At 38.5% G+C, this 72,089-nt stretch overlaps 1 protein-coding gene across 5 annotated transcripts; it reads right to left on the reverse strand.

The window, feature by feature from the left end:
• Nucleotides 1–9,285: 9,285 nt before the first annotated feature.
• Nucleotides 9,286–37,665, reverse strand: CIDEA (cell death inducing DFFA like effector a). Of its 5 annotated transcripts, none has more exons than XM_056823627.1 (6): nt 37,009–37,307; nt 27,002–27,109; nt 21,390–21,534; nt 18,726–18,872; nt 12,936–13,111; nt 9,286–9,951 (listed from the first exon to the last, which is right to left on the reverse strand). In XM_056823627.1, exons 3-6 carry the CDS (start codon nt 21,480–21,482, stop codon nt 9,807–9,809), a joined length of 561 nt encoding a protein of 186 aa, XP_056679605.1. In that variant the 5' UTR covers nt 21,483–21,534; nt 27,002–27,109; nt 37,009–37,307; the 3' UTR covers nt 9,286–9,806. The 5 variants fall into 5 exon arrangements, with proteins under 5 accessions (XP_056679605.1, XP_056679604.1, XP_003340697.3 ...); XM_056823626.1 differs by lacking the exon at nt 37,009–37,307 and adding an exon at nt 31,501–31,633; XM_003340649.4 differs by lacking the exons at nt 27,002–27,109; nt 37,009–37,307 and adding an exon at nt 37,505–37,665.
• Nucleotides 37,666–72,089: the final 34,424 nt, after the last annotated feature.

Here is a 72,089-nt window from a genome sequence, read left to right on the forward strand (position 1 = left end):
AAATGATTGGCTCATGGGAGGAAGAGAGGTAGAACTGTCAAAGACGGCTTAGAGTTAAGGCACTTCAGTGACTAGGAGAATATGGTATCCTAAAAAAAGGGAAAGTTAGAGGAGAAACGGAGGAAAAGAGGAAGAGGAAGAGGGACAGGGAGAAATGCAATAAGAGAGAGAGGGAGAGAAGAAAAGGGAAAGAGAAGGAGGGGGAAAAAGTAAACTGTGCTACAACATTCTGGAGATGATTCTCCGTCGATCAAACTCAGGCATTTTCTGTGGTGAGGGAACAATTTAGAATTGGTATAGGGATGGAACACTTCCTCCAGTCTTGTCATTGGCACAGCAGTTATACAGGGTTTGAGGGAAGAGTAAAAGGGTCAGCTTTCTGCCTGAGGGCCCTTTGGGCAGCCTGAACCCATGGGTGTTGAGAGCTATATGCTAATAGCTGTCTTTTTCCTTTTCACAACAGATGGGGGATGATTTTTTTTTAATACATTTTTAATTGCATTAGTCTATTGCCTTAAAAAATTTTTTTTATTTCAATTTTTTTACTTGTAACATTAAAATAACCAGTTAACCCCCCCCCTCCTCTTCTCCCCTCCCTCCATTGAAGGAGATACCATTAGACAAAAATATCTATGTATATATAACTCTATATCTTATTTCTGGGGTGTAAGGGGTGCTCAGGGAGGAGTAATATCTTTGGTATGGAGGGCTTGTCGTGCCCTCCTAGGGTAGCTCTCCAGCCTCCAACCCTCACCTGACACCCAGCTCTCACTTGTGGCTCCCAGTAGCTGCTAGCATGCGGCAGCGGCCACACCCCGGCCAACGGCTTCGACAGGCCAACTAAACCTTGTGAGGGTAGCCATCGGGTCGTCGACCCCTGGTGAACCAGGGCTTTGCTCACCCAGCATGTGAAGACTGTTTCGGCGGAACAGGCGGAAGGAACCAATAAGAAGGTTCAACGGCTGAGATGGCGATGCAGCAAAGCACTGTGGAGTGCTTAGGGTGTGTTGGAGCACAAAGGACAACACGGCCATCCAATGCAGCTGAGGAAGCCTCCAGATGTAATGACTTTTCGTGCCACTGGACCCAGGCTTCCAATGCCGAGAGAGTGGGACTGTCTCTGTGCATCGACTTTTCCACTTAAATCTTCATGGACAAGTGTCTTTGTGCACAAAAACACACAAAGACAATTGTCATCCTCAGTTACCGAGAGACTACTACTATCTTATTTCTATCAGAACTTTCTCTGGAGGTAGACATACACAAGCCATTCATTCTTCAAGCAATATTTCTGTTGCTGTATGCATTTTCTTTTAGTTCTGCTTGTTTTGTTCTTTATAATTTCATGCCTCCTTCAAGGGTAGGCACAGGGAAAAGGAGAGGAAGGGAGATGGGAGAAGGAAAAGGAAGGAGAGGAAAAGACAAACAAAGAGAGAGAGACAGAGAGAGGGGGAAAGTGAGTGACAGAGTGGGAGACAATGCTTGGAGTAATTTTCTTGTACGATTTGCTAAAATACCATTATCTAGATTTTTTTCAATATTTTTCTAGAGTTCCAAATAATTCTTAGGTTCCTTGGAATTATTTAATATTACTTCCTAGAAGGAACCTTAGAGTGCACTGTTTCAGGGTGAAATTTCAAAGACATGTGTAGCACATTAGTACATTTTTTATTCTTATCAGCATTCAAGAGGCAAGAGGGAAAAAGCAGGTAAGTCTAAGGGCCTATAGGATCTGTGTAATGTCTGAGAGGAAAGCAGTGACTGCAGATCTCAGGGACTGCCCAACTCACATGAGGCTTTCCTTTTGTAGTTACTCATCTCCTGCTCCAAGGCTGCACAAGTCAATCTTATGGAGCCCTGACTATGGGCCTGCCCTCTCGAGAGATTTCCATTTCAATGCCCTCTCCATAAGGTCAAAGACAGATCCTGGGATCTGCCAGGCTAACATTGGCCAGTCATATTGTCATTCCTTTATTGTCCTAGGTCATTTTATACCTGTAGCCTTATTGTGATTAAAAAAAAGTGGCAGATAAAGATCATTCTAGAACAAGCAGGTCTCTGTGATCCACAAGGCAGCCCTGACCATTATACCACCATCATCATCTAGTGCAATCCCTTTATTTTAGCCTGAAGGAGATTGAAGCCCAAAGGTTGAGAAGTGACTTCTCCAATGTCATATTGCTGAGAGGCTGGCAAATTAGGGCAGAGGACGGGCCTCCAGATTTCCATTCCAATGCAATCTTTCCTACCATGGTGGCTCTCTAATCCCCATACTGATTCCACCCCCTTGATCTTCTTTCCAAATCTGTCATCTTCATCTGTACTGCTTCCAAATATTTTTCCAGTTATTTTCTGAGCTGATTTTTCCATTTCAGCTGCATTGTCTGCTATCCTGTCTTCTGTTATATTAATCCTGCTCTTAGTTCTATCCATTGATCTTCTCAAGTTCATTCTGCTATTTTCTACTTGGTTTTGTCATCATTTACTATTGAATATTTTAGGTTCTTTGTTATTGATTTAATTCTTCCAGAGATTTTTGGGGGAGGTAAATTGCATTTAATTCTTTTAATTCCTATTGTGGTTCCTCCCTCTCCTCTCCCTTTGACTTCCTGGAATGTGGATCTATTATCCATTTGATTGTATCTCTCAGATTTCCTGGCATTGCATCTGTTGCTACTTCTGATACTGTCTCAGCACATTTCTATTCTGTTGGGTTTTGCTTCTTTGCTTCTCCTCTTATTCTATAGTATTTTTATTATAGCAGAGCTCTCTAGTTTGAATGGCTTTGGTGAATGTGAATTTTCTGATGAGTACTTAACAATAGTTGTTTTCCTTCCTTCTTCCTTCCTTCCTTCCTCTCTTCCTTCATCTCTACCTTCCTCCTTTCCACTGTCTTGTAGACATCCAAGTGATTTTTATCTATTACTAAAAAACAAATCCGCCCTCATTGTAAGGGCAGAGGCTTGCCACCAGTGAAAATATTCAAGAAGGGGCTGGAACCCTTGGTAGAATACACCTCTCCTCCGTCTTCCTCCACAACTCATCAGGATGCCGGTGTGTTCACTAATGTACTGTGGAAACATGTTCCTTAAAAAACAAACACCAGTTTCATTGCCTTATGCTCCTGTCTCATAAATTGTTGGCTTCTACATCCTTAACTAGGGTAGAGTAACTAGGGCTTTCCCCAGAGTGACATCCTAATGAAGCAGTATGCTTCTTTCCAATCCCAGCTCCCCCAGGTCTGCATAGTGCCTGAAAAACACCTCCAGGGGCTCCTCCCCCCCTCTGGGGGTTGCTCAATGTTACTGCAACCAGTGCCCTCGGTAGGTACCCTTTCTTCTCACCCATCTTTGCCTCCTTCCAGGGCCACCTGGGTCAGCTGTATGAGGAAGGCCTAGTCCTTCTTCCAGGAGCACACTTCCTCCCAGGAGGACTTTGGTCTTCTGGAAATAGGAGGAGAAAATCTTGGCTTTGTCATGGAACCCATAGCAGCTAAAGCTAGTCCAGTAAAAGATTATTTTGAAGTAGCTAATATATGCGTGACAAAAAGTAATAATAATATGGTGTTACCAAGGCTGGAGAAGAGCTATTTAAAGCTTTTCTCTCTATTTATATAGGCAGGATTGGATAGTGGGGAAGGGAAGATAGCTAACATCAGGAATGTTAACAATTTGCCTCAGTAGTTACAGCAACTAAGACAGGTGGAAGCAGATGAGTAAATTGTCTATTTCATTCCACCCTGAGAATGCAAATCTAGAAGATGAAAGCACTCAGACTTGCTAAAGGAACATCGGTCTCTTTCCAATACAGTGAACTCAGGCCTGTGAAAACCTATTCAACAGGCCCTCACGATGATAGATGAATTCCTCTTCTAAAAAGGGAAAGAAGCACAGTGGAATTTTATACTCACTCTGTTTGCCAACTTAAAAAACAATATAAAAGTTATGCAATGAGGAAAGATTGAGAAGCTTGAGTTTTTGATTTTTCACTTTTTAGGGAACAGAACATGCTTGACTTCATCCAGGAATTCTATTGGTGGTTATAAGTGTAAAAAAAAAATCAATCAAATAGCCTTTATGTAAGGGTCCTTCATCTGAGATGAAACCCTCATCCCCAACATCATGTTACTACAGAAGATCCCAATGAGTTTCCCATGGGAGAAGTCTACAGCAAGAAGATTTATGTAATAATCTTTTGAAAAACATGTCCTCGGACATTTCCTAGCTGTGTGACCCTGGACAAGTCACTTAATGCCAATTACCTAGCCCTTACCTTCTGCCTTGGAACTAATAGTATTGATTCTAAGTCAGAAGGTAAGGGTTAACCCCCCCCCAAAAACAAAACAAAACAATATACACATGTTCTGAGCCAATTATAGCAGCTCTTTTTGTGGTAGTAAAGAATTAGAAACTGAAGGGATGTTCATCATTTAGGGAATGGCTGAACCAATCGTGTTATAGGATTATAATGGAACACTATTGTGCCATAAGCAATGGCAAACGAGATAACAAAAGAAACCTGAAAAGACTTATACGAAGTGATACAAAGTGAAGTGAGCAGAACCAGGAGAACATTAGACACAGTAACAGCAATAACATGTGATGATCAATTGTGAAAGACCTATTTTTCAACAAGACAAGAATCAAAGACAACACCATGGCACTCATGACAGGGAAGGATATCCACCATCACTGAAGGAACAGAGTTAATGCAGATTGAAACATACCATTCTTCACTTTATTTGTTCCATGAATTTTTTTCTAGTGTAAGCAATATGTGTCTTGTTTCACAACATGATGAACAGGGAAATATGTATTATATGATAATATATACAGCCTATCTACTTTCTTGGATAGGAGGGAGGAGTGGGAGGGAAGGCAAGAACATGGATTGCAAAATGTCAGAAAATGAATACTAAAAACTGCATTAACAAAAAATCCAGGAAAAATCAGAATAAAAAAGGAACAATAAAAACTTCAAAATGCATTATGTGTGTTGGGGACCAGTACATGGGCAGTTTATCAGCACAATCATCTGAGGCAAATTTCTCACAGGAAAAAGCTAAGGAGACTGTTTCCAAAAGATGGGTAATAGCAGTGCCTTGGAAGAAATGGTGGTACATATACAGTAGTGCCATTTGGTCACTGGTTCTGGTCTACTAGCCACATGGTTAAAGGGCAGCTAAATGGTTCAGTGGATGGAGTGCCAGGCTTATAGTCAGGAAGCCCTGGGTTCAGATTTGGCCTCAGACACTTAACTAGATGTGTGATTCTGGGCTAAAGTCACTTAATCTCTGTTGGTCTTAATTCACTGGAGAAGGAATGGCACACCACTCTGGAATCTTTGCCAAGAAAACTCCACAGACAGTATGGCCCCTGGGGTCATGTAGAATCAGATATCATTAAACAATAAAAAAGACAACCACACAGAAGTCTTTTTTCAAGTGACCGAATAGCCAGAACTAGAGATACCTTCAAAAAAAAAAAGGTAAAGCTATAGTTGACTGTATCACAAGAACTACAGAAGTTAGAAGTGGTATTCTAGGTTATAAAATGTGACTTTAGAACACAACAGAAAAATGATAGCTGGCCTTTTGAGAGCACTCTAAACACAAGAGTATTTTCTCAACAATCCTTTGGTGGTTGGTTGTATAAGGATCATCCCTAATTTTATAGAAGGGGAAACTGAGGCCTGGAGCAGGAAAATTTTCCATCAAAAACTTCTAATAGGGATAAAGGGATACCTGCTTGACACCCTTTCTGGAAGCAGTTTGTCTTCATTCCAGGCATACCATCCGTCCATCCTCAGAAAGGTTCTTCTGAGTTCTTTGCTAATCAGAAATGAAGGAAAAGGAAAATACCTTCTTTTCACAGGCTTCTCTGCTATGCTGGGGTTACCTAGGTGATACTAATGATCGTGGGTGAGCTGATTCAATCACTGCTAAAGAATGCTTCTTTATGATAACAGCTAATCTTTATGTAACACTTTAAACATATTATCTTATCTGATCCTTAAAACAACTTTGTGAAAGTAGGTGCTATTATTACCCCCATTTTACAGATGAGGAAATGGGGACTGAGAAAACTTAAGGGACTTCCTGGGGTCACCCAGCTCGTAAGCCTGTGAGGCAGAACCTCTCTCTTCATATCACCATCCTAGTCTTTCCTAGTCCTAGATAATTAGGTTTACAGAACTTAAATTGAGAAAGCAACATGTTAGGGAAAGTACAATGTCACAGGAAGAACACTGCACTGGGAACCAGAAAAACCTGTGCTCAAATTCCAGCGTGACCAACAAATTCCCCATGTGTCTGGGCATACCTTTTACTCTTCTAAACCAGTATCTCCATTTATAATGAGGCAAATTATCCATAATACTACCCACCTGGAAAGAGTTGTCCCAGGACAAAGGGAGAAACACTTTGTAAAACACTATATAATGGGGACCTCATATTCTTAGGGGGCAGCTAGACAGCACAGTGGACAAAGTGCTGGCCTTGGAGTCAGGAGGACTTGAATTCAAATCCAGTCTTAGGCACTGCCTAGCTGTGTAACCTTGGGCAAATCCCTTAACTCTGTTTGCCTCAGGGTTTTAAATGCCTTTAAAATGCATTATGTGTAATGGAGGCTAGCACATGGGCATTCTGTTCCTCATCTGTAAAATGAGCTGGAAAAGGAAATGGCCAACCACTCCAGTATCTTTGCCAAGAAAACCCCAAATGGGGTCATGAAGAAAGGGACATGGCCAAACAACAATTTTCTTAAAAGAAGAGGACTATAATGGTGTGTGGAAAAATCACCCTTCCTGTTAGTCACAAGAGCCTGGCTTGCTTAATCCCTGTTTTGTAGTTCAATCCCCACAACAGAGTCCAACTCTACCTTCCCCACATCCTACTCTTAGGAGAAAAATGATGGAACCTGGACTTGGGATAAGATGCTTACCTCCCTCCTCTTTCCCCTCCACTTCCCCTACAACGCCTAGGTTTTTCTCAAGAATGAAGGGGTGGGGAGGAGGGATGAAATCACAGAAAGATCACAAGAGCCCTGGAAGGAATAGGCAAATAAACACTTGTTTCTTTTGCAGTCCAAGTTATTCAAGGCAAAAGGGCTGGGCCAGAGCAGGGCAGTGCTGCCTATGGAGTGACAGTAGGGGCTGAGTCAACAGGAACCAGATCTACAGTGAGAATTCCTTTTTTGGAAACCAGGCAGCCTGACTCTTTCCAGGAGTGTTCAAAATCCTTGGTCAGTGACGCAATCCCACAATGAGCAACGAGTCCAAGAAACAACTGCTGGTTTGAAGGATTTGAAAGAAAACCAGGCCAAAAGAAAAAGAAAAGAATAAAGCCCCCAAATTCCATATTTATTTTAAGAGAATAAAGGGAAGAAAAGGCTTAGAGTAATGCTCTTTCTTTATAAGGTTGCCCTATAACTGAAAGAAGTATTTAAGCTCTGTAGCAAGCTGGATCTACTGGTTTAAAGAGATTTTAGGCAAAATACTGGAGGTTTTTTTCCTTTTACAGTAAAAGGAAAAATTTCTTCTCAAGAAGGAGTTAAGGAAGAAGTTTAGAAAGAGGAGGGGGAAAGGTCAGTATCCAAAAAAAGTAAGAGAATTCTCTATCATTTATCACATTTGGGATATATGCCTGCATAGAATAGTTTTCAGAATGCATATTCTAAATTATTTGTTCTTTTTATACCCACTAATGGCACTGCCACCCTCAAAAGAACTGGAAGATCATCCTTCCAAGGGGAGTTTCAGCAGTCCCTGCACTGGATGACAAGTAAGGCCAGAAGAAGGTTGGAGCTGTGAGAAAGGAGGGAAGGGTCTTTGGAGTAAGTGTTGTCCTAGTCTAAGTCTACTAGAGACCTACATCCATTCTCCATTGTGCTAATAAAGCGGAGGTTTTGTCTCTCATTCAAATGTTAGCTCCTTTGAGTAGGGATCACTAGGTATTTGGATACACTGTACCACCTGATTTATGAAAAGAGAAAAGGGAAATAAGTTGGTGTGATGGACGATAGGATTGTTGGGTGCTAGAGGCCACCTAGTGGTGCTGCCAGAAGATCTGGCTCACTTCCCTGCTTTTTGCTATTTAGAGAGAGCTGTCATGGAGTAACTAATTAAATAACTGGCTGAGAGGATGCACTCGGCTATTTGACCATCCAAACAGGGCTCCAACTAAATGCAAGTAACCCAGTGGCCTTTTTTCTTTGCTTGCATGGAAACTGCAGCTGGCCTCAGATTCTAGAGAAATCTAGAGATCAGACCTGGAACACCCCAGCATTATCCCTCCCCCAAATAAACTAACATAAAACCCGATCCACTTTGAGAACAGGAAATGTGTCCTAATTCTGCTCTTTAAGCCCCCATCTCTTGTTTAGGCCTTTATTCCTTTCATTCCTCCCTTCCCCCTACCATAAGGATTTGAAAATTTGCTTTTTCTCCACTGCCACATGACGTATTAAAACAATTGGAGAGCACAGAAGCATCAACCCAAACAACAAAAAAGGCTTTCAATTTGCAGAACTTGTTGCTGCTTGGATCAAACCCTCTTTCTCCCTGGCACTTCTCACCATTTAGTAGAAGAGAAAAGGAAAGAAGAGGGAAGATTCAATCATTTTCAGATCTTGTCCTCTTTTTCCCTCCTCAGGTAACAGAGCTGAAGAAACAGTGGGAAGGGAATCACTAGATTTGGTCCCACTGATCTCACTCTGGCTGGGATTCCCCTAGCTCCACTGAGTTCCAAACCCTGATTTTGTTTGGTTCTGCATCTGCTCTGCCTGTTCCTGTCTACTCTCAGTCTGTTCCCTTGAGGGCTTCCCACAGCACTCCTTGAATGATTTTCAGTTCTTGCTTCCCTCTGGTCTGGGTATCGGCAGCAGGGTACCTTCCCACTCAAGGTCTCAGAAGGAAAAATCCATCATGGAGTTTGGAGAAATTCCACCCTAAGCCAGTAAAATGGACATCAGGAAGCTTCTTAAAAGGCAAAAGGAAATAAAAATCTCAGGAGTCTGGAAAATCTAAAACTCACCTTCTCCCATACCCCACCCCCCAAATACCCTCAATTATTTTTATGAGGTCTGAGAAAAGCCCAAATACATAACGAAGACAGTATGTTAATGATGAAAGGAACAGATATCGCATTAGCCATAAGGAATTCCATCTCTAAGCATGTTTAAAGTGCAGCTTTACATAAAGCCAGGAAACTAGCAAGGTATAACTGCAGTTTTATTTAAGTAGAAATACTACATTTTTTGCCAATTAAAGAACCTCATTAGACATCAATACTGTTTGGCAATTCTTTATTTTTTTCATGGTATTGGTGAATTGGAGTGAAGACTTGAAAGTATTTTTTCTACATTTGTGATTGCAGGTGAAAATTTGTTTTCTGAGACACATATATATGGATAAATGGAGGGCCCTGCCTATTACAGTGAGTAAACCACTAAAACATATTCATTGAATAGTATATTTATTGAATACAACTTCTAGTGTTCCACAAAGTATCTTTCCTCTTCGCGTTTAGGTCCCTGGAGGCCATTTGTGTGTGCCCTTGCTTCCAAGCTCACTTTCTGTCCATCGCCCCTTTCATTAAATATAAAAGAATTTCCTAGGAAATAAAAAGCTGGCTAATGCTACCTTTCACCTGGATTATTAGCACAGAGCAGCAATGGCCAACTCTCAACAACTGATGTATTTAAGAATATAAGTTGGCATCCTTGAAACCAATCATTTAAAAGTTAATATTGGGGAAAGAAAAACTAAAGGAGCCATCTACAATCCCTTTGAGGCAAGGCATTGCTCCACTATAGAAGCCACCCCTTGGTGCTTGGTTTGGGAGGAGGGATAGAATCTTCACTGTCGTTAAGCACATGCAACATGTAAGTCCCGCCATAGACGAGAAACTGTCCGGTGATTTGGGCAGCATAGGACATAATCCGCAACAACTGCCTAGAAAAGAGAAGAAAGAAGTTGAGAAAGAAAGAAAACAAACAAAAAAGATCCAAAGGCTTGGTAAAATCACTTCCCTTGCTTGACTATGCAGTTTAAATTGGGATAGGAAAAAAAACCCCACTTTTCTCCTTCCAGATCTTGGTCTACTATCTCCAAAGTAACAATGCAAGCGAAAGGAGCCAACAGTTTCCAACATTAGAAGTCTATTCCCTACCACTCCCTTACTTAACTCAGTTATAATTAGAGAGACACACCCCTTATCTAAGCCCTGATTTGAGTAGAATGCCAAGCCTAAATACTAAAGATCTCCTGTTATATTCAGTGCCTTGAGTCATTCATTTTTATTAACTATGGAATACTACTGAGACCTTGGAGCTTTATTGATGAAAATAATTCATGTGGGCTTAAACTGAAGTTAAGCATGGTCAGTGGAAGGGAAAAAATTAATTAGGAACTTATGACACTTAGAAGGGCATAAGTTAACCCATTCAGAGCAATCAGTTAATATATCATCTCCAAGACAATCCTCAGAAGTTAGAGCCTAGAGTCTAGAGATGAAAAATAGTCATGTTATCAAGTCGAGCACTTTCCACTGATTTTAGTATTCAAAATGAGTAAGACTTGTTAGATAGAAATATCAGCTTTTGGAAAAGTTTGCAGGAACTGCTGCAGAGCGAAATAAGCAGAACTGAGAGAACAGTACACAATCACAGTAATATTGTACGATGTTTATCTGTGAAAGCTTGGCTACTCTCAATAACGCAATGGTCTGGACAGTCTGAAAAGACTTATGATGGGGAGTGCTCTCCCCCTCCAAAGAAAGAACTGTCAGAATCATTTTTCTCATCAGCATATTTATGGTTTTATTTTGGGGTTTGGGTTATGTACAAGTTTGCTCTTACAACAATGACCAACACAGAAGTGTTTTGCATGACGATAAAATAAAAAAAGAAATAATAGCTTTCACTTTTGCATTTCTATTCAGTATGAAGCTAAAAAGAGAGTTAAAAAAGGGGAGGGGGGATTCTTCCTACCTCTCTAAACTTGTGCCATGATCACAGCTGAGACAGCTAGAAATTGTATCACTTCCTAAGTGGGTTCAGTTGTGGGTGGATGCTCTTCTGAACCTGTCTGGAGATGCCACAGACTAAATTCCTGCCTTTGCCAGGTGCAGCTTTCCTCGCTGCTTGGACTCACCACAGTTGCCTAGAGCTAGACAGCTGGGTTGCTATCATCATGACTTTCTTAGCTGTTGCTATTCAGTGAATGCCTGTTGCTTCTCAGGAGGTTCATTTGATCTGCCTGTTAATTTAAACTAATCAGAAGAAACCCATAAATTTGTTTTTCAGGGATGCCCTTGCTGGGCATCAAATTGCAGCAAGATATAGAGGCAGCAACAAGGTGCCTTCAAGTTAACTTGCTGCCTCTGCCTTATTACTAGCTACCTATAAAAGGGGTGACTTTTAACAGAATGACAACAAAAGCCAGGCTGAACCTTTTGATCACAAGACTAACTAAAACATTTATTTGGCCCTTATTTTCTCAAGCCGTCCTTCTAATTTGTTCTATCGTACTCAGAGAAGGTAACTATAAGATCTGTTGAAGGAAAAACACAGAAATGCAAGTAATTTCTGTGTCTCTCTCTTTGGTCAGTGAGAGCAGGCAGAGGCCCCCTTAAAAACTAAAGGGGATTTACAGGAAGCAATAGAATATCCATCCAGGCACTACTGAATCTTTGTATTAAACTCCCGAGGGCCCCTGCTGCCATTGCTGCCTTCCTTCCTAGCAACTCCTTGCATTCATATGATACAAGGAATCCAGTGGTCATAAACGGTGTTCCTTGTATGGAAATCATTTCATCCAGTGTTCTATGGAAACTCCAATGGAGACCCAAGGGAGAGATATTCAGAGGTCTCTTCATCCAGAAGCATCTGGAATCACAGGAACCACAAAGAACACTCAATCCTGCTCCCTGATAAAGAAATCCAAGCTCAGAGGGGTGAAGGGCTCTCCCTGTGGACTTCTAATTGAGTCAAGTCAGAAGTCACTGCTGTTTCTGCTGTTTTTAAAAATTCATTTTCTTTTTTTTATAGCAAATGACAAAGACGCAGTTTACCAACTTTACTCTTTTTTTTTTTGCCTAGGCTTAAGCCATATTTAAACAATTGTCAAAACTTACTATGTTGCCAGCATTTTAAATCCTTACTTTCCTTTACTCTGTACAGTCAATGCTCTGTACTGGTTCTAAGGCAGAATGTAGTGAGAACTAGGCAATAGAGGTTAAGTGACTTGCCCAGGGTCACCCAGATAAGAATTGTCTGAGGCTAGATTTTGAACCCAGGACCTCTCATCTCTAGACCTGGCTCTCAATCCACTGAGCTACCTCATTTCCCCTATCGGTTTTTGTCGATAATGTTGAGAGCCAGTCATTATGCACTTTTGGTCTCAAAATGCTAGCTAATAGGTAATCAAAACAAACTCTTAGGTTATCCTAAGAGCTTCTGTTCCTTACAGTCAGTCAATATACTTTATTTCTTACTTAACAAGTCCCCTACCACTTTCCAGGTACTTTGCTAGGTCCTGAGGATACAAAGAAAGGTAAAAGACAGATTTCAAGGAATGAGGAGACAACATGCAAACAACCATATTCAAAACGAGCTATCCATCGGGTAAACTGGAGGCAGGGAACAGAGGGAAGGCTCTAGCAGTGAGAAGGAACAGGCTTCTTGTAAGAGGAAAGACCACTTGTAATGCAGTATTATCAGACCAGGCAATTAATAAGCATTTATTTATCAGACCAGTTTGTCAGTCAGCACCTCCTACGTCCCCGGGACTGGGCTAAGCACAGCTTCTCAAGAAGCTTGAGACCTGGAGACTGGAAAGATCATACCCGGCTGGGATAATATATGGATACCTTCTACTTGCCTAAAAGGATTTAAGCCCATAAAACGTATATAAAAACTCATATAAAAAAAGCTTACCTCAGCACAGCTTTGGCTGATGTACATCGGATGTCATAGGACACAGAATACATCTCATACATGGTGGCTTTCACGTTTAAGCATCCAAGAAAGTCTTTGGGATTTGTCTTATACAAATCAAAAGTGACCCTTGCTATTCCAGATTTTTTCTGCTTCTGAGTAGCATACTTAGGACCCTGTTTTGAGGAAACAAGAGTTAATGAGAATTTTTTTTAGCTAAATCACACATCTAGTTTCTTAACTTTTGTTTTAAGCTAGCTTCAGACTTTAATTGAAGCCCATGAAAAAATATTGATACCTGTGAGCTATTTACACAAAGTCTATAATTTAAGAAGAGTGATTTGATTCCAAGTTTTGAATAATTTGTATCTCAGCCCAACATTTGTATCCCTGTAATTATAGTTCTGCTGCTGGACCTTTTTTTTTTAACATCCTTATCTTCTGTCTTAGAATCAATATTATGTACCATTTCTAAGATAGTAGAGTGGTTAGGGCTAGGCAATGAGAGCTATGTGACTGGCCCAGGGTCTCACAGTGAGGCAATGTCTGAAGCCAGATGTGAGCCCAGGACCTCCCATCTCCAGGACTGGCTCTCTCTATACCCTGCTGAACCAACTCCCTGCTCTCTGCTGCCAGAATTTTAGTGAGACTTAAAGAATATAAGTTTGTAGTGTTGGGTTGATTTCAATGTTCAATGAACTCTAGATCTAAGAGGTAAAAGGTATTAAGATGTACTCATGGGTTAATGAATTGTAACAGATACCAAATAGTGAAGTGTTTGGGTGTTTTAGCTTTATTTCCTGACAATACAGCACTTTTCCATTCAGTTTCTTTTCTTTTCCTTTCCTTTCCTTTCCTTTCCTTTCCTTTCCTTTCCTTTTCTTTCCTTTCCTTTCCTTTCCTTTCCTTTCCTTTCCTTTTCTTTCCTTTCCTTTCCTTTTCTTTTCTTTTCTTTTCTTTTCTTTTCTTTTCTTTTCTTTTCTTTTTTAACCCTTACCTTCTGTTTTAGAATCAATACTGTGTATTGGCTCCAAGGCAGAAGAGTAGTAAGGGCTAGGCAATGGGGGTCAAGTGACTTGCCCAGGGTCACACAGCTGGGAAGAGTCTGAGGCCAGATTTGATCCCAGGACATCCCATCTCTGGGCCTGACTCTCAATCCACTGAGATACCCAACTGTCCCCACTCTTTTTCTTTTTCAACTGAGTCTGATAGTAACAACTTGGGCGGATGTACTTTTTGGTGTCATAGGACATAGAATAATATCATACATGATGACTTTCACATTAGTCTTAGTAACAACTCTCAGACAAAGAGGGAAAAGGCTAAGTAAATAGGTTTAGGTGTCAAGTGTCACACAACTAGGAAATGCCCGAGGCCAGATTTGAACCCAGGTCTTCCTAATTCCAGGTTTGGCACTATATTCTCTGAGTCACCTAGCTGCCCTCACCATTTATTTTCAGTTGAGAGAGAGTCCATTTTGTTTCCGTGTCATATTGTTTATGTCTGAGATGGAATGAGGAGTAAGTGGACTGTCAATTTAAAGCTAGAAGGGAGGGGCCTGGCCATTCATCAAGTCTAAATCCTTTGAACTGGCAACCCAGAGAAGTCTTGCTGATAGTAAATGACAGAGCTGGGATTTGAACCCAGCATCTTTGTTTTTAAATGCAATATTGTTTCCACCCCCCAAACTAAGCATTTTGTTTTAAAATTTCTCTGTATGAGGCAGAGAATTAGCATTTGAGGAACATAATAGTGTTATAGAATATTCAGAACTCCACATTAGTAAGATTTTCAGACCAAAATCTTTTAATTCCATTATTAAAAATTTTACCCACTTTTTGTTTCATCCTATCCTGTTTTTCTTATTATTTTTCCCATCTCAAATGCAGAGGCTTTCTTTCTTTCTTCCTTTACTTTCTATCTTAGTAAGCATTCTAAGACAAAAAGGCAAGGGTGAGACAAATAAAGTTAAGTGACTTGTCTAGGGTCACACTACTAGCAAGGGTCTACCTAATTGCCCCCACAGAGTTCTTTCTAACGTCTCTGAGCAAAGGGATAATGAACTGGAGGAATTCCATGTGAACTGGAACGACCTCCAGGAATTGATGCAGAGTGAGAGGAGTAGAACCAGGAGAACATTATACACAGAGACTGATACACTATGGCACAATCGAATGTAATGGACTTCTCTACTAGCAGCAATGCAATGATCCAGAACAGTTCTGAGGGACTTAAGAGAAAGAACACTGTCCACATCCAGAGAAAGAACTGTGGGAGCAGAAACACAGAAGGAAAACAACTGCTTGATCACATGGGCTGATGGGGATATGACTGAGGATATAGACTCTTAAACAATCGCCCTAGTGCAAATATCAATAATATGGAATTAGGTCTTGATCAATGACACATGTAAAACCCAGTGGAATTGGGCATTGGCTATGGGAGGGGCTGGGGGGAGAGGAGGGAAAGAACATGAATCCTGTAACCATGGAAAAAATATTTGAAATTAATTAAATAAAAATTTCTAAAAATCTAAAATAATAATGATAAATAAACAAAGTCTCCATGTAACAGATTAAAGATGATCAATCTGCAAGAAACTTTGGTCAGGATCCATTCCTTCTCAAATAGCCATATTGCAGTTGATGTGAACTGTAGTTTAATGACTCCCTAACGAAGGGCTGCCAACTAGATCTTGGTGTATCTTTGGCAGTGTCCTAACATCCACAAGAAGAGATCCAAGTTATAATCATTCCAGAGCTATCTACCAAACCCTAAACCATCAGGGTCCATGTAAGTTTTCATTATGTCTGCTTTGAAAGGGAAACTGCCGTAATTGAATCTAGGAAGCAACTTATTTAATTGCACTTAAGTCCAGATAATTGACTCACTGTGTCCTAGGAACCCTGGAGCTTGTGGATTTCTTATTCATCCCGGGAGGGATAGAGAATGTAGAAAGTCATCTTCGAAACCACATCTTTCCTTCAACAATTCCAACAAACTGCCAAAGAAGTTATTCTCAATTGCTTAGTAGAGGATGCCACTCAGTGGCCATCTTGCATATTACAAATGGCTGGTTTCTGATCACTCGTTTATATATCCTTATAAGGGTTTAGAAATTATTTGTGCCTTTTTTTTTTCATATATGATATGATATCATCATATCACCATGGTCATTTCTCAATATTCTTCCACTCTTGGAATCTATGGCTTGCAAAAGCAATTTCCTCACAACACCCCTATGAAATAATTTATTATATTATAGTGTTTTAGCTCCACTTTCCAGATGAGAAAACTATTGCTTTGAATGGTTAAGTGACTTCATTGTGATCACACAGCTAGTAAAAATCTCTCTGAAGTTGGATTTGAATCTAGATCTCCTGTTTCCCTGGTGAGTTAGGTGGTACAGTGGATAGGATGCTGAGTTTGGAGTTAGAAAGACAAATCTTTCTGCGTTCAAATCTAGCCTCAGACACTGACTAGCTGTGTGATCCTGGGTAAAGTTTGCCTCAGTTTCCTCATCTGTTTGCCTTCATTTCTTCATCTGTCAAATGATCTAGAGAAGAAAATGGCAAATCACTCCAGTGTCTTTGCCAAGAAAACCCCAAATGGGATCATGAAGAATTGGAGATGGCTGAAATGACATACAATAACAACTCCTGACTCCAAGTGCAGTACCCTATTCACCACGTCAAACTTCCTGGAGGTGAGGATAAGTAGGTTATAGTCAGAAATTCTTGGCAGGAGATCTTATTTGCAGATAGAAAACAAGGGATCAGACCACCTGGGATCCCTCTATTTGTTTTAACCTAATGATAACAACTGACCAACAAAAAAGATTTATCCTTATACATGGCTAACCAAGTTTTCCCATACATATATGTAAGTATGCCCACATATATGCATTTAACTGTGGAGAAAGGAGAGATGCCGAAGTGGATAAGCGCTAGAGTTGGAGTGCTGGAAAGTTGTAAGTTTAACAACTTACCTTTGTGATCCTGCTCAAATCACTTCATTTCTCAGCACTCTTGGCATCTCTCTAAGACTGTAACTTACAGAGAAGGTGCCAGCATAGATTGGTAGAGTGCTTCCTTACTTGAGAGTTCACTCTACCAATGAAATCACAAGCCCAGTTCTGATCACTATCCTATGATTAATTCTTTTTTTAAAAACACTTATTTTCTCTCTTAGAATCAATACTAAGTGTCTGTTCCAAGGGAGAAGAACAGTAAGGGCTAGGCAACGGGGGTTAAGTGACTTGCCCAGGGTCCCACAGATAAGAAGTGTCTGAGGTCAGATTTGAATCAAGACCTCTTGACTCCAGGTCAGGCTTTCTATCTACTGAGCCACCTTGCTGCCCCCTATGATTGAGTCTTAAAGCAAGTTGAGAGAATGCCTTTATCAGTATGAAAGAAAAAGAAAAACTTAATGAGTTGAGTATGAACTTTAAAAAAATATTTCAAAAGGATCAGGGCAAGAAATCAAGATAATAACTGAGAACAATATTTAGAGATAATAAAAAATTATTAAAATGATAAAATAAAACCAAGAGCTATTTTGCTTTGTTTGGGGACAATCCCTACATTCCCATATGCCTGTTAGGGATGTGGGACTTATGAAAAAAAGGAAGTTTAAGAGATTAAATGACTTGTTTAAGGTCACATCCCTACTAAGAGGTAGGGCCAAGGCTAGACCTGAAGTCTCCTTACTTCTAGTTCCATATTGGTGCTTACAATTCTTCTCTTAAAGAAAATAGAAAAGGTATCCTTAACTGTAGAATTGGTAAGTTTTTATTTTAAGCAGTACTAGAAGCCTAGGGGGAAATGCTTCTGTAATTCAACTTAGTGTTTCATTGGCTTTTAGTGAACTCTCCCAAACTAAATTTTCCATAGGCTTTGCTTTAGACTGATTATGGCACTCCTGATAGCCCTTTGTCTCTTCCATCAACATAAATTTTCTTCCCTTTTTTCTCCCCTCCATCCTCTCTCTTCTTTGACTACTACCTATGTTTCCACAAAAATTTCTTTTCCAGAAATCAGTCCCAGATGAATAGAACAACCTCCTGCTACAAGCTCTGTCACCCACTACCTCCAAGAATCTCTCTGATGACCTCTGTGGTTTCTCTGACCAAATAACATAATCGACCCAGCTTTTCCATTGAAGTGCCAACTATGCACCAGATGCTGAATGGAATATTTCAAAAGATAAATAGATGAGTTTTAAAATTTAATACTCTATATGCCTAAAATATTCTTTCCCTCCTTCTTTCCCATTGAATTTTTACCAATCTTTAAAGACCAATTCAAATGCCATCCCTGGCCATTGCTATCTGTTCTGTTCCCCTACTAGATTCCAAGTTCCATGAGGACAGGGACTAAGCCATCTTTGAACTTCAGTTCTCTCCCCGACTCCTCTTTCATCTCCCCTTACTGCACACTTCCCTGCAGAAACTTAGTAAATGTCTACTGAATAAATGTTGGTCATGAAATTGCCTAGTTTTCTCCCATTAATCTCCTTGAGGACAGAAATATCATTCAGCACCAGATCACATCTTTGAGTGCATGGCATACTGTCACTGCCTAGAATATAACTATTTACTGATTCAAATGAGTCCCTCAATCTCTTTGACTCCATTCTTACCATTTCAATTCCAGAGGATACCAGTTATATTGAGAATATGGATAAAGCCCTCAGATTTCTTGAGTGTACATATCAGGTAAATACAAGCTCTGGCATTAGGGGTTCCCCATGCCTGCAGTGAGAGATAAATTTGATGAGAGTTTTGCTTACCAGTGTCCACTTCTGCCCTTTTTCCAAGATCATAAAATGTGTATTATCTCCTAGGGTCTGAAAGAATTCTTCCGTATCTACGACTGTGCCATCTTCTTCCAACACCAAAGTAACCAGGCCTGTAGTAATTGCTAGGGCATCCAGGGTCTAGATTTGTAAGAGAACAAAAACCAGGATCATTGGCTTTGTAATAATATGGGCTGGTTCAATTCTAGCCACCAGCATTGTCTTCTTTCTATTCATTTCCAAAGATCATTGAAATGGTAAGTTTTGGATAATGGCAAGAACAGATAACCACCTATAATATTTAACACATTATGAGATTTTTTCCCTTTTAAATTATTTCCCAAGGAGATAAAAATCAAAGGGAAAAGGGCCCACATGTATGAGAGTATATTTTGAGCAACATTTTCTGTAGTAGCAAAGAATTGGAAAAAAATAAATGTTCATCAATTGGAGAAGAGCCAAACAAATTTTGGTATAGGAATTAATAAAATATTATTGTGTCATAAGAAAGAAAAATATAATGCAAGGAAGGAGCAAAACAAGCATTTGTTAAAAGTGTAGGTGGTCTTGTTTGATCCTCATACAAACCCAAGATATTATTATCCCCATTTTATAGTTAAGTGACTTGCCCAGGGTTACCCAGCTAGTAAGTGTCTGAGGCTAGATATGAACTTAAATTTTCCTTACTCCAAGCCCAGTACTCCATTCCTTGTACCATTAAGCTGCTTCTATCTGATTATTTCAGAGAAATGTAGAAATATTTGTATGAATGTATACAGTGGAAAATGAGTTAATCAGGACAATGGCTGGTTTTGTTATAGCAAACCTATACCAGTAATAATATGAAGGAAATCCACTTAGAAAGACCTTCAAATCTGATCAAAAGACCTTAGCCTCTCAGGTTTAAAAAGTGTTTTCCTCACACAACTTTGTGAGGCAGAAAATACCTCCAGTCTCCTATGACTTAAGTGATTTACCCATGGTCACAGTTCTAAAGAACTGAAATGTAGAATTCAAACCCAGATCTCCTGATTCCAAGGTCAGAACTCTTTCCACTTGCCTTGCTATTTCTGACCATTACCAAAAAGTATCAAAATAAATGTTACTGTGTTTTGTCATGCAAAAATAAATGTCCATGTGTTCTCCAGTCTGTCATCTTGAAACAAAATAACAGCTATAAGTTCTCAAATGGTTCTCCTTTTCATAATTTTGTGGATTCCAGAGAAAGAGATAGCTATCTGACCCTTTTCTCACTCCCCTGGGGTTTAAATTGGGGAAGAACTTTGAGAGTCATTGATCTAGATTCCTTTGCAGAAAATTGGAAGTATCAAGACTATCTAAAGAAATCTTTACTAGACGCAAGCAATTCTCTCCTTTTTCTGCAATTCTTCTATCCTCATTTAATATGTTATACATACCCTATGTCAACTTTTAAAAAAGTTTCTTAAACATGTTAGTAAGACTGTTTTTTGAAAACAGATTTCAAAGAAATCCACTAAATTATAAATGATTGCTGCCTGCAGCAATCCACTAAATTACAAGTTTGCTTTCTATAGTTCACAGAACTACCAACATGTTGGCAAATTATGGTCTTTCTGTTCATCATTTATTAAAATACGAGTATGTGGCATGACCTAAACTGCCAATTTTCTTGCTCCAGTAGCTTTCACATATATGGTGACATGAGAAACTCTTTCACAGCATGTCAAAAAGGGGACCAGTTCAAGAATAAATAAAGAGGGTCATTGTCTCTCTCTTCCTCATCCCCGTGAAAGTCCTTTAAGTACAATATTCTCTATCTTTTTCCTTTGCTTTCTTCCCCATATTATTATTATTATTAACAGTCAAAATAATATGTTTAGTACTTTAAGGTTTACAAAATGCTTTCTATTGCTACACTATTGTTGACTTTAAGGCTTGAAACCAACCTTTCTGTATCTACAGATAAAAGAAAGTACTAACAATATCACCTTTGACTGAGTTTGACTATTAAATTTTAGGCTGGCCAGTCTGAAAATTACCATTAATTCATAACTAGCTTTATTCTTATTTATTCTCTGAAATATGTTATGTATACCCTATATCCAGAGGTAAAAACAAAAAAGGAAGTCCTTTTTCAGAGCTTGACAAATCATTAAAGAAATACAAAAATCTCATCATGTAGGCTCTGACATTTGACACCAAGGTATATTATGGATCTTTTTTTAAAGCCTTTACTTTCTGTCTTAATGACAATTCTAAAACAAAAAGGCAAGGACTAGGCAAATATGGTTAAGTGACTTGCCCAGGCTCACATAGCTAGGAAGTATCTGAGGTCACATTTGAACCCTCTCTATCCACTGTGGCACTTAATTGACTCTTGTATTATGTATCTTAAGACCAACTTTGACTAGCCACCAGGTAAGTGGTTCAGCGGATAGACACCAGGTCTGGAGTTGGGAAGACCTGAGTTCAAATCTGACCTCAAATGCTTACTAGCTGTGTGACCCTGGGCAAGTTACTTAACCCTGTTGACCTCAGTTTTCTCATCTGTAAAAAGAGCTGGAGGAAAAAAATGACAAAACACTCCAATATTTTTGCCTAGAAAACCTCCAAAGGGTTCATGACTTAAACAACTGAATAACAAGGACTAGTTAAATGAGCCTTTTGGAACAGTACCTTGTTAATGAGTTCCTTCAGTGTATTGGCTGTCACCCCACGCCGGCTGCTTCTGTCATGATTTGAGACCCGGAAAGGCCGAGATGAAAACATGAGGGGAGTTAATAGGACTCGTTTGGTTTGTGATCCCACAAAAGTCAAGGGCCTAAAAACAGAAAAGGCAAGTCAAATTCAATTCATTTTAAATTCAAAACACATTTATTAAATACTTATTTCATATAATGCACTGTGGATACAAGCTGAAATAGTCTCTGCCCTCTGAGTTTACACACACCTGTGGAATAGTACATAGGCATGTGTAAGTAAATACAAAGTATATACAAGGCATACAAAATAATTTCAAGAGCAACAGCATGGGAATTGGAAAAGATCTGAATCTTACTTTTATAACAGACCCTATTCCAAAGATTTCCCCCCCTTTATCCAATGATATTTTATTTTCCCAATAACATACAATAACAATTTTCAACATACATTTTCCAAAATTATAAGATCTAAAATGCTTCCCTTCCTCCCTTCCCACCCTTTCCTGCAGATGGTAAGCAATTTGATCTAGGTTATACACATGTTATCATACAAAACATACTTCCATATTGGTCACTGTTGTAAAAAAATACTTATATAGAACCTAAACCCCTAAATAAAACCACAAATAAGCTAATGTGGAAAATAGCATGCTTTGATCTGCATCTGACTCACACAGAGCTTTCTCTGGAGGTGGGGAACATTCTTTGTCATAAGTCCCTCATGTCTGGAGTCATTGTATTGCAGAGAGTAGCTAAGTCTTTCATAGTTGATCATTGTACAGTATCATTCCAGAATCTTTTAATCCCACAGGAAGAACTTAAAGCAAATTTTTGCACCTAAGACACTGGGAACAAATATTTCTTTCTTTTGAAAAAAAATTTCTGTACTATGTTGTCCAGAAATCATAGCATAGTCTTGTTAACATGATCTAAACAAGGATTCTTCAGATTGTTTTAAACTGGTTTGTATTGTGAGTTTTAGATTTACTCCACCCTGCTTAGTCTAGCAACCAGGAATGTCTACACCCCTACTTAAGGATTAAGTGTTGAGGAGGATGACCTATGACAGACATGTGCTAGCAAGTGACAAAGAAGAAACAACTGACAGACCCCCTGGGCTGTCCTAAGTCAAGCTTAAGCTACCATCAGTACATGTGTGATGCAGGAAGTGATGTAAAAAAAAGTCTATATATTCGCGTCACTTCCTCTTGCCAGGCTCTTTTTGGCGGCAGAGGCATTGAGCTTGGGGTCTCTTTCTCTCTCTTGTAGATGTAGGGTTCAACTAGTGCTTTGGCTCGTGGCAGTATTTTAGCTTCTTGGAGTCTTGGCGTGGGTCAGGTGAGGTGTATTCCTAGAGCTCTCTGAGAGTTTAGGCTGATTCTTTTTTTTCCTTTACCTTTCCTAAAATGCCATCCTCCTAGGAGGTCCCTCATGTCAGAGGAGGCCTCGTGGCTGGAAGGTCTCTGAACTTCCCTTGGCTCAGACTAGGCTAGAGAAATCTTATACCCTTTTCCTTCTCTCTTCTTCTTAATTACTTCCCTCTATATTAATTAAACTACCATAAAATTCCATTCTGACTTGAGTATTTTTATTGGGATTTAGAAATTAAATCCCTGGTGACCAACTAAATTTATACTTCAGTCTCAACCCTAAATTTACCCCTTACAGTATCACTAAATCAAGAAGATATTTTCATCATCTGTTTGTCTATCATATTGGACACTCAGAATGATTAATCTGGATTAACTCCATGAAGACCTCTCTGCCACCTTAAACCTACAATAATCACTAAGCCTCTTGGACTTGCCATCTGTGTGTCACAATTTAGCACCTTACCATTCTATTTCATAGAGAGCATTCTGTCTGTCCAGGGAGTGAGATAATTTATCATTGTTCATAGAAACTCAGCTTATATTCATTGTAAGGTCCCTTCTAGCTCTAATATCCTGTGACTCTTTCCCAAAACAATCTGATCAACATGTTTGAGTAGCCTTCAAAATAATGTGATGTAGAATATCTATCACTCATATTAAATTAGGGTAGAAAAACCACAGAAGAAAGTTTATAGTAAAAGTATTTCTTTAGATATCTTTGACACTTCCTTTCTTCTGCAAAGGATAATTAGATGGCACAATGAAGAGCATGCCAGACTTGGAGTCAGGAAGACTCCTCTTCCCAATTTCAAATCTGGGCTCAGACACTTACAAGCTATGTGACCCTCAGCAACTTAACCCTGTTGGCCTCAGTTTCTTCATCTGCTAAACAAGCTGCTGAAGGAAATGTCAAATGACTCCAATAAAACCCCAAATGGGGTCACAATCACAACTGAACAGCAATATTTTCTGCAAAGGAATCCAGACCAATGACTCTCAAAGTTCTTCCCCAATTTACACACTGGGGAAAGGGGGCAAAATAAGGTATTGAAAGAGAGAGTCAGGTAGCCTTAGGATTCTATCTTCATCATCCACCCCCTCTTTTTTTTTTAACCCTTACCTTCTGTCTTGGAATCAGTACTGTGTATTGGTTCCAAGGCAGAGGAGAGGCAATTCACCATCTACTTCTTGCCACAGTGATGTCTTAATCTAGTTAGAAATAATCCTGTCTCACTGAAAGCAATAATAAATTTATTATTAATCAATGCCAATTTCTAAGAATAGGAGCACCTATATGTCAAGTCTTATCTTGATTTCTGTGTGAAAATACTAAAATCAAGTAAGACACTGGTAGGTATTTGGAAGGGACAAAGGTAACAGGCCTATCCTAAGACAGAAATTCTTAAATTGGGATCCCCCCATAGGAACTGCTGATAGAGTTCTGAGATTAAATAAGAAAAAATGTACATCTTTCTTTTCACTAACCTCTAGAATGTAGTGTTTCCTTTAGGTATAGTTTTTTCCCCCAATTTCATCATCTTTATTACTCATATATCCAGAATAATCCATTATACAACTCTTTCAAAACAACTAGATATTACAAGAATAATTTACAACTTATCTCTGATTGTACAAACATTTGACACAGGGAAGCATTTTTATGAATACAGTTGTTTTCTTTTAAGAATACTTTAATACAGAAAATAGTTCTTTGAACATCTTGGAACACATTTCAGTAATCAGATTCCTTTCCTAAAACTTATGATAATGACATAATTTCTGGTTTTCTAAAGCCATTTAACATGTGTAAAAATGGAGATTTGAACCCCAGACTTCAATTCCCAGAAGTCCTTGGAACTTCCCAGAATTCCCCAGAATCTCACCTGAGTGCGAGTTCACAAATTATTATTTAAAGGGGCTCTCCGCCTACTTGAGGCTCTCTCTCCCTGCTTCTGCTTCCAAGCACACTCATCTCTCAAAATGTAGTAAGTGAAATTGAATGGGCCTTTCGGCCCTCCTAGGCACGTGCTATCTTATTTTGTATTTTCTTTATTTCTTAATCTTTAATAAACCTCATAAAATATAATACTTTTTAGCAGAGAAACTAATTTTAATTATAACACATGAAACATCAATCTAGTCCAAAGTAGAACTGAGACTGTTTTCTGTCTCAAGACTTTTGTCTTTCTTACTGTTGAGTTTACAAAGCTCAAAGGACCGTACGCCTTTTTTACTCATCTGTAAGAATTCAAGTATTCTCTTAACTAGGAAAGCTCATTTAAACATAGGTATAGTTTAAAAAGACCAAAAGCATTTCCTGAGAAGTTTCTAGGCTTCACCAGACAACCAAAGGGGCCCATGCCACAAAAAAAGGTTAGCCTCTATCCTAGTGAGATTCTAGCCTCCTTAAAAGATGGCCCCAGATGGCTGTCCTTGTTATAATTTTACAATTTCCTCCTATCTGTACAAGCATGTTTTTGTTGTTCATAATCTACTGCCTCATTTTACACAGAATTCTAAGTTGCTAAATTGGAGGAGGAACTCAATTCTTCTCCTAGGAGTAATTACAATGGGCTGGCCTTGTGACAGTTTTCCTCAGTGCTAAGAACTGACTTTTTCACACTTGTTTCCAGATTTCCAGTGGAGTTCTGAGAAACCTGATCTATTATTCTACTTAGATTCCTCAGAACAGCTTGTTCCCTTCTTCATTTTTCTCTTGACTATATTTTGTTTAGTTTATTACCTTGAATATTTGTGCAGCAATGGTTACTAAGCCTATTATTATTTTAAAATACTCTTTCAATATTTCAAATATTCTTTCAAAAGGCAAAAAATGAATTCATCAATTACCTGCATTGTAGACAAAATAATACCCACATACACCACCTTGATCTCCAGGGATGTAATTTTACTCTTTCCTGCCTGAAGTGACCAGAGTTTATGTTTTTGAGAACATCAGAATTAATTCCTTTGGAAATGATCTTCGTTAGCACATGCTCAACAAATCTAGTTTCCATATGCTTAACACTTATGTTTTTGCTTATCCAGGGTAACAATTATTTGGGAACAAGGACAAGAAGTGTTCTTACCTCTGACAAAGAAAATAAAGTCACAGAGATAGAAACTAGGCTAGGTCACTAGTGAAATATTGAACAGGTAGGAAGAATCCCAGTTTCACATTCATCAGATATTTGAATTGACCATGGTTAGATAAAGTGCCAGCACAAATCTTTCTCAACCTCAAGTACCATGTGGGATTAGAAGGTTACCCTATAGAGGAGCTAGGTTGCCCAAACTGAGTTTAAGGAGATAATAGTCAGCTTTCTAACACCATACTTCTTTAATTTATTATCCAAATATTTGAGTATCTGCAATTAATTGATCAAAAAAAACATTTATTAAGTACTTACTACTAGGTGCTAACAAAGCAGAATGCTGAGCCTGGAGTCAGGAAGACTCTTCTTCCCAAGTTTGAAACTTATCTCAGATACATTCTAGCTATATGACTCTGGGCAAGTCACTTAACCCTGTTTGCCTCAGTTTCCCCCTCTGTAAAATGAGCTACAAAAGGAAATGACAGACTACTCTAGTATCTTTGCCAAGAAAACCCCAAATGGGGTCAGGAAGAGTCAGACACAATTGAAAAACAACTGAACAAGAACTATTAGGTACCAGGCACTGCTAAACACTGGAAATACATTGACAAAAGGAAAAGGGTCCTTGATCTCAAAGAGTTTTCTTTTTAAAGGGCAGATACCTTTTACACATATAAGTATAAAGATAATATATACAAAATGGGGTGTGAGGTCACCAGTAGCTGCAGTGGAAAATGGGGAGGGAGTAGAATTAGGAAAGGGTTATAAAGAAGGTGGTGTTTGAGCTGACACCTGAAGGAAACCAGGGATTCTGAGTCAGAGATAAAGAAGAGAAGATGTGCCTTGTGGGACAGCCAGGAAAAGGAATAGAGAAAGAAAGCAGATGGAAGTTGCATGTAGAGAACAGCAAGTGGGCCAATAGGACTGAATTGCATGCAGTATGAGGGGAGGAGAGACGTTGTATAAGGACACTGAAGAGTTAAGAAGAGTCGAGATTGGGCAGAACTTGAGTACAAGGCATAGTGCTGGGGTTTTCAAGAATACAAAGAATAGACCCTGACCTCAAGTAGGGAACCAGCTAATGACACTTATCAGGCATGATATACTCTGTTACTTACCTGGCTAGCAGAGAGATGGCTAATCTCTACCAAGGGTCCCCTGGATATCCAGTGCAAAATGTTGTTGTTTTAATCTTCCAGTAGTTCCCTTCTGCAGTTTCCCTAAGCCTGTAGTTAAGTTCCAAACACTATGACTTAGTGAACCAAGGTCATCATTCTAAATGAAAGATCACATAAATGAATAACTCATTCTATCCATCTTGGACAAAACTCAGAGTGCACAGCACTGGCTACAACACTTTCTTCGTCGTATTCCACTGAGTGGTGAGTGACATCAGAATTGTGTAACTGTAACATGGAGCGATTTTGCTTGATAAAGGTGAAAGTTCAGGCATGTTAATCATGTTACTATTTTTGTTTAATCTGTCTTCAAATAGAGAGAACAGGAGCCTACTAATTTCAGAAAGATAATCAAGAAACTTACTGAGTCTACATGTGAAAAAATGATGCAATCACAGTCCTTTCAGGATTGTTTGAATGACAATCTGAATGTCTATAAAATCAGAGAATCATCGATTTCGGGCTGAAAGGGTCCTTGGAGGCTATCTAGTCCAATTTGGGCATTTTACCAATGATGGAACTGAGTTTTCTAAGTGATTAGATGACTTGCTCCAGGTCACGTGGAATAAACCAAAGTTCTTTCTATCTGTTCAACGTTACACCTTTAACCTAGTCTAGTTTCTAGGCTTGTGACTTTCTTTTCCTTGTCAGAGGTAAGAAAATATTCTTGTCCTCTGTTCTCAAATAATGAATAGACCAATATATAGTCAAATGTAAACATATTATTCACATCAAACTACTTTTTGTGGAGGAAAATGTCAATATCCCTTGAAGTAATTATACCTTACCTAAGAATCTGATATTACTATCATTTACGTTATAATTACTTCCTTGCTAAATAGCTTTTCGAGTTGAACCGGTGATGGTGGTGGGGCTACTTGCAAGTAGTCTACATACTCTTGTATTAATGTTTCTAATGTGTCAACACCTTCATACTTTGAGGCAGCTAAGTGACATACTGTCATGAATCTTGAGTAACTTTGGAACATTGTTTTGCTGATAATAGTTTAGTCCTTCACAGTTGATAACCTTTCAATATTTCTGTTACTATATACAGTTCTCCTGGTTCTGCTCACATCACTTTGCATCGGCTCACATAAGTCTTTCAGAGCTTTTCTGAACTCATTCTGTTTCTATTTATGTTGAGTGCTCTCATTATTTCCGATAAAAATATTTTTCTCAAGTCTGACCCATCTTCTCTGTATGCCTCTGGTCAAATTAATCTCTCTTAGCTCTTGGCAACTCCTTAAGTCTAGAACCAGTTTGGCAAGCCTATGGCATGCATGCCAAAGAAGGCTGCTCCCTTCTCTCTCTCCATGTGCATCTTTGGACTTTCTCACATCACCTGCCCCTCTGCCCAGAGGCCTAATGCCAAGAAGCTTCCTCCCTCCCCTGTCTGGGGTAAGGCTGGGGGTGGGGGAGTGTGCTCACATGTGATATGAGGGTTATAGTTTGGGCACGCAGTCTCTAAAAGGTTTGCCATCACTGCTAGAAGTTGAAAAGAAGGTGCCAACTCGTGATAGTGGAGGAAGTTCTCTATAAAATGGAATTGCAGCTCCATTCTCTAACCCTCTCCTATCTGACCCCTCTTCTCTAGGCTCATTGCAACCATTCTAGTTAAGGCACTACTTATTTCCTACCTAGAATATGAAAACAACCTAAAATAGGCATTATTCTCCCTCTTTCACCTCTAGGCCATTCTTTATCCAACTCCTTGATTAACTGATCTTTATTTCTAGATCTGACCAAATTGTCCAGTTCCTTAAAAATTCCAAATGCTGAGCCAGCTAGGTAACACAGTGGAGAGGATCTGGGTTCCAACACTTCCTAGCTGAGTGACCCTGGGCAAGTCACTCAACTCTGATTGCCTAGCCCTTGTTGATCTTCTGAAAATTGATACTAAGATACAAAGTAAGAATTAAAAAAACCAAAACCTAAATGTTTCCCTATTGTCTCCAGAGTAAAGTTCAAACTCTTTAGCCTGACAATTAGGCTGTGCCACAATTTGGCACCGCCCTCCCTTTTCAGTGTTATTTCCTGCTACTCCCCTTCAAACACTCTGCTTTCCAGCCAAATGAAAGTGTCTTCTTTCCTGAAAAAGTTCTAGGCTCTTCTACTACTGTACTCTTGATCACAGGGTTCCCCTGCACCCGGGATGCCCCATTTTGCCTGCTGAAATCCTACTTGTTAGTTCTCCTCCATTAAGGCTTCTTCCTTCCTGTCAGTAGTGCCTGCTCCTATCCCAGATCACACATAGCAAGAAGCTTTGTACCTATCTAATGCACTTATTATAATTAGTTATCTAATTTATCCTTTGACAGGAATGTTAGCTCCTTGAGAATATCTTGTCTAAACCTTGTATCTTTCCCAGTTGACTTATCCATATATTCTACTTTAGTCCAACAAACATTTATTAAACCACTGCTTTAGAGAAGGCACTCTGGAGATATTGGGAAAGATGCAACATTTAGATGAGATGGCGCCAGTTCTCAGGAAGCTTACATTCTTCCAGTGGACAAGGGAGATACAATAAGTACAGAGATAAGTAAATAAATTGTAAGCAATTTTGAAAATTGTGAGCTCCCACAAAATAAGGAATGAGGAAGAGAGATAGACACAGACAGAGAAGGAATAGGAGTAAGGGGGACATAGAAAGATGATCTTTAATAGAATTTCGGAGCACATAAAGAGGCTATGCATTCCAGGCCCACTGAGGCAGGAAATAGAATCAAATTCTAAAAGCAATTATTCATTCAAGTTCTTATGAAACCTAGTTGGAAAGAGACTGGAGCCAGGCAATGGAAAACCCTTTAAATGCCAAAATAAATAGTTTTCTATTTTATGTCTCTTTCTTAGTACTCATCCTTCTTAAACTCTGTAGCACTTGACATTTCCTTCTGCATATACTCCTTTTAAAAAAAATTTACCAATTACATGTATTAAATTTCCACACAAGTTTTCCTAAGTTATATGATTGAACTTATCTCCTCTTCTCCCTTCCCTCTCCTGGTTTTGACAGGTGATATGATCTGGGTTATACATGTATTACTATGCAAAACATCACATACTGTCTTCTTTCTGGATTTTTGTGACATGGTTTTCTCTCAGTCCCCCTTCTACTTGTCTGGTCACTCTTTTAAATGAATCTGTTGGGTTATCATTCACATCCTTTCCCTATTTGTAGGCATAAACCAAGGCGTTTTTCTGGGACTAGCTCTCTTCTCAGCCAAATTCTTTTGATAAATTTATCAGCTTCCACAAGTTCAATTCCACGTGCCCCCAAAAAGATTTCTACATTAAGCTCAGGTCTCTAGTTTCTCAGCTCCCATCCTGTTTCATCAACTGCTTATTGTATATTTTGAACTGAAAACAAATTGGAAATAGACATCTCAAACTCAACATATCCCAAACATAACTGATTCATTGTCTTTCCTCTGAAACCTACTTTTCTTCTGAATTTTCCCATTTTGGACAAGGGAACTACTATCTTCCCAGTCATTACATTTATCACTACTCATTGCCTTCACCTCACATATCCAAATCAGTTGCCAAGTTCTCTCTCTCTCTCTCTCTCTCTCTCTCTCTCTCTCTCTCTCTCTCTCTCTCTCTCTCTCACCACTCAGGCTCAGGGTCTGATTGCCTCTGACTTTAATAGCTTCATCATTGGATACTCTACTTTATCTCTTCTCTCCACTCCACCCCCAAGAAGCTGCCAAAATGACCTTATTTGACAATGCCACCTCCCTTTCAATAAACTGCAGTGGCTCCTTTTTGCCATAAGGATTGACTAACAAACTGTTTGATTTGGCATCTGCAGCTCTGTACAGCCTGGCTTCAGCCCACCTTTCCAGATCTATTACAGATTACTGCACTTTCCATAATCCATGATGCTGCCAAACTGGCCTGCTCTGCAGTTCCGTCTCCCGAATCTGGCTTGGCACAAGCTTTCCCCTCACACCTGGAATGTATCCTCTCCTCACCTCTGGCTCTGAGAATCTTTAACTTCCTTCCATGTCCTGCCCAGTCACCACCTCCTACTAGAGGCTTTTCCTGATCCCTAGCCCTCAGGCACTAGTACCTCCCCCAATTAAATTACCTTGTGTTTGCTCTTTATGCATTTTGTGTAGACTTGTGTGTCTACAGAGTTTCCCCTGTTAAACTCCTCCAGGCTGGGACTGGTTCTTTTTTTTGTCTTTGTATCCCTGACCATACACAGCTGGAATTTGGCACACAGGCGCCTAATGTTTGTTCATTGGTTGATTTACCCTAAAAGCAATAGGGAGGTTTTGGAGCAGGGTTCTAGGATGGATTGGAGAAGGTCAAGACTAGAGACTGGAAGGCCGATAAGTTTAAGTTATCACAATAGTCCAGGGAAGAAAGGGCATGAAAGTGTTGACCCTGTGAACAGAGTGAAGGGGACAAATATGATAGAAATAAACCTTGGCAACTAATTGGATTAGGAGGATGAAGGCAAGGGAAGAGCCTAGCTGACTTCAAAATTACAAACTGCAGTGCAGAATAGATGATCTTCCAAGTTCTCCTCCAGGTCTAAATCTGTGATCCTATGGGATCCTATGAAATGAATACAGATGATTAACTTTAATATAAGTATTAATGGTTATAAATGTCAATATAAAGAAAAAATGATTGAATTCATCTATGTAAATTATACATAAATATAATACAAAATATATTTCATATAGTACAGCAAACCTATATATATAAAATACATATACATGAATAAAATATACTGATATAAGGCATATACATGTATGTAAAAATTAAAACATTGAATTCCTTAGTAAGTAAAATTTTAAGGTAAATGACTAAAATTCCAAGTACTGTTGATAATTGATAAAGTCAATAAAGGCACTATATTGAACACATTCAAATTAAACCTCCCATTGCAGTTATCTACAATTGATCTTTAGCTTTTTGCCATTTCTGTCTATAAGAATGAAATGCTTTGTCTCCTCTTCTAAGAAGTCATCAGGAAATTGTTTGATTCCAGATTCAGATTGGGGAGGGTAGAGGAGAACTTTCAGATAATCATAGCTAGTAAACAGGTATTAACTCATTCCTTAGAGTGTACCAAACTCAGCAGAAATACTCAAGTTTTGACAATTTCAAGAGAGAGCTGCTATAAATATTTTGGAACATATAGATTCTTTTCCTTCGTCTTTCCTCCATCTCCTTGAGAAAGAGACTCAGTAGTGATATTGCTAGGTCTAAGGGTATATACACAGTTTTATAACACTTAAGTTTAAATCTAAATTGCTCTCCAAAATGACTGCTCCACCAACTATTTATTAGTGTTCCCATATTTCCACATCGCCTCCAACAACTGTCATTTTAGTCAATCTGGTGAGTGTTAAATGATATCCCAGAATTGTTTTGGCTTGCATTTTCCTAATCAGTAATGATTTAAAGCACTTCCTCATAAACCTATACATAACTGATTTCTTTGTCTGAAAACTTTCTATTTCTTTCCTTTGACCATTTATCAAAAAGGGGATGGCTCTTATTCTTATAAATTGAGAAACTTCTCTGCATATTTTAGATACTAGATCTCTATTGAAGAGGCTGTCTATAACAATTCCCCCCTGCGATTTTCTGCTTTCTTTCTAATCTTGACAATATTTGTTTTATTTGTACAAAATCGTTTCAATTTATTGTACTCAAAACTATCCATTTTACATCTCACAACACTCTCCATTCTTGTTGACTCAAATTCTTCCCCTAGATTTATGAGAAAGAATACTATCTACATCCAGAGAAGGAACTATGGGAGTAGAAACACAGAAGTAAAACAATTGCTTGATCACATGGGTTGAGGGGGATATGATTGGGGATGTAGACTCTAAACTATCACCCTAGTGCAAGTATCAATAATATGAAAATAGGTCTTAATCAATGACTATGGGAGGGGGGGTGAAAGGAGGGGAGGGAAAGAACATAAATCATGTAACCATGGAAAAATATTCTTAATCAATTAAATAAAATTTATAAAATAAAATATATTACTTGGGAAAAATAAATAAACAAATTCCACCCCTATTCACAAAATTTATAGGTAACATGTTCCTTATTCTTCTAATTTATTTGTACTATCTCCTTTTATGTCCAAATTATGCAACCATTTTGAGCTTATCTTACTGAATGGTGTAAGATATTGTTTTATACCTAGTTTCTGCCCAACTTCTTTCTAGTTATCCCAGCAATTTTTACCAAATAGTGATTTTTTTATCCCCTAAACTTGTAGCTATGTTTTTTGTTAAATACAAGGTTACTATAATCTTTTACAGTTGTTTATTGTATGTCTGTCCTGTTTCACTGCTTTATCTTTCTATTTCTTAACCAATACCAGATAGAACCTCTGAGTTTCTTAAACGGCTTCTTTGACCTACCATTGGTGATTTGCAAGGCCACTATGCCATGTTGCCTCTGGAGTACTGGATATGCAGTTTATACCTTTTATTCACTAGTAAAAGTATAAGCTTTGGGGGCAGCTGGGTGGCTCAGTGAATTTAGAGTCAGACCTAGAGATGGGAGGTCCTAGGTTCATTCTGGCCTCAGACACTTCCCAGCTGTGTGACCCTGGGCAAGTCTCTTAACCCCCACTGCCTAGCCCTTACCACTCCTCTGCTTTGGAACCTATACACAGTATTGACTCTAAGACAGAAGGTAAGGGTTTAAAAAAAGAGTATAAGCTTTAACAAAGAGGGAACAACACCATGAATAAAGCACTGCATCTCCTAAGTTGTTATAGCTAATCTCATCACCTTGCAATATATAATCAGTCTTGGTACCCTTACCTCATCAGTACCCTCTGCTCCTCTAATTGTATGTTGGAGATTTGAATTCTTAACTTCCACTTAAGAAAGGGGAACAGAACAGACTCATTCCCCTTGGAGTTGCACTCATTTTGGACTTCTTTGATTTTTCTACCATTCTCCCAAGTCAAATTATCTTCTCCCTCCTCCCTTTTCTATTTTCTTTTGTTAGCCTCCTCCCCCATTAGATTGTAAGTTCTTTGAGGGCAGGGGCTATTTTACTATATTTGTATGTATTTGTATCTCACTTACTACAGTGCCTGACACACAGTAGATGCATAATAAATGTTTATTGACTACAAATGTGGGAACTGGTAATTTCTAGACTCAGATTCGCCAGCAACAGTGTGTTTACTTGTAGTTATTAGGAATTAGGAATATTTCTACCCTAGTAGCATTTTTCATATAGGGGCAGCTAGGAAGTAAAATGAATTGGGCACTAGGCCTGGAGTCAGGAAGTTCAAATCTGCCTTAGACACTTTCTTATTAGCTATGTGAACCTGGGCAAGTCACTTAACCCTGCCTGTCTCAGTTGCTTATCTGTAAAATGAGCTGGAGAAGGAAGTGGCAAACCATTTTACTAGCTCTGCCAAGAAAATCCCAAATGGGCCCAATGAAGAGTTAGAGACAATGGAACAATGACAACAAAATGAACCAGTTTGGTCTCTGTCCTTAGGACAGATGAGTAAGTGAGCCTCCAGCAGACCTGTGATTGTATTAGAGTAGTCAAGGCTTAGGGAAGTGGGGAGAATCCTGATAGGAAAGAGGTAAAAGGTGGGTGGTGGTAGAGGTTTTACTAGGAAGGCATAATTACTCAAGGTCTTAAAGAAGGTTACCTGATTATACTTGAGACCATGTTAGTCATGAGCTCTGCTTAGTTTTCATAAAAACTATTCATCATGACATGACCTACTGCTTGATGAGTGGTAGCTTCTGGTGGATTTGACAAAATCATGATTTGCTAAGTTCCCAATCCCAGATTTATTCTATTATCCTCAACTGACCTACTTCAGAGGTAGTTTAGTTCAATGACCCATTTGTAATATCCCTCACAATCCTTCAAGTCTTCATCTTCTTTCTGCTGAAAGTTATTCAATTTTGGAAACTCATTACTTCTTGAGGTAAATAAATTCAGTAGGCATGTGAATTGGATAAAAAAGCACAGTGCTTGTCAGTGGGGATACAAAGTCAAAAAGAACAGTCCTTGCCTTCATGGAACCTATACTTTATTGGAAAGGAGTGAAATGGGCACAGATGAGTAACTAAAAATACATTTAGAGCAATTTTAGAGGAATTGGAGAAAAAAGGGAGGCTAAAAATCAGAAAAATGATAACTTCAGAGACATTCTACTCTTTAAATCTAGATTCTGATAGCACATTGATGATTTTCTTAGATGGGAAGAAGACCTTTTAAAGACATTACCTCTAAATGTTAGAAATAAAGAAATGTCTGGGCCATAATCCTGTGCTAAAGATCCAAACTTTTAATTAGGGTAAATTAAAGATGGAGGTCTCACCATGCTCAGCCTGTGGCAAAGATCCCCTTTAGACATTCAACAGTGTGTTCTATAGGTTTTTGACAGTTAATTAACATAAGTCAGAGGCACAAGGCAGAGTGTAAATAGTATGTTAAGAAACATATGCATTTGGTAACAAGAGTTTGGAACATTTCATATGAAGTCATAAGTTCCAGGACAAGGTTAAGATAAGAAAATGTAATGAATCCTGCAGAATTATCATACTACTTAGCTCCAAGTAATCTTTCTTGGCCATAATACTCTGGGGAGCTTCTGATTGGCATAAATTTTCAAAGGATCAAACAATACCTGGGCACGCCAAGATTGTTTTCATATGATCTCATCAGGCCAGCTGTATATTCACCATTGCCAATGAACCCAGCTCCTTTTGCAGTAGTTTCAGCTTCCCTAGATAACTACCAGAACTAAAGTTTTTATTTCTTTAACATGCCTTCAATATCTTTATGTTCTAATACACCAAACTACATTCCTTCAATACTATAGCCAATATTCTATGATAACTGATATATGTATAATTATATATCATAATTATAATAGACTATATAATTGATATCCCTTATACAGTTTAATAACTGGGTATAACTAAAATTATAATTGCAGTTACTTTTCTAAAGGATTTTATATCTTGGTTCATGATCAATAATATAAAGGTAATGAAACAGTTTCCCTTTCACAAAGCAGTCATAGATAAGATAATGAAACCACTCAAGAAAATAGATTAATGGCAACTTCTCCAGTGATGATACACCCAAAAGCAATACTGAAGGGAAGACTAGTGGCTTTTACACTAACTAGTTAGAATTAGCTAGAAGAGAGACCAGAGAGTTCAGACATGTCACTGTAGATATGCAATGCAAAAGCTGGATTGCCATCTAGCATAGATGCTGTAGAAGGGTGGGATGCTGAATTGTAGAATTAACTTTTCAGGACCCCCATTTCTTCATCTATAAAACGAGAGGGTTAGACTAGATAATTGCCAAAATTCCCTTCCAGATCTAAATCCTATGGTTTCTTAAGTGCTCCATTACTTCTAAAACCGAATTTCTGTGGAACAAAGCTCCTACTGGTTTCGGAGATCCAGTCCGACTCCTAAGATTCTGTATTCACATGCTTTTTTCCCACTTGACAAAATTTTCACGAGAAAAAGTAAACCACACCACATCCCCTCCAGACGCTCAACACCAAGACCCCGTAGGGTTCGAACTAGCAATGATTTTCATACAAGTAGATCTGAGAGGCATCATCCCGGTTCTAGGGAGTCTCAGAAGGGCAACTAGCCTGCTATTCTCCCAGAGGATGAGACACTGTGGCCGCTTCTCCTTAATAGGTAACGTAAATTTCTAAAGAGATCTCGAGCATATAAATGCAATCCTCTTAGGGAGCAGCTTCTCAGATACTCCCAATGCCAGGATCCCCTAAACGTCTGCAGTCCCTTTAAATTCCTGGCACCTGACAACTCTAACAGGCTAGGATGGAAAATGCGTCTCTCTTTCCTCGTTTGCTTTCCCCTGATACTTCTAAATCCCCAGATCCCTAGATCTTTAGAGCAGCCCCTAATGGGGCACTCTTCACCCACCGTGCACAGACTGACGGCGCCACAGCGACCCACAAGAAAGCCCCTGAGCTGTTCAATGGAACCCTTCGAGACGCAGCAACAGCAACAGCAGGTGGATGAAGTGCGGGAACCTTTCCCGGCCAGGCACACCTGGTGCCTGAGTCAGCCTTTAGACCTTGAGGGCAAAGCAGCTAAAGATGGAAGGATGGCCTCTCTGGGCAAGTAATGCCTAGCAGGGCAGGAGTCAAAGCCCCTGCCTGGGCTTCTCAGCGTTCTGGGGGCGAGAAGGGGAGGGAACCCGGCAAGCGGCCAAAGCAGCTTTGCCCTGGCTCTGCTCCTACTTGGGCAGGGAGCTTCAGGCAGGACACGGATGGGGCAAGGCCGGTAAGGCTACTGCCAGGGACTGGACGCAGAGAGCACGGAGCCCGCCGAGTACAAGAGGATGGGGCAAACCCTGGCTGAAACAGGAGCGAATCGGGGGTCCCCTCGTGGTCGTGGGGACTCCCTGCGAACCAACCTCATCAGGGCTCCGGCATAGTCCCTGGCTGTGTCCATAGCTCGATGACCTTTGTTGTGGAGCTCCAGGGCAGAGTGGGTGGGTGGCGCAACTGACCGCAAACCTCTTCCAGCCCCAGTCCCCTTTCTTAACGCTCCGCAGTCAGTCCACGCCCCCACCCTAGTTCTGGCCACTCCCCGCCGCAACCCGCCCCAGCTCTGACCCTTCAGTGATGAGAACACCGGGAACTGGGGGAAGGTAACGGTGCCCAGAGCAGGGGAGGAGAAAGCGGGGACCCTGGTTCTTGGGCCTCCAGCAAGCTTGTCCCTTAGGGCTACAGAAGCGAACTTTCTGATAGATCAATTTATTCATTCATTTAAAAAGCACTACTGAGTGTTGGTTCTGTGTCTCTGGAGATACAAAAGCAAAACGTAAATAACCAGGGGCTCGTTTTTGGAGCAAATTTGTGCATGTCCCAGCGAAAGACTACTTTTCACTCAGTTGACTCCCCTTTCTTCTTGGGCTTCAGAGCGTCTGCTCCGTGACAGAGGGGAGCGTGAGTCTAGTTTTAGGTTCAGATCACAATCGCTTCTTGCCATTTTGTACTTGTTGGAGTATCTGTGCTAGTTAATCTTCTGTCCTTAGATCCTCTTACATCACTCAGCAAACCACGAACTAACCTTGGAAACAACACAAGTTCCATATCCACTCTCAGGCTATAATGACTATTTACAACTAGCCCTCCTTAGGGTAGGAAGCTCAAAGTGCTCTAGACATAATTAACTATGACAGCATCTCTAGGAGAGCCATCCCCCATGGAGAACAGAAGAACATGTGCTAAGACCATTGTATGTGTGTACGTTTTTTTGTTTTTTTTGGATTAATACTATAAATATGGAAAGCAAAGGACTGAATTAATCTCTAATCCAAGGTGGGTCCAGAGAAATTGGGAATGGGCAGTTGATTTGCAACTTCGAATTCAAACTGATCCTTTCAATAACCCATAGCTGACAGCGGTTGTGTGAGGCAGGCTGAGGTAACTTCATTTTACTGCTAAGGAAGTTAAAGTCACATAACTTGTTCTGCATTTTAGCTTCCTTCATTGTTTTGGCTTTGGGTGCTTGGTTTCTAAGGGACCAAACCAAAAGAGTTGTTTTCTTGAAGGTTTCCTTGTGAAGTGTACAGAGTGACTCTTAAGTGCTAGGGCAGATCTGAGATCTCTCAGCTTTGACCCTCCCTCAAATGATGCACATTGGAACAACCCAACTGTGGTTCTTGTGTTGATGCCCTTCTGTAAATCTTCAGCATCTAATTTGCCAATATGCTAGGAATACATACCAATAGCATATATTCAGATAACCTTCTATTATCTCTCTCTATATGACCTGCCTATTTTCCTCACTTCCCTACTATTTTTTTAAATGAAACTCAGTGAAACAAAATGGATCACTAATTTCAGATTCATCAAGACCACTGACTGAACTTTACTAGCCTCCTTCTAAATGCAAGTTTATAAAATGATATTGGCACCCAGTTAGGTAAACATCCCTGTATTATTATCAAGAATTTATCTTTTTTTGTTTGCTTTTCTGGACCTATTATTCATAAGTATAGTATGTCTCTCTTTTTTAGAAAAACTCTTACATTGGGGGCAGGTGGGTTCCTCAGTGGATTGAGAGCCAGGCCTAGAGACAGGAGGTTCTAGGTTCAAATCTGGCCTCAGATACTTCCCAGTTGTGTGACCCTGGGCAAGTCACTTGACCCCCATTGCCTAGCCCTTACCACTCTTCTGCCTTGGAACCAATACACAGTATTGATTCCAAGACAGAAGGTAAGGGTTAAAAAAAAAAAAGACTTTTACCTTCTCTGATGGAATACTATTGTGCTATAAGGAATGAAGAACCAGATGATTTATTTAAGAACTGGAAAGACCTACATGAACTGATGCAGAGTAAAATAAGCAGAACTAGGAGAACATTATACATACACAGTAACTGAAACATTGTGAGACAATCAAATGTAATAGACTTTGCTGCTAATAGCTATGTAATGATCCAGGATAATTCTGAGAGACTTATAAGAAAGAATGCTATGCACAGCTAGAGAAAGAACTGTTGGAGTAGAAATGCAGAAGAAAACATATGATTTATTATTTCTTTATAAGGGTATATAATTTGGGGTTTTGGTTTTAAAAGATTGTTCTATTACAAAAAAGAATAATATGGAAATGAAAAAAAACCACAACAACCTTTTACCTTATATCTTAGAATCAATACTAAGCATTGGTTCCAAGGCAAAAGAGTAGTAAGAGCTAGACAGAGTTAAATAACTTGCCCAAGCCAGAAGCTAGGAAGTATCTGAGGCAAGATTTGAACCCAGGACCTTCTGCCTCTAGGCCTATCTCTCTGATCGTTAATAGAATGTCTCTTCTAAGGAACATCCTATAGATCTTAAGATGGGTATTTTCTCAGCAGAGTATTAATGAATTAACCTGCACTGAGAGTGTAAGTGGCCTACCTAGAGTCACACAATCAGCATGTGTTAGATGCAAAATATGAGCCCAGGTCTTCTTGACTCAGGGTCCAGCTCTTGATGTCAAAATTTGTTATAGAGTAGAGAAAAAGAGACAACTTCCTCTGATAGCTCCCTCAACCAGATCCCCCTTACCCAAGTCCTACTCAAGATCTAACCACCTCCTCCCCTGTATATTCTGAAATGTCTGTTCTATAGGTAACTTGCTTTTATCATCAACCTTCCACTTTCTCATTCCTTCCATCTTGTACTCACTAAGACTTGGTTCCTTCTGATAAAACAGCATCTCCAGTTATCCTTTCCAGCACTGGTTGCATGTTCATTCATTCCTTTGATTCATTGATAAAATTTAGAGAGTTGAGATATTTTTTGTATATCATTGCCATTTCCAACTCTTCTACCACCATCACTCAGTAAGTAACCTCTTCTCTTTCATGTCAACTCAATTCATATTTATTATCCAATCAGAATTCTGGTAACTTTTATTTGTTGAGTTCTAGGATACTCTTACCCCTTCCTCAATTAATTCAGCACCTCCTTCCCCTTATAAGTCTTTCTTGCTACCCCAATTCCTACTTTCAGCCTAGGGGACTTAAATACATATTGATACTCCTTCAAATAAGCCTCCCAGTTCCTTAATTTACTAATTTCTTAAGACTTGATCTCCCACCCCACTTCAACTAAACCCAGATATGGTCACAGCCTTAATTTTGCCATCACCTACAAGTATTCTTCTTCCATGTTTATAAACTCTAAAATTACTTTATCTGGTTAAAAAAGAAAAGAAGGTAATTCTACATTTCCTTCCATTTTACAACTCCTAGCCCTATACTTTGCTCTCACTACAAACTCTTAATCGTCAATCATTCAATTCTTTCCCAGGCTCTCATCTTCACAACAGCTGCCCTCACCTCCTTTCCCTACCTTGATCCATTGGTGAATCAGTTAAACTTGACAATATCTTCTTCTCTCTAGTCTCTTGCTCCCTTATTCTGTATTTTATCTTGTTCTGTCAAGCCTCAGCATTGTATTACTCCCACCATCTGCTGACTTCCCTCCTATTCATGTGTGCTGCTGAACAGAGCTGGAGATAATCATGAAATCCTATTGACTAGAATCATTACAAGTTTATGTTACATAATCTCAGCTGGGTCTTCACTATGGCAAACTAGTCTTTGCATACTTCCCTAATCAATTCACTATCTCACTCACCACAGTGGCCTTTCCAAACTTCTTCATCCCTCCTCAATATTCTCACAGTTCTCTTTTCCCTTATCCTCTCAGCTGAGAACGTTGCCTCATACTCCACTGAAAAAATTGAAATTATTCACTGAGTGCTTCTTCTTCCACTCTGATCATCTCTATCACTAAGTACCTTCTTTTACCAATTCCTTCTTTACTCTCATTCATCCTGTCTTCTCCAAAAAATTTCCCCTTCTTTCATTCCCACTCTCATCTCTCTTTGTGTTCTGACTGTTTCCCTAGGGCGTCCAAATACATGTCTGCCATTCACAAAAACCCCTCACTTGATCTGTCCATCCCTGATAACTAGCATCCTAGATCTCCTCCCATTTGTGGCTAAACTACTCCTTAAGGAGACAGTCTAAAATTGGTGCCTCCATTTCCTTTCTTCCTACTTTTCTTAATTTTCTGCAGTCTGGCTTCTGACCTCATTCAACTGAAACTATTTTCAAAGGTACTAATGATCTAACTGCCACCTCTAATAGCCTTTTGAAAGTCCTTATCCTTCAGATTATATACGCAATCTCTCAGACTATCGGTCATCCTTTTTCCCTTGATACTCTCTTCCCCTTTAGGCCTTTGTAACCCAGCCCTCTCCTGCTTCTTCCTTACCTGTCTGCTCCAAATGTGACTGTTCCTTTTCAGTCTCCTTTTCTGGATATTTATCCGGGTCATTCCCCTTAACAGTCAAATGTACCCCAGGGCTCTCTCTCCGGCCCCCTTCTCTTCTCTGACTATAGTATTTCTCTTGGTGATTTTTTTCAGTTTTCTTGGATTCAATCACCATATTTCTATGCAGATTATTCTCAATAGTCCTAAATTCTTTCCTAATCTTTAATATCACATCTCTATCTGCCTATACATCTCAAAATGATGTCCTGCAGACATCTTATATTCAACATGTCCTTTCCCTTAAGGCAACTTCCTTTCCTAATTTCCCTCTTACTGCTAATATATCCCCATCCTCCCAATCAGTCATCTGGCCCTATAATTTATGTGTCACCCTAAATTCCTCACTCTTACCCCCATATAAAATCTGTTGCTAAGTTTTGCCGTTTCTACCTTCACAGTATCTGTTGCATAAGCCCCTTTCTGTCCTCTGTCACCTCACAGGTGGATTATTGCAATAGTCTTCTAGTTGGTTTTGATGTCTCAAATCTCTCCTCACTCCAGTTTATCTGCCACTCAGCTATTAAAGCAATTTCCCTAAAGTGCAGACCTTTCTTTGTAAACTCCTCCCCCCAACTTTCTACTGGAGACATGACTAAAGATAAAAATCCTCTGGATTTATATTGACAGATTTTAAAATCTGTCAAAACCTAGCCCCTTCCTACCTTTCCAAATCTTACAGCCTACTTCTCTCCTGTGTACTCTACAGTTCAGTGGCACTGATCTTCTTCGTCTTCCTCAAACCAGATACTCCATTTCAGATTCTGGTTCCATGCCTGGGAGTCTCTTCCTCTTCCTCATCTTCATCTTCTGGCTTCCTTTAATTCTCAGCTAAAATTCTGTCTTTTGAAAGAAGTCTTCTCTGGTCTCCCTTTTATGGGAAAGAGAATGAGAATGGCTTCTCCAAGATTATTTCCAAGTTAGCCTGAATATATCTTGTTTTTTAGTCTGCATATTCTCTCCTCTATTAGATTTGGAGCTCCTTGAGAATAGGGACAATTTTTGAATTTTTTGAGCATTTCTGGAATTTATCACTGTGCTTGGTACATAGTAAATAATTAATAAATACTTGCTGACTTGACTTACAGTATTTAATTTCAAAGGTATTTCTCAACTCTCTCCAATGAGTACTGAGATAGGAAAGGCTAGTTGGTGGAGGAGCAATACTTAATTTTGATATTTAAGCTGGTGATTCTTAGCTTTGGTCATAGCATGACTGCTGCCTATAAATAAAGAAAGAATCACCATGGTTTATCTTTATTGTATGGGAAATGAAAGAGTGTCATTTTTTAGGAGAGGGGAAGATAGTTAAGTGGAACAATTTTAATTCTAGTATAATCTTGGCTATTTGGAATCTGTGGAGGATTTCTGGATAAATGTGTTTTTAAAATAGCTGAGAGTTTCTCTCTTGAAGCACAAAAGTTATTTTTAGAATTTTAAATTTTTTTGAATGAAGACCTTCCTAAAATGGACAGTGTTCTATTTTGCCTTATTTAAAACATCAATTTAAAATTAATTATTTAAAAAGTTTTCAAATAAAATTAATGTATTTTTAAATTAATAATTTTATTTTTATATCACCGGATGGACATATTTTCCAATGTATCAATTTTCCACATCTTCCCAGAGAGTTATCCTTTTAAAAAAACAAGAGGAGGAAAAATAGTTCAGCAAAATGGACCAATTTGTTAACCAAGTCCATTGTTATATCCACTGTTTTCATCTTTTTAGTTTCCTGCCTCTACAATGAAGGGGGACAGAGAGGAATGTCTAATGGAGAAAATTGAATTTTGGTGTTTTGAAACCTGCCTCAGACACTTAATTGTTATATGACTCTGGTAAAGTCATTGAAACTTTCTGAGCCTTAGTTTCCCCATTTTTCAAATGAAGTAGGTGTACTCAATGACCTATAATGTCCCTTCTAATTCTAATCTATTAGCTTTTCTTTGAACTCAAGCTTGGTTATTATAATTTCACAGCAACCAGTTTTGATTGTTTTATTGTTGTTCTCATTGTCACTGTGTATGTTGCTTTCCTAGTTCTACACATTTTACTTTGCATCAATTCCTATTTCTTCCCATACTTCTCTATATTAATCATATTTGCCACATCTTACTCCTCAATAATATTACACTGTATTCACATAACAAAATTGTTCAGCCATTCCTTAATTAAAGTTGATACCCTTTGATTGAGGACTTTACATTGCCACCATTCCAAACAAATCAATTATCTGCTACTTTAAAAAGTACAGCTATAAATATCCTATTATGGCTGGGATCTTTCTTTCTCTCTTTTTTTTCCCTTTCTCCTCTTTTCTCTCTTTTTCTTTTTTGTCTTTATTTCTGTCTGTCTTTCTGACTGTTACATGGCTCTATTTTTAAATACTATATCAGTTTGAATGAACCCTTTGGTTCAAAGAATAAGAGCTTGGCCTTAATATATATAAACAAATAACTGCAGTTATTTATTCAATAATTTTGAATTAATTTATGCCATTCTTAAATCTAGCTTGTTAACTTTCTCTTATTCTTCTCTCTCTACCTACAAATTCTTTCTGTAGAATGGATAGTGTTGAGGCCAAGTTTTTTCTTCTCCTTCCTGAGTGCAAATCTAGCCTCAGACACTGACTAGCTGTATGATCCTGGACAAATCACTGAACCCTGTTTGCCTCAGTTTCCCCATTTATAAAATGAGCTGGAGAAGGAAATGGCAAACCACTCCAGTATCTTTGGCAAGAAAACCCTAAATGGAGTCACAAAGAGTCAGATACAACTGAAAAACAATTGAAGAAGAGCTAAAGTTTCTCAATTCTTATCCCATGTTCATTCTACAATACCATTAAAATTAAAACTAGCCAATATCTCACCCCTATACCAAGATAAAGTCAAAATGGGTATATGAGTTAGACGTAAAAGGTGACACCATAAGTAAATTAGGAGAACACAGAATAGGTTACCTGACAGATCATTGGAGAAGGGAAGAATTTATGACCAAACAAGAGGTAGAGAGTATTATAAGATGTAAAATGATTAATTTTTATTATATTAAAAAGCTTTTGTACAAAGAAAACCAATGTAGCCAAGATCAGAAGGGAAATAACAAACTAGGTGAAATGTATATAATAAATTTCTCTGATAAAGGTCTCATTTCTCAAATATATAGAAAACAATGTCAAATTTATAAGAATCTAAGTCATTCTCCAATTGGCAAATGGTCCAAGGATATGAATAGTTTTCAGATGGAGAAATCAAAACTATCAATAATCATAGAGAAACTCATCACCATAAAACTGGCTACTGGGTAGTGGCTTTTTTTTTAAACCATGAAGATAAATGTCCCATAGTCTTACAAAGCCTTCATCTGTTTCTATAGTGATGGTGAGTTTTATTTAAAGTTTCAGCATGACAAAATATGTTAATAGATATAAAAAGATGAATTATTCAAACCAACCTCTCAATTAATTGAAAGGTTTTGGAGATCTTAATTAAAGACTTCCCTTAGAAACAATCAGCTAGCTGGCTGCTAGATGACTGCTTAGAGATGCCCACCTGGAGTCAGGAAGACTCAAATTCAAATCTGGCTTCAGGCACATACTAGCTATATGACTCTGGACAAGTCACTTAACCCATCTGCCTCTGTTTCCTCATCTGTAAAACAAGCCAGAGAAGGAAATGACAGACAGCTCTAGTATCTTTGCCAAGAAAACTCAAAAAAGAGTTGAACACAACTGAACAACAGAAACATCAGAAAATTCTCCAAAACTTCAAAAGATCACAGAATAAAAAAGTCAGTTAAGTTAACTTACATTGAACACTTGTAAACTTAAAAGCATCATATAAATGCTAGTGACTATTACTATTTTTAAAAGTCAAAGGGCAAATAGGGCTTTCCACATGTGGTTCTTCAACAGGATAAGTTTGCATTCTTATTAACAGTCAAAGACTTTGGGTAAGAACCTGGCTCTACCCCATTGTGGCCTTGGGCAAGTTACTTCACTCCTCTATTGTCAGCTTCTTCACTTATTAGGGGAAAAAAAAAAGATCTAAAGTAGATGATTCCTGGGGCATCTAAGTAGCACAGTGGACAGAAGTGCCAGGCCTGGAGTGAGGAGGACCTCAGTTCAAATCTGGACTCGATTACTTCCTAGCTTTGTGACCTTGGGCAAGTCACTTAACCTGAATTGCTTGACCCTTGCCTCTCTTCTGTATTAGAATTGATTCTAAGATAGAAGGTAAGGGTTAAAAAAATTAAGTAGGTGACCCCTGAAATCCTTTTAGCTCTATAGCTATGATCCTCTGTGAAGGGGGCATCTAATTCATTCATATATCATCTACCCCTTCATTTATTTATTTGGCAAATACTTAATGAGTGCCTGCTAGGTTCTAGGCACTGTACAAACACCTTTGGCAGATAGAGAGATGAATGAGTTTCCTGATTTCAGGCAGTTTGTTAGGGGGAGAAATGTCAGTTTAGCATAAAATTAAAAAAAAAAAGATGTATGTAATATATCCTGTGAAATAATTGCAAAGTGTCCCAGAAATTAAAGAGGGAAAATAATTTCAAGTTAGATATCTAAGAGAAAGCTTCATAAAGGGGATATGATTTTGTCAGATGAGATGAGCAAAGGTATTCTAGGCAGAGGTAAAATGGGCAACCACGGGGAATATTCAAGGAATTCTAAGTAGTGCCAAGATCATAGAGCTGGATTTTATAAGAATACAGGGTATAAGTAGGAATGTTATTTGAGATAAACAAGACTAGAAAAGTAGTTTAGGGCCAGGTTTTAAAAGGGCCTTAACCCTAAATAAATAGAAATTAATTTTATTCCCCTCCCATGTTTCCTCTCCCAGTTGGAGAAAAATAAAAGTATTTGAACAAATATGCATAACCAAACAAAACACTGATCATGTCCAAAAAATATATGAATCAATCTAAGGACCTTGAATTCCATTCAAGGAGTTTGTTTTTTCTCCTCTAGACAATGGGGAACCATTGGAAAATTTCTGAGCCCTGGAAAGTATGATCAGAAAAATTAATCTGATGATCACATGGTTCGATGGGTATATGATTGGGGATTTTGGCTTCAAATGCAAGTATTAATAATATGGAAATAGGTTTTGAACAATGATACATATATAGCCCAGTGGAATTGCTAATCAGCTCTGGGGGAGCAGGGCGGGAAGAAGGGAGGGAAAGATCAGGAATCATGTAACCATGGGAAAATATTCTAAATAAATAAATTTTTAAAAAAGGAAAAATTAATCTGAACTCTCTGCAGGATGGAGTAAATTATGGAGGTAAATTAGGTTTAGAGACTACTCTGAGAAGTAATGAGTGTTTAAGTGAAGGATGAGGCAATGAAAATGGAAAGAAAGGGAAAGATTAAAGAAACAATTTGTATTTATCTAGAAACAGTTGCTTTGAATAAAAAGAACTCAAATACTTGTTTACCATTTCAGAGAAGGCATATGTGTGCCTTGCTCATTCTTCCCCCACCCCCAACACACAAACTACTAATGAATGTTTTTAAGGTTTAGGGGACTATCTGTTTATGTATCAGCCTCCCCAAAGGGCTTGGCTGTACAACATGTCATTTAACCATTAAGTCTTGACAAAAGAGATGAAGACCTATGTCCCTATGGCCTTTGTGTCCCATACAATTGGGTTGAGGTGACTGGCACACTATCTGCTGTTAGACACTGAATTGCAAAACCTCAGATCAGGAGACCAGCCTGCTCTACAAGACAGTAAAGGGCTGAGCCACTCACCCCAACTTGGTTAGAGGAAATCTGCTTAATTCATATCTATTTACCTTATAAATATGCAAATTTATTATTATAGTAAAAGGTATCAAACATGTCCTCACCAGGGTTGGGCTTACCAAAATGATGAAGTAGGTAGTCCTTCTTTCTGGTCCTATTTCCTTTTTTTGTATATTTTCCCCATTTATGCTACTTTCTCCTTCTCTGTTCTAGTACTTATTGTTCCCTCCTTTTCTCCATTTCTTTGATTAATATCAACCCTTGGGAAAGGATCTGATAAAGTAATTCACTTTGAGCTGTAAATGACCACTACAACCTAATGGGTTACCACTCTGGGGAATATATACATTTTAACGGGGGAATCAGAAGCATTGAGTCAAAGAAATATGGCTCTTAAGGGAGAAATTTCTGACATCATTGAATTGATTTTAGCAGAAAAGGCCTTCTTTTTGCTCTAGAAATGACAGCCTATATACACAGCTGCCTACTCCCTCAACACTAATCCTGTCTTGTTTCAAATTTTGAAAGCAAATGTTCACTCGATTGAGGGTCTCTGTATTGCTGATAGAGACATTTTTTCTCTTTCGCCTTTTACAGGCTTACTAATGGAAAGAGTTAATATTTAGAAAAAAAAACAATGTTTATGAAATGAGGCAGTTCTAATAAAAAGTGGGTGCAATCAAAAAAGAGACTGTAGGGAATCAGGGAATATTAGTATTTTAAGTCCATTGACTCTTCCTTTTTGGTTCTGTTTGGACATTCATTGGATAACTACAATATGCTAAGTGTTAGAGGATTAGAAAAAATTCTTTTATTGAGGGTTTTCACATTAATTTCAGTGATAGACTAGCTACAATTATGAATAAAAACAGTAATAAACTCAAAACTGAACTAATGTCATAGATTTACAAATTTAGAGCTGGGATCATCTAGTCTAACCCTCTTGTTTCACAGATAAAGAAACTGAGGCTGACAGGGTTTAGTGATTCTCCTGGGTTCATTTAGGCAGTAACTCTCAGAGGTGGATTCAAATCCAGGACTTCTGTCTCCAGAGCCAGCACTCTTTGCCATGGCCTCAATAGACGTAGGTATCACATAAACACAGGATTGCCTAGCCTAATCCATGGAGACGAGAATATGAATGTCATTAGGTAATGCTGTCCAAAAGCTAGTGTGGTCAAAGATACAATTGTGAAAGGAGTTCTCAGTTTAGAAATAAATTCCTCAAGTTTGTTGAAAAACAAAGTAATCTTTCATTCTAAAACATAAACCAAGATTTTTTGAAGATCAACTAAATATACTACGTAAACTATATGGCAACTTGAACTCCAGATTAACCAATCCCATTGGCTAGTTATTGAAGGAACATTATAGGCAGCAGTGGAGTGGTTTGCCAAGTCAGAAGACCTGGATTCAAATGGTGTTTCTTATAGTTTTCTAGCTGGGTGACTGTCACCATTCTGTGCCTCAATTTCATCTTTAAAATAGGAACAATCTTTTGTTTGGTCCCATAAGGAAACTCCCTCTTTGAAGTGCCTACCTGTACCTTCTAGTCTTAGAGAGTCTCAGGGGGCTCTGAGAACTTAGATGCCTTGTTTGTCTTCATGTAGCCAACCAGACTTTGAATCCAGGCTTCCTGACTCCCAGACCAGCTAGCTATTCCACTACAGTCCCTAGTTTATCTACACTGATATTACCTACCCTACTAAGGTCTTAAATCAATATTTCATTGTGATGAGGGGGTTTAGATGAATAAAGTACAAGCAATGGCAAGACCTGTCAGACTGGAGAGGCTCTGAATATTGGCCTCAGTTGCAGACTGTATCTGTGTCATCTCTATGCCAGCCTAGATAAATTCCAAAACTGGCAACCAGGTGATATATATATATATATATATATATATATATATATATATATATATATATATATATACACATATCTCATCATGATAACTCCTAAACACATCTAGAAAGCAATGGATGGAGTTCCATCTGCTTTAGTGGAAGGAGTCTTTACACAGATCAGGTCATTACTTTTTGAAGCATTAAATGACCATCTAAATAATAATAACAACAAAAAGAATATCTAACATTTATATAGTGCCCACTATGTGCCAGACACTGCTAATCACCTTGTAATTTTCATGTCGTTTTATCCTCACAACCACCCTGAGAGATAAGTGATATTTTTAGCATCACTTGACAGATATGGAAACTGAAGCAGAGGTTAAATGACTTGCCTGGGCTCACATAGTAAGTTTTCTGAGGCTGGATTTAAACTCAGGTCTTCCTGGCTCCAAGTCCAGTTTTTTATCCCCTGTGCCTCCTAACATGATTGTTATGATGAATAAATGAGCTAAATTTTATAAAATAATTTGTGAAATGTGATCATCATAGAATTATAGGATCTATGAAGTGGAAGGGACCCCAAAAGCCATCTAGTCCAATGCAGTCTTTAATGAAAATTTCCTAGATCTCCAACATTCCCCCCACCCCCTGCAAAGTGGTCATCTATCATTTGCTTGAAGACCTCCAATGAAGGGGAACTCACTTTTTCTTAAGGCAGCCACATCCCTCTTTTGAATAACTCAAATTCTAACAATTTTTTTTCATATACAGCTTAAATTTTCCACTTTGAAATTTATAGGAAAATAGTAAGTATACTGGGTTGGAGGCAGAGGATCTGTATTGAAATCTGAGCTCTGCTACTTCATACCTAAGTCATTTAACTTCTCTTAAGCTCATTTTCATCTCTAAAATGGGGGGAGGAAGGGATTAAAATTTATAGCATCATAGGGCTAAAACTAAAAGAGAAACTATCTAGTGCTACCCCTTTACTTTACAGAGAAGCAAAATCAGGCCTAGAGAGATGAAACAATTTGTCTAAGATCACACAGGTAGCAAAAGCCAGAATCTGAACCTAAATCTTCTGACTCCAAATCTAGTTTTCTTTTAACTTTTTAATTGGGTAAGAATAATTTATAAATGTGTCTGTTTCTGCCCCTCACTTAAGGTTAGCAAGTGACCTTGACTAACTGGAAGAAATCCAAAACCATTTGGAACTCCACCTATCAATCTGCACTTCCTATTTGGATGAGTTCCTTCTATTAATAATATGGTTGGACTCTTGCCATGTTGGGAGGTGTTGTTGTTGACACACTTCATATTTTTTCTAGATACATAAAAAAATATGAGGCTCTTGGCTGAATTCAAATTGAATCACTCACAAAAACCCTGTGTTTAGGGGCCAGTGCACAATTTGCCTTTGCCCTTCCAAATTAGGCCAAAGGACAAAACCAAGCAATTATTTCTGTAATACATTTTTACCAGTGCCATTGGAAAACTGGAGTTTTTATATTGATCGTTTTAGGAACATCTTGGTTGTTTATTCCAGCACTTATGTTTGTGTAGTAACATTTTACTTTCTTCGACTAAAGTTGACAGCAAGTAGATATAAAGATACTTAGCTAATGTCTTATCAGTGATCCTTCTAGCTGGAGTTCCCTACATCTCATTCCCACGACCCATGTTCTCTCTTTCTTCAAAGGTTGCCTTCTTCAGGACATATCCTTTGATTAGCCTTACCAGTCTTGTGTGATTTCTTTTTCACTCTTTAATTCCAGAACACTCATTTGCCTAATTGACACTATTTTAATCTACATGTTACTTTTTCTTTTTACTATGTGTGTGCTTCATCTCTTCTACTAGACTATGAGCTTCAGAAGGAAAGGAGTCATGTATTCCATTTCTTTTTTTATTGCCTCATGGTGCCCAGTAAAAAAAAATTTTTTTATTCAGTCTGTCATTTTAAAAATTGTATTGGATTATTTAATCCATTTGCATTTAAATTTATGAGTTGGGTTTATATTTTTCTCTTTCTATCTCTAAAAATGTTTTTTCCAAGTTATGATTTTTTCCCTCTTCTGCTGTGAATAAAGTATTATGTTTCTTCAGTTATTTTAATATAGTTTTGAGATGACCCTATTCCATTTGATTCTCTTCTCCCTATACCTAATCCCATCTTCTCACTGGTTAATACTTTCTCTTTAGGATTTTGTTTATTAGCTCTTCTTTCCTGCTTTTGTTTATTTATTTATTCCCTTCTGTTTTCCTCTTAGTCAAGTAGATTCTCCTCTTTTCTCCTTCAGCTAGTCTTATTTGTTAGTTCAATTCCCCTTTAATATGCTGTTTTCTGCACCTTTTTATAGAAAATATTTCTTTCCCTCCTCTTCATCATTTTTCTTCCCTTTCTGTATATACTAGACTATTTTTTGATTCATGTCCTTTACACTTAGTCTTTCTTTTGAGGTTCTTATTTTAGGTTCTCTTTTCTAAAGGGTTTCTGGAATTGCTTTGTTGATATTGCCCCCTCTCCAAGTTCTTCCTCTCTTCCACTCTTAGAAATAACAATTCTTGAATTTGATACTGAGGATATTGCCCAATGGTAGTGTAAGAGGGAAAAGACAGATAAGAGAGTCTGCCAAAGTCAAATGCATGGCTTTGCAAACCTAGGTTGACTCATGCATGGAACACAAAAGGAAAAGGCTCCAAAGAGTGTCCAGAACCTATTTAAAGAGACAGAGTTCTTTAGGGGGAAGTTGTTCCTGTCTCTGGAGGAGCTGGGAGAGAGCCCTTCCTGCCAGGGAAAATAACTGACTTTCTGTTGGAAGCCATTGACCCTAAACCTGAGATTTCTTCTATCAATTATCCGGTCTCTGATGTAGAGATTTACTCACTCAGGTTTCATCAGTTCCCACTGATCTTGTTCCTGTGTTCCTGTTGTCTACTTTACATCATATTTATTAAAAATAAGCCAACCTGAGCCAAGAAGATCTGTCTGTCAGCAAATGAAGTTGCAGTCATTTGGCTGGACCCTTCAGGGTGGCTTTGCCATTCACCTTCACTCTATCAAACCAACCTGAACCATAATTCATCCACCAACAATATTTGGGGATGGAGGGGAGCAATAGTCAGGAAGCCAGATAGGGTTTGGGGTTCAAAGGCAGTCAGAGTAGAAGTACACAGCAGCAAGACCAGAAGAAAATATCCATGAGGATCCCTTAGATTGGTGGGAGGAGAACTAGAGAAATAGTGTTTAGGGAAACCTCCCTTGGCCCTCCTTTCATTTCCTGTGGTGAAATATTTAAGTAAACCTTTTTAATAAAGAAATAGCAGTCAGATTACGGTGTATCAGGGAATCAAGTCTGAGGCCTGATACAGCCTGATACAGACAGAGTAGAGCACTTGATCAAACTACCATCTGTCAAGTAATATACTTATTTCAGTAGATATTATGTCTGATGGTGCAGTTCATTATTTCTTTGTTTTCTCCTTGATTATTTCCTCCCTTCCCCCATTTGACTCAAAATCTCTTCTCTAGGTTCCTATCCTCCCACTCTTCTCAGTTTTAATTTCTCTCAGGAGCTCTGATTCTTCCTCTCCTGATGTATGATGAGTGGTCTCTAAGTTCCAAAACCTTATAGATAATACTCATCATAAGGCCCCAGTCTTTTTTTATAGAACATATCTCTTCTCACAAAGGGAAATTCATCTTCCATCCACCACTGAAACAAGAATTCCCCCTCCCCTTTTTCAATCCCTCCCATTCCCTCCTCATACATTCTCATGTAGGCTCTTCTTCCTAAAACACTACAGGAATGATTTCCCCATATTTCTATCTTCTTTCTCCCCTCCCATTTTGTATTCACCTTATCATTCTGTCATTTGATTTGCCTGTTTGTGGGGTATTATGAAATGATTTAGTTCATAATGTTTCCGGCCTGTTTCTCTACCATCACTTCTCTTTTATTTCTGTTTTCACTCTTGTCTCCTTGTATACATTTAGAAAGAAATCTCTTAATGGTCACTCTGTTGCTATTTTGTTTTTCTTGTTTGTTGCCCTTGGCTGCTGTACTTGTTTACACTTTCTTCATTTCTGTTGTATCTTTTCAGGTCTGATTTTCCTTTAAGGAGTGCTTCAAATGTCCTTTTATTAATGAGTAACCACCCCTTTCCATTCACTATTTGACAAGCCCTCCATACTAGAGATACTACTCCTCCCTGAGCACCCCAAAATAAGACTATAAGCTGGTACTTTGAAAAAAACAACAAAATAGACAAAGTACTGGTCAATCTAATTTAAAAAAGGAAAGAAGAAACGCAAATTAACAGTATCAAAGATGAAAAGGGGGACCTCAGCTCCAAAGAAAAGAAAATTAAGGCAATCATTAAAAACTACTTTGCCCAATTATATGGCAATAAGTATACCAATCTAGGTGATATGGATGAATATTTACAAAAATATAAACTGCCTAGACTAACAGAAGAAGAAATAGAATTTTTAAATAATCCCATATCAGAAAAAGAAATCCAATAGGCCATCAAAGAACTCCCTAAGAAAAAATCCCCAGGGCCTGATGGATTCACCAGTGAATTCTATCAAACATTCAAATAACAGTTAATCCCAATACTATACAAACTATTTGACATAATAAGCAAAGAGGGAGTTCTACCAAATTCCTTTTATGAAACAAACATGGTACTGATTCCAAAGCCAGGCAGGTCAAAAACAGAGAAAGAAAACTATAGACCAATCTCCCTAATGAATATAGATGCAAAAATCTTAAATAGGATACTAGCAAAAAGACTCCAGCAAGTGATCAGAAGGGTCATCCACCATGATCAAGTAGGATTTATACCAGGGATGCAGGGATGGTTCAGTATTAGGAAAACCATCCACATAATTGACCACATCAACAAGCAAACCAACAAGAACCACATGATTATCTCAATAGATGCAGAAAAAGCCTGTGACAAAATACAACACCCATTCCTATTGAAAACACTAGAAAGTATAGGAATAGAAGGGGGCCTTTCCTAAGAATGATAAACAGTATATATCTAAAACCATCAGCTAATATCATCTGCAATGGGGATAAACTAGATGCATTCCCAATAAGATCAGGAGTGAAACAAGGATGCCCATTATCACCTCTACTATTTGACATTGTACTAGAAACACTAGCAGTAGCAATTAGAGAAGAAAAAGAAATTGAAGGTATCAAAATAGGCAAGGAGGAGACCAAGTTATCACTCTTTGCAGATGACATGATGGTCTACTTAAAGAATCCTAGAGAATCAACCAAAAAGCTAGTCGAAATAATCAACAACTTTAGCAAAGTTGCAGGATACAAAATAAACCCACATAAGTCATCAGCTTTTCTATATATCTCCAACACAGCTCAGCAGCAAGAACTAGAAAGAGAAATCCCATTCAAAATCACCTTAGACAAAATAAAATACTTAGGAATCTACCTCCCGAGACAAACACAGGAACTATATGAACACAACTACAAAACCCTCTCCACACAACTAAAACTAGACTTGAACAATTGGAAGAACATTAACTGCTCATGGGTAGCTCTCCAGCCTCTGACCCTCACCTGACACCCAGCTCTCACTTGTGGCTCCCAGTAGCTGCTAGCATGCGGCAGCGGCCACACCCCGGGCAACGGCTTCGACAGGCCGGCTAAACCTTGTGAGGGCAGCCATCGGGTCATCGACCTCTGGTGAACTAGGGCTTTGCTCACCCAGCATGTGAAGACTGCTTTGGCAGAACAGATGGAAGAAACCAATAAGAAGGTTCAACGGCTGAGATGGCGATACAGCAAGGCACTGTGGAGTGCTTAGGGCGTGTTGGAGCACAAAGGACAACACGGCCATCCAATGCAGCTGAGGAAGTCTCCAGGCGTAACAATTTTTCATGCCACTGGACCCAGGCTTCCAACACCGAGAGAGTGGGACTGCCTCTGTGCACCGACTTTTCCACTTTAAATCTCCTTCATGCACAAGTGTCTTTGTGCACACTCATCTATATCACAGATGAAAGCGCACAAAGACAATCATCATCCTCGGTTACTGAGAGACTACTACAATATTATACTATACTATACTATACTATACTATACTATACTATACTATACTATACTATACTATACTATACGATACGATACGATACGATACGATACGATACGATACGATACGATACGATACGATACGATACGATACGATACTATACTATACTATACTATACTATACTAGGTAGAATCACTAGGACTGTATCTTGAGTCCTACTACTTTTCAGAATACATTATTCCATTCCATTCAGCAGATTTTTTGGTGGGAGCAGAATATTCATATTCTTTAAATTTTCTTTCCTTTATATGTGAAAGGATTTCTCTTGATTGTTTGTACAATTTGTTGTTTCTCAATAGAATTATTAAATTTAACCAATGTGTGTCTTGGAGATTGCAGCCTTGGGTTCCCCCCCAACCCCCCAAGGAAATCCATGGATTCTTTGATTGGCAATTTATTTTTGCATCCAGAAGTTCTGGGTATTTTTCATGTATCATTTATTGCATTATGGCATTCACATTTTTTAACTTTTTGTGTTCTTTTGGAAGACCCATAATCCTTCATTTGTTACTATACCATTTGTCTTATTTAAATGGAGATCACAATTCTTTTAATGTTACTGCTTTTTGCTTTGTTTCCCAAGGATTTCTGAAAATAAAAGAGTTAAAATTTCTAGGGCATGATCTCTGGCCCATTGGCCAAGTGATGAACAAAAAGATGACTGGGGAATGGAGGTGTACTTCATCACCTTCAGTCCCTTGCCAAGAAGAAATCCATATTAGCAAATCTAACAGTCATGACAAAATTCTTCAGTTTCCTATGATCTACTGAATAAAGAGTAACTCTACATTTAGAGATAATAATTTTTTCCCTTTGCTTTGGAGATGTCATTCAAGAGGTGATATAGGTCTAGATGTTCTGCAAATAAATTTAGAAAGAAAGACAGACAGACAGACTGGAGTGAGTACAGAGGTAAGTAAAGATTCTGGTATCTGGAGCATCATCAGAGGGCTACCCATTCTACTTTCCTAAGGCTGGATTGAGAGGTGCATCTGGGCTGACTAATCATTCCTGAACTCTCAATTCAGGAGAAATGATATAAGGTGATGACTGTGGGGTTTCTCCTTTGCTTGGGACAGCATATATTAAATCTCAAGCTTGTTTCTTCTTTCAAGTTTGTTTATATTTCTGACCAATTGGTATTGAAATCTGGCATAAGATAAAAAGGTGGGTGACTTTAGCAAATACTGATCTCTATGTTTCTTTATTGGGAGTGACTTGGGAGGGGAAGACAGATAGGAAGTTATCAGCATAGTACACTGAGAAAGAATGAAACAGAGAAAATAGATTCTCTGTTGGAAATTGTTGGGACTTTTCCCATCTGAGGGTCAGGAATGAAATGAAAGAAAATAGTATTTATTAATTTGTCATAAATTCCCAAAGCAGGAAAGTGTGACTCCAGTTTTTTCTTAGCCAAAAGGTGAACTCAGCCCTAGATTCTATCTAATGCTAGGCAAGCTTTAACCTTCCCATATTGTTCTAATCATACATGCTCACAGAGCCCCACCAATGTGGGGTGGTAACAGCTAGAGATTAAGAAACACCTGTTGGAAGGAGAAGGCAGAAGGGGTGGGGTGGGATGCTGGAAAGAAAGGGACTAAAAATTCAAATCCACTGCTATAGGAACCCAGTATATCCCATTTACTTTATAGAAATCATGCTTCACAGATCCTTCATGCAAAATATGTGCATAATCTTCCTACGAAATTCAAATAACAAATATTTATTAATTCGATTGAATTAATTAAAAATCATTCATTGAGGTATGTAGAAAGGGCTAGGCATTAAGGATGCCAGTAAAGAAATTAGTAGTAGTTCCTGCTTTCACAGAACTTCGACTCTTCTGGGACATATGACATGCAAAGAAATAAACAGGAGTCAGCACCACCATGGCTCAGTGGATTAAGAGTGGATTCCTAGAAATGGAAGACCCTGAATTTAAATCTAGCTTTAGATATTTCCTAGCTCTGTGACCTTGGATAAGTCATTTAACCCCCAGTGCCTAGCTCTTACCACTCTTCTGCCTTGGAGCCAATACGAAGTATTGATTCAAAGATGGAAGGTATGAGTTTTTAAAAAATACAAATAAACAAATAAGCAAATGTAAGATCATTGGGGAAGGGAGAGAACACGGACAACTAGAAGAAGAAGTGGTTAAGAGATGTCAATATATTTTGCATGGATGTTGCCTTAGCAATAACTAAATGCTCTGAACAAATTACACTTGATGGTTCTTTGCAACCATTAGTATGAATTTTTATATAAAGAAAGGATCAGTGAAACACAAGGCATGATCTCCCTGATTTTTACTTCTGTAGTTCTCTACTAAATTAAAAAGATAAAATAAAAGAGATTGAATATAGTTCCATTGCTTTGCTGTCTCTTCTTTGTTTTCTTTATTAAACTCGCCACTGAATAAAATTTTGTCTGAGACACTGGAGGTATTGGGGGCAAAGGGAGGACATGCTGTACAGAACTCTGAATGACTCTTGGGACCCCCACAGAAAAAGAGCTTAAGCTCTTCTCAAAGGCAGAAATAAATGTCAGAATTTGTGTTGGCTGCCAATGGAGGGGGAAGGAGGAATGAAGCCTACAGTGGGGACATAGCCAGAAGGCAGCAAGAGTCATCTGGAGCAGTGCTCAGGATGTTATGCTCAGGGAATAAAAGTGCTTTAATTAAAGCACTTATTTTAATGCCTTATGATTGCCTCAGCCCGCTTATTGGCTCTTTGTGATGCTCATGATGCTCGTACTCAAGGAGTACAATATTCAAGGAGGACCCCATCAGAAACAAGGAAGGAAAGAGGGAATAATGTACTTCCTATTCACCACTAGATGGCAGGAAATGTAAACAGTCTTGAACCATCGTTCAGGAGATAGATGGTATAAGAATGACATCATTTGGTTTGAAGCCTTTGCTTTATTGGCTAGCTTTTTTTTCTCTCCCACAATTCCTTTCTTCGGACCCTTTTACCACACAAATAGCACCTCTCATTGTAAAATTATCATCCCTGTTGCCAGAGCCCTATGTCTATGAGCACATTGCTGTGCATGCCTGCTTCTTCCCTGAAGATAAAGATGTGAAAAATTACAGCGTCTATAATTTTACTCTGATCATTGAGATGTTTTCAGGACCTATTTTGGCAAAAGATACCTTTTGAGTACATGTGCCTCCTCCAAGAGGCTACTTTACATGGAATTGCATAATATAGAATATATATTATATGTGTTATATAATATAGAAGTCATCCGAGACAGTGCAAAACTGGATCATTTCAGTGATCACAGAAAAATAATCTAAGAAGCTATAAAAAGGGATCTGATTTGGATTTGTGATGTTTTTCCTCTCTTCTTATAGCAGAGCTATATTCCTTCTAGCAGACTGACCAAATCTAGTCCTTGAAATAATTTCATCTGCTAGTTTGGGTGATTAATTTTTGGTCCAGTTCAGACTTTAAATTTACCTAGTAGTTATCCTATTCAGAACAGATCCATTGAAGGCTTAAAGATAAAAATAGCTGAAGATATATGAGCTGTTTTCATAATTCTTTGGAGCTAAAAGGGACCTTGAAGATCATCTATTCCAATTTTCTCATTTTGCAGGTCAGGGAAACTAAGGTCTGAAGAGATAATTTCCCTCACAAATTAGGGACAGACCTAAGATTAGAATGTCCCTTGATTTGTCTCTTGACTTCTAATCAAGTTTTCCATGGCATCTTAATTGATCAATCATCATCATTGAACAATGATAACTTTCTCTGAAACCCATGGTCCAAATGGGAAAGTCAAAAAATTATTTTGGTCAAAAGGTATATAATGTATTTTAGGTACATTTATTTGAAAAACAAGTGAATTAAATTGGCAAAGATAATAAAAATGCCTAAATAACAACATTTTGTAGGAAGATAGGTACACTAATACACTAACCCAACCATTCTGGAAGGCAATTTGGAATTACACAAGAAAAGTACAATTACACTACTTTATTAGCCAGTACTTCCATTACTGAGTGCATATGCCAATGAAGTCAAAGGCAGGAAGAAAGGTTCTATACATATCAAAATGTTTATAGCATCATTTTTCTGGTGGTGGCAAAAAAAACAACAAAAAAAAACCCACCGGAAACAATATGGATACTGCTGGGAAATGGCTAAACAAATCATAGTATATTATTAAAGTAAACTACTAGGATGCCATAAGAAATAATGAATTTGAGACACATAGGGAGAATTTTATGAACTGACAAAAGCTGAAATAGAATCAGAAAAACAAAGGACATAGTAACTACTATGATGTAAATGAAAATGTGCAAAAAGGTAGCTGATCAATTGCAATGACCAGCTTTGGTCCTAAAAGAATAGATGATTAAATTTACTTCCTTCCTCTTGGTGGAGGGAGTGCAGGGACTGGGAGAATGGAACGTGGCATATATCTGCTACTCTCAATTTTATTATCTGGTTTTGCTTAATTGTTTTTCTTTTTCACAAGGTTAGAGTTTAATGGCAAAAATATATCAGGAAGTGACATCAAAAAAATTAAAAAACTTTAAAAAGGAAAGTGGTTGAGGTTATAATCTATTATGTATTTGGGAAAGAAAAAAGGAAATTAAGTTTTGTCACATATAATTGATCTGGGGTTCATGGGGGGGGGGTAAGGGATAGGTCAGTGCCCAAGGAGATAATGTTCCCTATTCTTTCTTCATTCCTTTTCCCTAGTCTATTTAGATCTTTGGTATAATTAGTCAAGGCAGCTAGGTGGTACAGTAAGTGGAGAGAGTACTGGGCCTGGAGTCAGGAAAACCTGAATTCCAATCTGGCCTCAGACATTTGCCAACTGTATGACCCCAGGAAAACCACTTAACCCTGTTTGCCTCAGTTTTCTCATCTGTAAAATGAGCTGGAGAAGGAAATAGCAAACTATTGAGTATCTTTGCCAGGAAAACCTCAAATGGGGTCATAAAAATTCAGCCATGACTGAAATGACTGAACAACAAATAATTGGTCAACCATGTAATAATAGATAGAAAGATCCTTAAGGGCAGAGGCTTTCACTTCTTTAACCTGGAGACCTAGGATAGAGCCTGGCATATGGTAAGTGCTTAATAAATGCTTATTGATTGCTTTATCGATATGCTTAAAAATATGCTGCATGTTATGCCCAGAATTCTGAATCTAATCAACGTTTCTGTTTGCAATGAGAAATGGCAACATTTCATTTACCAAAGAACCCTAGAGCCCTTGGAAGTTTACTGGAAGAACATCTCCTAAACAGAGCTAACCAGGTAGAGTTCAGCTATTGGAAAGTAAGCAGGGAATTACGTGGACTTTCAGATTTCAAGTCAGCTAGAGACTTCTGACAAAGGTTCTCTTGGGGGCAATAATTAGCTGAGATGACTCAGACCTATGCTCTAAAGAACTTGGCACCTAGAATAAGGAATTTCTTTATGGAGAGGAAAATGACCATTTCCCTTAGACAAACAGAAAGAAAAACCCTTCATTCTGGGCAAAAAACTGAGAAGGGTTCTCCCCCCAAGTCTGGTGGCTGGATAAACAAGGGCTTCTGTCAGCTTCTAAAACACCTGTAGTAAAAAATAGTCCCAGTGCTTTAAGCTGAAATAGCAACAGGAGAATCCACTCCACTTCAAAGGAAGAAAGGACCCGTCAGCTCTGGCCTCCAGCTAAAGGTAGAAGAAGCTTTAAACCAAGAGAAGCTCTACAACTTTGTGCAAAATAGTGCTGTATCTGCCAGAGACAGGGGGATCAGTGGGACAAAGTCAAGCAGTTGTTACATGAGGTCATCAGAGATTATATATCTTTGGCCAACAGAGACTATATGCCCTGTGAGACTAGTGGCAGGTAGGTCTAATGGGAGATGTGGGATGATAACATACGCAGAAGACATGGGCAACTTTACAGAGTGGGAGGCATAAGGTACCCTTCACCAAGTGTGTTTATGTTTGTACTCCTCCATGTGTGAACTTTGACCAGGTTGGTGAAGAAGTGGCACGTGTACAGAGCCGGCACTCGCTCTGTCCTCCTCTTCCCAGTGCCCAAGGACTTTTTTGCATGCCCTACCATGTCCAGTGGCTCAAAGCAAGCACTTTCTCCCTCAGTTCTCTCAGGGTAATCAGGGGGCTTGAATTTGCCCTCTAGGTACTCAAACTCTGCCAACCTTGAGTGCTTCTCTATCTGTGCTCCTAGCCATACATTTTTCTGTGTTTGTGACTCTTTATATTTCCAGGCTTTCCACTTATAGCATGAATATTTGTGAGAGAGCATACTTCAGGTTCTGTTTCTTCTTTTCTTACTATTCTATTTCACTAATTATTAACTAATTATGTTCTCTCATTGAGTAGTCAAAAGAAATGCACTGGAGACCTGTAAGCCATGTTCTTAAGGGGAGAAAGACCCTTAGGGTGCAGGTCTCCCTTCCACATCACAACTTTTCCCATCGTGGTTTCAATATATTTTGGGCTGGCATAAGAAATCAAATGGGAATTTGGGGGGAGTTTTGTGGAAGCCACAGATGACAAAGACTGGCAGATGACAAAGAAAAAGTTAGAAACTCAGAAATGCATAAAATATGTGTATAGTATTGTATAATATCAACATTTTTTATATTTTAATACTATACGTTTGCACAATTTTTTTCTTAAAGTTAAAAGAAGTAAAGTTAAAATTTATGAAAAGAACACAAAAGTCAGCAACAGTGCCAACAGGTTAGAAAAAGAGACACCTTCAAATGTTTAATAAGTCATAAATGGATCCGATGTTTTTACTGTTATGTGTAATATTACCTGTACAACAGATAGTTTGCTGCTTAACTACATTAATAAAGTTACACAATTTTTTCCCTTAAAATTAAATTTGTAGTTAAAGAACTACAGTTCACACTGTTTTGCGAATGCTAAATGTGTTTATGGCAATCTCTCACGTGACATCTTACAGCAATATCATAGTGATCTTTGCATCTCAAATTATTAAACATGCAGTATGTTTAATATTATTCTCCTCAAATTTGTTTCATTTTAAAATGCTTTATATTTATTTCATATATTTATTTCTTTTTCATATAGTATTTTTCCTTAACATTAATCAAATACTTAACCCAAATTTTACAATAGGGGACTGTACACACCCCATAAAACAAAAAGAAAAAAAATTTACCCTTCTTCTCTGGTATGAAGGGAGGGCCAAAAAAGTTTTAAACAGATTTTCTATACTGTAGGGGTGCCCACCCCTAACCCCCAAGATATGCAAGGGATTATCTGTACTTTAATCTTAGAGTAACTTTGTTTGAGCAATCCTCTGTATGAGTTTGGGGGAGTTCCATTTCCCTGCAGAGATATTCCTTAAGCTTATTTACTTTTTCTTTTTGAGGAAGACTGGCACTAGCACTTTGATCTTAAATAACAATTCCTTGGTCATATCAAAAAGAGTACAATTTATGCAGGTCCCTACAAAATTCTCCATGTGTCTTGTTCTTGCTAAATAGCTCTTGTAGCCAACTCCTCTGGAACAACTCTACTTACCTTGTTAGCCCTTTGATATCTATATTCAATTTCCATTCCTTTGTCTTACCATCTTCCTCCCTTTGCTAGCTTATTTCTCCTTTTCTTCTCAAACCATTCCCTTTTCTCATCTTCCTAGATTCCATTTCTAGCCTCCTTTACAATCCCTAAATCAAATATTCCAGATATCCTTCACATTCCCCCCCCCATAGATCCTTTTTCTATTTCTCCTACCCAAGTCAAAAGTAGAAATAACAGTAGTTTCTTCCTCACAAGATTTTTGTGAGGATCAAGTGAGTTAATGTATAGACAATGATTTGCATACCTTCAAGCTCTATTATGTAAATGTTGACTATTATTAATTTCTGGAAGCTTTACCTGTGTACAAATCTTTTGCCCCACCCAAATGTCATGGCACAGGAAATTCTACCATTAGATGTCTCATTGAATTAAGCAACCTTTAGGGGAGGTGATTGGAGATGCAAATACATTCTGGGAAGGGTAACACTCTAACTATTTGGCATTGCAGAGACCTGAGGAATCAGCTGATGCAACCTTCTCATTTTAGAAAGACAAGGAACTGAAACTTACAGAATTTAAGAGATTAAGTCTACATCTCCACCTTTTCTTTTACAATGCATCAGCAGCATTCTTCCTTAGTGTTAATTACTTCCTTCTAAGACTGGATGGAGGAACAGCAAGAAAACCAGGAAATCTTTCAGTCTGAAAGAGTCATTGCAGATGCTGCTGCTTGTCAGTTTCTTTTGCCAAAGATGAAAAATAAAAAGCTCCTTCCATTATACTTCAAGTATATAAAAGACTTCAAGTGAAAGACGCCATGTGAGGAAAAACAATAAGAGCAGGGAAAAGCAGGAAAGCAGCATTCTAGAGGATACAAATAACGCAAAAGTATTTTTCATCATTCTGAATCTCCTTTAGAATTGGAGCTCACATTTATATAATGTCTACTGTTACAAAATTCTTACTGTATTTGAACCTTGCCATAACATTGGTAAATCAGTAGTAGGAGGGGGAAACTGACCAATGAGGACCATTGGCAAATTCTCCTGTTGCCCAGGTATCACATTTTACAGCTATGTAGTGCTAGCCTTGGGCAGCTAGGTGGTGATGTGGATTGAGTGCCAGAAGTGGAGTCAGGAAGACCTGAGCTCAAATCTGGCCTCAGACATTTACCAACCATGTGATCCTGAGCAAGTCACTTAACCCTGTTTGACTCAGTTTCTTCATCTGTAAAATGGGCTCGAGAAGGAAATGGAAAACTTCTTATTTTTGCCAAGAAAAGTTCAAATGGGGTCCCAGAGTTGGACATGAGACTGAAAAATGATTGAATATGAGTACTAGATTTATTGAACTTAAATGACTTGCCCAGGGTTGCACAGCTGGTAAGTGTCAGAGAAGGAATTCTAACTAGAAAAACAAAACCCTCCAAAACTTACATCCTTTTTGGTCTTTCTAGGTTAGATTATGCTTTGAACATCTTTCATTTGGGATAAATCAAGTTCTTAGATGTTAAATAGACCCGTTTTCTCATCTAGGAAATGAGAGGATTGGTCTATACAATCTCTAAAACCTCTTTCAGGTCCACACTTTTGTGATTAGAAATCTGAGGGAGGAAAGAAAACCTATCTTGAGGGTATAACAGCCTCTTTGGAGCCTTCAGCTTGTGATTTAAAAACAGGAAGTAGATAAATGTGTGTGCACTCCTGTGGAAATATATACTGCTCAGTGGAATGTGGTGGAGATCATCAGCTCACCACATTTGTGGTTGCTTCACCACATGCCAACCAACATAGTGTAGATATCAAAGAGTCTTCATCAGAGACTTGAGCCATCAGACCAACTGGCAGCAGTTTAAGATTTAAGAACTGGGGAAAAACATAAAGAACATTTTCTTTTTTTTTTCATGGTAGAAAGCTCTCAGAGCTGTGCACAGACCACACAGACCTCCACAAGTGGTCTGACTGGGAACAACTACAGTCGGACCATGACCTCCTTCTTCCTGGAATCTTGGCTTTAAAAAAAAATGGAGCCAAAGATCACATGAACTTCATTGCTGTTTCCTAAAGAATTTTCAGGCCCCTAAAAATCCCCAAATCTTTTTCAGACAAACTGCTTTCTATCCACATCTCCATCCTGTGCTCTAAAGTATGTTTTTGAACCTGTATAAGGCTTGACATTGAGTTCAGCTTAATCCTATTGGATTTGGCCCCATGTTCCAGCCCATCTAGATCTTTTTGAATCCTATTACCCAATATGTTAGCGATGTCTCCAAACTACAAATTTAATGAGTTGCTCATTCATGCCTTTATCTAGACCACTGATTAAAAAAGAAGTAAACAGCCTCAGTTGGTGCCAAACAGAGATTCCTCAAAGATTCTCTCCTGGAGACCTCCTACTACCCTGACATTGAACCAGAAATGGCTGCTACTCTTTCAACCAACTGTGAAATCTTTTAATCCAATAGTATCAGAGGATGATAGGTTTAGAACTGGAAGAAACTTTATAGGTTATCAACTCTAACTCCCTCATTTTACAAATGAGGAAACTGAAACTGAAAGGACTTGCCCAAGGTCACATAGCTAGGATGTTCCTGAGTCAAGTTTTGATATCAGGTCTTCCTTACTCTAAGCCAGTGGTCTATGCATTGTGCCACCTAGCTGCAATAGTTGATAGATAATTGTATTATCTAGTCCATATCTCTCAATCTTCTCCACAGCAATAATTCATGCAAAGCTTGGCTAAAATCTAGGTGAACTATATCTTTAGCATTTCCCCAAGTTACCAGTTAAGTAGTGTAAATGAAGATTTTGAGAAGTGACAAAATGGATCTGCAGAAAAAGCAAGAAGCTTAGAACTTGGTAAAACGCCAATCAAATGAGATGGAGACAGAGTTCCAATGGAGTCTTGAAGGGAGCAGTTAGGAAGCCCAGCTGCTTAAACTTCACTTCCTTCTCTGGCTGTTGGAAGAGAAAATGGAAGACAAATTCTCTCTTTGGTCATTGATTATCTATATGACTGAGTGTTGAGAAGACTTTTGGGTTTAGCTCAGAAGAAACCCGTCAGCCTTTGCTGTCAACATCTCCCCTTAAGGAAAGATAGCATTATTTCCTGAATTTGAATACATCTTAGAATCATCAATCAACAGGGATAACTTATAAAATCAGGGAGACCTATTTTCCTCTCACCTCTTCCCTTCACCTTACCTCCTCTATTTAAAAGAATAAGAGACCTCTTAGTTGAGAGATTTAATTGTGAGAGTTAGTTATTAGAGGAAACCTTCAAACTTACCATTTCTGAGAAGAATATTCAAGACAGTTGAAGGGGAACAGGAAGTAGGGTAAGGGGAGGAGCACAAGATCCAGTCTTTCCCTTAGTTGGCTTCCTGGTGTTATGGTTTTGGTATTTCCTATTACCATAATTCACCTAATAGCGATATCTACTAGAGTAGCAATGCCAAAAAAGGAAATACTCTCCATAAAAGACTGAAGAGGAGAGAGACTGGTATCAGAGAGACTGTTAGGAGACTGATAAAACAATTGAATTTTGTTATATGTCATTCCAAATTCTTCCTCCTACTCTATCCATTGAAAAGGCTAACAACAACAAAAAGGCTTAGTATGTATAGTTATTCAAAATAAATTTCCACATATTGTAACAGTTAGGATAAGAGGTGATGAGGTCAGAAATAGGGTAGTCACAGTGTGAATAGGGTGGGGAAAAAAACCCATGCAATTAAAGAGGTGGAAATAATAGAACTTATCAGATGACCAGTCATAAATGGAGGACTGGTTTGAGGAAGAGTGAAAAGTAGAAATGACTGTGTTTTTGAAATTCACTGACTGGGAGGATAAGAGTGCCATTAACAGAAAAAGAGAAGTTTATAGAAGGGACATGCTAAGGGGCAGGGTAAAAGATAATATGGATTTATATTTGAACATATTGAGGCCTTAGCCAATCATATCCATCTCCTTGATATTTTCTTTTCTCTAGGTTTTTGTAGCACTTTTATCTCCTGGTTCGCTTCCTTTCTCCTTGGAAAGATATCTAAGGGGAGATATTCAAGAGACACTTGGAGATGAGGGCTAGAGATAATAACAGAAATTAAAGTTGAATTTGGGAGTCATTTGAGTGGAGATAACTGAACCTTTGGAGCGGAAAAGATCACCAAGAAACAGTATGTATATGTGTTCATATATACATATATTTACATGAATATATAAGATTGTATGTACATACATACATGTGTGTGTGTGTGTGTGTGTATACACACAATGGGCAGCCAGGTAGCTCAGTGGATTGAGAACCAGGCCTAGAGACAGGAGGGCCTAGGTTCAAATCTAGCCTCAGACACTTCCCAGCTGTGTGATTCTGGGCAAGTCATCTAACCCCCATTGCCTAGTCTTTATCACTCTTCTGCCTTGGAACCAACACATAGTATTGATTCTAAGGAGGAAGGTAAGGATTTTAAAAAATAAAATAAAATATATACACACATACATACATATAGAAAGAGAATGAAGGAAGGAGGAGGAGGAGGAAAAAGATAAAGAAGAGTACTTTGGGTGACATCTATGAGTCAGTAAAGGAGACGGAGTAGATAGGAAGAAAGCCAAGGTAAAACAATGGACCAGAAAACAAAGCTAGAAATATCCAGGACTTGAAGATGGTCTATAGTGTAAAAAAGCTGCAAAAAAGGAAGATTATTCATTTGATTCAGTAAGACGCCTCTGGGAATTTTTGAGAGAAATATTTCTGGAGTTGAGAGCTTGAATTTAGATTGAACAAGGCAAGGTTAAGTGAATGGGAGGTGAGGAAATATAGTCAGTGTGTGTTATTATAATAATATAGCTAGTGTTTATATAGTCCTATAAAGTTTGCAAAGCATAAATCCACCATCAGGTTGCAGAAATAGTAATAATGGAAAAGAAGTGATTAAATGGTGAAAGCTCCTGAATTCCATCATTGTAGAGGAGTAGAGAAAACTCCAGAACTGTACTCTTCAGGAGAAGCCGGAGCAGTTCTTAGATAGTAGTTCAAATAACAACTCCAAGGAACATTATAGCAAAATCCAAGAGCTCCCCAAGCCAAAGAGAAAATACTACAAGCAGCCATAAGGAAACAATTCAAATACCATGGAGCTACAGTCAGGATTACATAGGACTTAGCAGCCTTCACATTAAAGGATCAGAAGGCTTAGAATATGATATTCTAGAAGGCAAAAAGATCTAGTTTTACAACCCAAAATTATCTACCTAGCAAAATGAATATATTCTTTCAGGGGGAAAAAAATCATCATTTAATAAAATAGAAGATTTCCAAGCATTCATGATGAAAAGACTAGACTTAAACATAAAACTTGATGTCCAAATATAAGACTGAGAAAGTGACTCTAGAGAGAGAGGGGCTGAGCTATGAGGTAAAGGAACAAAACTTCATTTTGTCTCCTGTTACTATTATGAGTAACTTGGACCATGGAAATTTCATGGGAAGTGGGATATCTCTCTAGCAAACTCAAATTCTTTTCCTTTCCAGGAGGAAGTCCAAGTCCGTAGGTAAGACCATAAAATTGGAGGCCTGGGTATGTTTTTAGAGTGGAAAATGCAACTCACGGGGCAACAGGAAAGTGTCTTTACAGTTATGAATCCTTTGTGTTTTACTGTTTTCTGTGGGATGAAATAAAGATTGCCTTACACTGATTAAGCATTGTTCCAAGGAAAGCTTTAATGGGGACTGAAAATTTTTACATGTATCTGTGGAAACTGTGACAAGGAAATCACCTTTAAAAGACTGATATATATTAATTTAAGGTCGCCAAGGAATTCAGCTATATAATTCCTTAATGAAAACTCAAGTCAGCCGTCAACCTTTTATGGAGTTTTAATTACAAACAGGAGGAAGAAAGGAATTAGAGATAGAGAGATAGAGGGAGAGAGAAAGGGGAGAGAAGGGAATAGGGCTTAAATACCCCTTCTGTTTAGGCTGGGCCAAAAGGCCCAAGCCCTTAGATAGCTGGGGCAATGAAAAGAGATCAGTCCCTATTACTCACGTGACCAAAAATGGAGAAACAGTCTCCGGGGCCCCCACCTTCAGCTTCCTTCAGCGCAAGCTTCTCAGAGCACACCACAACCACTCCGACAAACTCCTCAACCACCTCTCGTCTTCAGACCCCCCCTCTCCTTAAGGAAACCATCCAAGTTCCCTCCCCTCAGTCCTCACATCTACCAATCACCTGTCCATCAATTTCCCTGTGCCAATGGAGGCTCTAGCTTAACCCAGGACCGCCCAGAGGTCTCTGGCTCTGCACATGTCTGTTGAAGGTCATATTTTCAAATAATTAAATCTTTGATCCTTTGCTACAGCCCTTTCTAAATCCTGTTAACCTGAGTAGGGTAGAGATTGAAATAATTAAATTTTTATCTAGGCTGCAGCCCTTACTCAATCCTGTTAGGACTGAATAGGGTGGAGATTGATTCCAAGTATCTCCATTGTATCAATTCTAAAATCAATCATGACTCAAAGAAATTCCTGTTCTATGCTTAAGCATAGGTCAAAGTCCTTTCCATTGTTCAGCAAAAGGTTTCTGTCCTAAAGTAATCTTAAGAAGGGAGGGGAAGGAACCTCCCATGCCAATGGGGTTCACATTCCAATAGTCAAGACCCACTATCAATAGGAAATTTTTCAAGTATGAAATTTCCCAATGCTAAAATTTCCAACATTTATAAGTCTAAGAAATTTTGAGGTTTACAGAACCTAGAACTGATAGAAATCCTGAGAGTCCCAGGTGTCAAGATATTTTTAGGCAATTGATAAATAGACAAGGGACATGAATAGGCAGTTTTCAGATGAAGAAATCAAAACTATTAATAAGCACATGAGAAAGTGTTTTAAATCTCTTATAATCAGAGAGATGCAAATTAAAACAACTCTGAGGTATCACCTCACACCTAGCAGATTGGCTAACATAACAGCAAAAGAAAGTAATGAATGCTGAAGGGGATGTGGCAAAGTAGGGACACTAATTCACTGCTTGTGGGGTTGTGAACTGATCCAACCATTCTGGAGGGCAATTTGGAACTATGCACAAAGGGCGATAAAAGACTGCCTGCCCTATGATCCAGCCATAGCAGTGCTGGGCTTGTACCCCAAAGAGATAATAAGGAAAAAGACTTGTACAAGAATATTCATAGCTGCACTCTTTGTGGTGGCCAAAAATTGGAAAATGAAGGGATGCCCTTCAATTGGGGAATGGCTGAACAAATTGTGGTATATGTTGGTGATGGAATACTATTGTGCTAAAAGGAATAATAAAGTGGAGGAATTCCATGGAGACTGGAACAACCTCCAGGAAGTGATGCAGAGCAAAAGGAGCAGAACCAGGAAAACATTGTACACAGAGACTGACACACTGTGGTACAATCGAATGTAATAGACTTCTCCATTAGTGTCAATGCAATGTCCCTGAACAATCTGCAGGAATCTAGGAGAAAAAACACTATTCACAAGCAGAGGACAAACTGTGGAAGTAAAAACACTGAGGAAAACCAACTGCTAGACTACAGGGGTTGAGGGGATATGACTGAGGAGAGACTCTAAATGAACACTCTGGTGCAAACACCAACAACATGGAAATGGGTTCGAATCAAGGATACTTGTGATACCCAGTGGAATCATGTGAGGGCTATGGGATAGGTGGGGAGGTGGGGGGGGGGGAGAAAATGATCTTTGTCTCCAATGAATAATGCTCCAAAATGACCAAATAAAATAATGTTTAAAAAAATAAAAATAAAAAGGAAGAAAATAATAAAAAAACGATATTTTTAGGGTTGTGTCTGAAAATCTAGATTTAATTGGTTGCCAGGGGAAAATCCCAAATAAAATACCCAAGTCAGTCTGGAATTTTATGGTAATATAATTAATATAGAGGGAAGGAATATAAGGAGAAGGAGGGAAGAGAATATAGGATTTCTCCTGCCTGACCTGTGCCACAGGGAGTTTTAAAATCCCTGCCTATAGGTCTCTGAAGAAGATTAGAGGCTTCTAAGAGGATAAAGTTGGAAAAATAAAGGAGGAAAACTCAGCTAGAAACTCACCACTGTACTGGACAATAGCTTGTAGCCACACTAAGATGCCAAAAGGCCCAGCACACTACTATCAGCCAACTCTCCACTGCCAAAGGTACTGGAGAGAGGAAGTGAGCCAATATATAGATCTTTCACTCTTGTGTCTCCTCCTCTAAATGTCCATTCTTTAGTTCTCATCTTCTTTGATTAGATTATATCTTTAGAGTTACTTAACACTTCTTTGTTAAGTTCACCTTTTGTGAGTTACTTAACCTTTTTGTGATTAATTTAACCTTTATAGTTACTTAACACCTTTTTGTATTAAGATCTTAAAATCGACTTAACTTAAAGTTCTAGCTTCTCTATTAGGTAAGAATTAAGTAACTTCATTGTTCAATCAGGAGATTACAACTTTATCTTCCCCTAAAGTATGGTCTAAGTGGGGTGGAGTAATTTAAAGTTCCCAAGACATTCCTGATTTTGTCAAACTAAGTACCTTCATTGTTATAATCAGGAAATAGCTAAATCCAATCTTCACACAGGGAAACCTTTGTGTAGTTAGTAGTAGTAGTAGTAGTAGTAGTAGTAGTCTCTCGGTAACCGAGGATGACTATTGTCTTTGTGCGTTTTTGTGCACAAAGACACTTGTGCATGAAGATTTAAGTGGAAAAGTCGATGCACAGAGACAGTCCCACTCTCTCGGCATTGGAAGCCTGGGTCCAGTAGCATGAAAAGTCGTTACATCTGGAGACTTCCTCAGTTGCATTGGACAGCCGTGTTGTCTTTTGTGCTCCAACACGCCCTAAGCACTCCACAGTGCCTTGTTGCGTCGCC

Source organism: Monodelphis domestica, chromosome 3, assembly GCF_027887165.1.
Source record: "Monodelphis domestica isolate mMonDom1 chromosome 3, mMonDom1.pri, whole genome shotgun sequence".
NCBI classification, from domain to species: Eukaryota; Metazoa; Chordata; class Mammalia; order Didelphimorphia; family Didelphidae; genus Monodelphis; species Monodelphis domestica.

Excerpts from the sequence above, each read along its gene's own strand:
- CIDEA (XM_003340649.4), bottom strand. The coding sequence starts at position 37,542 with ATGGACACAGCCAGGGACTATGCCGGAGCCCTGATGAG. Across the intron at positions 21,535-37,504 it reads TATGCCGGAGCCCTGATGAG|GCCCTTGACTTTTGTGGGAT; the intron begins GTTGGTTCGCAG and ends TTCTGTTTTTAG. Across the intron at positions 18,873-21,389 it reads TGAAGGAACTCATTAACAAG|ACCCTGGATGCCCTAGCAAT; the intron begins GTACTGTTCCAA and ends TTACAAATCTAG.